Raw genomic sequence first — 72089 nt, 5'->3', positions numbered from 1 at the left:
CCTCACCTCCCACATCCTGGTGAATTCAGAATGGCAATTTTGTGCTTCACCTGTTACTAGTTGTTTTCTTTCTGGGGGGAAGTGACGCCAGGAATCATCTATTTTGCCATCTTGGTTGGTAATTCTCCAGGGCTTCTTATTTCTAAGGGTTATTCCTGTAACAGCACGTCTGGACAGGCGGTGCTAGCCCCCATTTGTCTAAGTATGAGAGTTTAATTCTATACCTTTACCATTTTTTTATCAACTCCCACCTTCAGAAATATTGTACAAATTCATGAGGCTGAAGAGAAGACATTTTATAATCATACCAGTTATCATATCATTTTTCATTGTAACATCTTGATACCATTAGACATTTTATTTTATGAAGGGTCTCATGGTATCGTTAAACATTGTTAAGGCCTACTTCAATATCTGTAATAACACCAGTGGAACAGACAATCACTAGTGGAACCTTGTAAATCATTTAGGCACCAATAATTTAAAAGTTAAATACAAAATTATGAAAATGCAAAGTCTGAAACTTTTTTGAGAACATGAAGACTAAAATCAGAGTCCCTGGTGGGTAAGTCTACTCAGATTAACAGAAGGGAGAACTTCATATATGTAAGCAACTATGTGATGTAATTAGTGATGATTTAAAATCAGACGGGGAGGTGAAGTGACGGATCTCAATGTATACTAAGAAGCAGGTCATAAGAGCCAACAGGCCCTGGAGCAGGGACAGTGACCCCATTTTTCACAGTTTCCTGAGAGCGGGCAAAAAGATTGTTCCTTATCGTGGAATCTTTAAAGCATATGTCCAATAATAAAAGGTTTTTATTTATTAAAGTATGAAAGTAATGACTCAGAATGATTTTTTTCAAGAAGTAGTATTATTTAGACTGTGGCAGAGGAGAATACATAGTGAATCAAAAGAACATCTGAACCGATAGAATTTTTGAGAAAGGTACAACTACGAAGAAATATCATAATAATAAAAGCACATTTAAATCCAGATTCAGAGTTAGTTCTTTAGCATTTTTAGAAAATACTTGCTTTACTATCCAAAATGAGAAGATCGTGCTAAGCACATGAAGAAAAAATAGACATAATATTAATCACCTTAAATTCTGGTATCTATCATCATCATTCAAATTTCAAATAAACTGCATTACAGAATGGAATGGATTCAACTTTGAGTATTACATTTTAAAAATGACTCAACCACCTCTAACCATGAATTGTCAAGAGTGATAATCAAAAAGACAATAAGAGATTTCCCATTACACTGAAATTTCTTCATTTCATAAACTCAGAATGCTAGAGATACAGGGAATGTTACAAATGACCCTTTCTGTTCCGTGTTCCCACTAGCTTTTAAGGAGACTCCTCTCTGGAACAGTCTTAATTTTGTCTTATGTTTGGTCAACTGCTCTTTGGGTCCTCTCTCCTGCCAGCCAAGTGCACACAAATGCAGGCTACACAGACCTATATACACTTGCATGCTACATTTGACAGTGGCCTGAAGTAGTTTCCGACAAAATTGTTAAGACATTCTTAGTCATCTTTCTATGACTCGATGGCATGGCCATTTTTCCCAGGACGTGTGAGCTTGTTTATGATGGCAGTGGTATCTAACAGGTATACTCCTCTATACAAAGAGAAATTGGGAAAGTAAGAATATGTTTTTATTTTATTTTCTTTAAATGAAAATGAATATGTATGCAAAATTTCAAGCCTTCCTGGAGGCTTATAACTTAGTTTCAGAATCATAGGTAGTTATGATTCAAAAAGACTTTGTGTTCTGTCTTTTGGGGAAGTCTGGTTTATTCAGTTCAGTATTCAAGGGAAATCCCAGGATCTAGGGAAATTATTTTCTAATAGAACAAGAACTCCAAATGGCATGGTCGAAGTGTCTGATACATTATGTAGAGGAACAATGATGTGGGGAAAAGTTGGGCAGACCAGCTGGGCATGGTGCAGCTGGTGGGAGGTACCCCTCCTAGAGTTGTACAGTATATAACCTGCACAACGTAAGGGGTAGCTCAGAGAAGCCTGAATCATGGGGACGGCTCTGAGTCTTGGGTGGAAGTTGTTTCTAGGAGGGATGAGGGGTCTAGAAGGTTAACAAAAAAGTTAATAATAGGGAAAAGGTGTGCTGAATGTGAAATGAAGTCAATGGAGGACGTCGCAAAAACCAGTGAGCCCCTATGCTCCAATGGGGCTCCATCACAGTGATGTGAGTCAACAAAATCATTTTACTCATGGGGAAGAGAAGAGAAATAGGCAGGTATATTTCCTTATAAAAGTTGTCCCCCCAGGTTGCCAGGCTAGCCTGGCAGCTGAAATAAGGCTCATTGCAGAGACAGCAAACATTGTTCTCATTAAAAATTTTGTGGGGAGCATGTGAGGAGACAGTTGCCCAAACTGGAAAGGATGAATAGCTCTTCGATGGCAGGAAATGAGTTTTTTTACTATTGGCTTCTGTTGACTTTGTTTGCACATGTCTAGAAAAGTGCTTCATGGTAGAAAGCATCCATTACATATTTACTAAAGAAAGTTCAAATTGGGAATTAAACTAGAGCTGGCATAAATCTGTCCAGTTTTTACTAGCAGGAACAGCGGAGGCAGGAGAGAACTACAGGGCAGAGACTGATGGCTCTATGCAGGTCAATTAGTGTGTGCTGGTTTACTTGTAATGTCTAAGATGTGTAGAGATTTAGAAGTCAGATTATGATAATGACAACTGATGAGGAGATTGGTTAGTTACACCCCTGCACTGAACAGTTCCTGTTGAGTGGCCTTTTCTCTACTGTTCCAACTCTCATTCAGGCTCTGATATTTGCTCCCTTCGCCCCATCAAGCCTAGGCTCATTACCAGCTCCACTGTGGCTAGACCCTGAATGCTTCAATATCCCTTATTGGTTCTTTTAATCTTGCCCACTCTCTTTAAACAGAACTTTTATTAACTTTTTTTCCCCTATAAAGTCTCTGTTTCCTTCTGGGAACCTTACTTAGCTGTTGGTAGGTGATAAGATATAGGCTAGAGTGGTAGTCATCATGACAACAATAGGTGCATACTATTGCCCAAATACTTTGTTTGGTGTATGCTGGTTAGATCAGGGTTGGTTCCACCAAAATCATTGAAGTTTATTTCTCCTAAGAGCTCATAGCAGTTTGGAAAATATCATTTCTCACATCTTCAAAATCTTTCCAAAAATGGAAAGGATTTTCTGATAAAAATTCTTAAATGCTGTGCTGCTTGATGTAGTTTGATTGGGGGTTGTAACTTGAGTAGTGGCACTGAGCAATATGGTGGAGAGAGGGCTGGTGATAATTTCAGTAGTATCCTTAGTAGATGTCGTAGTGTTGGTTGCTGCTGATGTGGGGGTGGTGGACTCTGTTGTTGAAGAGGTAGATACTGTTGAGGAGGCAGTGGTTTCTGTCGGGGTGGCGGATTCTGTGGAAGTGCTGTTGATTGTTGCTGTGGTGGGTTCTGTGGAAGTGATGCTGGTGGTGGCGGTGGTGGGTTCTGTAGAAGTGTTGGTGGTTGTTGTGTTGGTGGGTTCTGTGGAAGTTCTGGTGGTAGTTGTGCTGGGTTCTGTGGAAGTGCTGGTGGTGGGTTCTGTGGAAGTGATGGTGGTTGTGGTGGTGGGTTCTGTGGAAGTGCTGGTGGTGGTTGTGGTGGTGGGTTCTGTGGAAGTTTTGGTGGTTGTGGTGGTGGGTTCTCTGGAAGTGCTGGTGGTTGTTGTGGTGGTGGGTTCTGTGGCAGTGATGGTGGTTGTGGTTGTGGGTTCTGTGGAAGCTCTGGTTGTGGTTGTGGTGATGGGTTCTGTGGAAGTGATGATGGTTGTGGTGGTAGGTTCTGTGGAAGTGCTGGTGGTGGTTGTGGTGGTAGGTTCTGTGGAAGTGCTGGTGGTGGTTGTGGTGGTAGGTTCTGTGGAAGTGATGGTGGTGGGTTCTGTGGAAGTGATGGTGGTGGTTGTGGTGGTGGGTTCTGTGGAAGTGATGGTGGTTGTCGTGGTGGTGGGTTCTGTGGCAGTGATGGTGGTTGTGGTTGTGGGTTCTGTGGAAGCTCTGGTTGTGGTTGTGGTGATGGGTTCTGTGGAAGTGATGGTGGTTGTGGTGGTAGGTTCTGTGGAAGGGCTGGTGGTGGTTGTGGAGGTAGGTTCTGTGGAAGTGCTGGTGGTGGGTTCTGTGGAAGTGATGGTGGTTGCTAATGTGGTGCTGAGTTCTTTGGAGAATGTGGTTGTAGCTGTGGTGGTTGGGTTTATCTTGGATTTAGAATTAAAGAAGGGAGGGTAAATAGGATAATATGCAAAAATAAAGGGAGGTTGGCGTCTTGGCACCCTAATAGGTTCTGGAAGGTAAGGTCTTGGTTGGAAAGGTGGAATTAGATAACCTGGAAAGGGTTGATGTTGTCTAATAGGTCTCAATGAAAGGGGTTTATATGGAATGAGCACTGGGTCAAAGTGAGGAGGAGGATATGGTGGAACTCGTCCTGGGACAAAGTGAAGGGGAGGTGATGGAATAAGTCTCAGGTTGTGGAAAAGAGGAAAGCTTGGTGGAACCCGTAAAGGCCTGTAAGGTAGGGGAGGTGGTGGCAGCTGGCCTGGTAGATATGGTTTCCTGAAGACTCTTTGGCTCTCACTGGGCTGTGGAGATAAAAACAAAAACAAAAACAAGTTTCTAAATTTGATCATATAAAGTACAGACATTAGGATATATAATTTTTAAGGTTATACAGTCATATATTTCCCTTCTGGAAGCTTGGGAACTCAAAGAAAAATATGATACTATTAAATGCAAAAAAAAAAAAAAAAAAGTGACCACCTTGCTATCTGACCTACAGGTTTTAGAGGGGGCCAAATCACCTTAATTGCCTTTAAAAGAAACCACCTTTGGAAGTAATTTCAAATGGAGGTAAATTCCCCAGTGAGACTACCTGGGAAAATTCTTTCTTAATCCATTCCAATAATTCAGTGAGACCAGGCTCTGAACCATTAATTAATTGTGTAACTGTTTATTAAGAAACTATTATATGCCATACATCTTTCTAGAGACTAAGAGAAACTGACTTAAGAGAGGAACTCTTCCTTACATGAGTCTGAAATCTAGTAGAAGGTATAACCCCCAAACTACATTATAAGGAAATACAATAAAAAGCCTATGGGAGGCAGCAGTATGTTGGTTGAGATGAAGATGCTGGGGTCTGATTGCTAGAGCCAGTCCTTCCACTGCTGCATATTAGCTAGGTGAGTTGCTTACACTCTCTCTGCCTCTGTTTCCTCATTTCCAAAATGGTTCTATAAATAGTTCTTGCTTTTTATATGGTGTTTGATAGGATTATATGTAGTCTATGTAAAGTGCTTATACATAGTAAGGTGCGATAAGAATAGTTCAAATATAAATTTGAACTATTTTGTACCCCATGATTAACAAACATAGTGGCTTATAGATGGCAGCAGTTCAAGAAAGACTTGGTAAATAGTGCAAAAATTCTAGATGTGATAGCAATTTAGAGGGAAAGTTTAATTTTGATAAAAAAGAGAGAATTAAAGATTGCCTTGTAGAGAAGATAGCATTTGAAATGATGCTAAAATAATACAGTTGAAATGTGATGGAAAAAGCCAAATTAAAAGAATGTCATAGCAAATGGACAGGGTCAGGAAAGTATAAGTCCTACTCTAAGGAAAGTAAGAAGACCAGTTTGCTTGGAACAGAAGCTTTAGGAAGGTGCAAGACTCTGGTCTTCACATTTATCTCCTTGCTTCTGGGTCTTTGTGATATATTGCCATTGGAAGCACCAAATTTCTGGATCAGCTCTGTACAAACTTCTCTCCCTACTCCTACTTCTAGAGTGATGAACATTGCTGGAGAATGTTACGTTCCCTGAGTATTAGGAACACTAGAGATTCATAGTGTCTGTCTTCATCTGGTGCCTCAGCATGATTAAACTATTTCCCCTTCCCATTTTTACCAAAAGTATATCTTCTCACTATCTATACCTCACTTCTATCCTTCTCTCTCCCCCACACATCTAACAGAAGATGATCTTGCCATCTATTTCTCAAAATTGAGGCTATCACATGTGAGAATTCTCTTTCCTGCCTACACCCCTATAAAACTCGGGATCTAGCTGTTCCTTTCTTCCTGTGTAAGATCATCCTCTCCCTCATGTAACTTAAACCTCTTTCTCATCCCAGCTCTATTTTTTCAGTCTGTTATACTGATTCACATCTCATACAGGATCACATTCTCAATCTAGTGTACACTGTAGCTATCATCATCAGCTTATCTCTTTCCATTCTTACCAGATATTGGGGAAGTTCAGACTATATTTTCTTCTCCCACTTTCTCATTTCCTACTGGCTTTTTATCCTGGTTTCTGTCACCAACACACAACTGAATCTCTTTTACAAAGATCAGTGATGACTCAAACATCCTAGGTCATTGCAGAGGAGCCACAGCTGTGTTTTGGTCTCATGACTGATTTTTCTCTGGCTACATTTAGTAGTGCTTTTTTTTTTTTGACAACTGACGTGAGGATTCCCAAACCAGAATGCTAGGATAAATGGCCAGATGAAGAAATATATGCCAGGTTTATGAAATTATCTCTTTCTTTGTAATTTGAACTAGGAAAGATTGAGATTTCCCAGTTAGAAGTTGGAAACAAAATGTGAAAATTAAAAGAAACAGACAGAGGCTGGGACATTAATAAAGGCCACATGCAAACTAAGCTACGAGGACACAGAAACTATGTAAACAGAGCACGTTTCCTCAGAGAGGGAACAGTGCAGAGAAGCAGGGATGCCATGAGAAGTAGATGCTGGTTTTTAGGGCTGCCTGGGTTTCCAGTGCTAGTTCTAACTTACATTTATTCTTGTATTGACTGCCCTTTTTCCTGAGATAGCTCAAATGGGACCTTGTTCTTGGCAGCCAAACTAAAAAAGCCTGTAAGCTTGTAAAAAAAAGCATTCAGACTCATCTTCTCCCACTCATCTATGCTTCCTTGCTTTGACCATGTACAACTACTACTAGTTCTTTCAGCCTAAGGAGCTCTTTCCCCTCCCTGTGCCTTTGTACAAGTTCTTCCACTAGCTGAGAATGCTTCACTGCTTCCCTCATTTCCACCCACCTGGCAAGCTCATCGTCTTCCTTCAAAATGTTTCAGTGGCTTCTTTTTTCCCCTCATTAATTTAAATTGAAAATTAAAAGAATTGTACAGAAAGTATCTTTATTTATTTATTTATTTTAACTTCTCAATATACATTGCAGTCGATTTTCATGACCCTTTACCCATTCCTCTTCAGAAAGTATCTTTATACAAAATACAGTCAACCAAAATTTTACCTGTGTAAGGCTTTCACTGGAGCCAAAAGAAAACTTTATCACTTTTCCTCATAGTGATAATAATTATTTGTTTTGATATTTTTCTCCTCTTTTAGACCATGTGCTGTTTTATTGTTGTTGAAGGAAGAGATTGTATCTTTTTTCCTGCTGTTTCATTATCTTATATACTTTTTCACAAAATGTTACTTGCGTAATTTATTTTTTACAGTACTTCAGGTTTCAGTTTTCAAGGGCTCTATTCCAGATTGCTGTGGTTTTAATGCTGGATTAGTTAGCCAACATGTTATGCCTAGGATTGGTAATCCAAAATAGAACTCTCTGCCCTGACGTCAGCCTCCAGTGTGCAGGGTAACACATGGAAGACTGAGGGGAGTGGGTGGGATGGTGGGGAGGAAGGAGCGGGGAAGGCACAAACCAGTAGCCACTCCAGCCCTGCTGAAGTTTCACGTTTTGTCTGTGAGTTTGTTCCTGGGCCAGGATAGGTAGCTTTAGCAAGTGGGGACAGCCAGGGGCTGGAAGGATTTAATGTTATAACTTGTGAGGCAGGGAGAATGCAGGACAGCTGACTAGAGAGATTTGGTGCTAGCCTCCCTACCATTCCCTCTTCCCAGAAAGACACCAAAACAACAAAAATATATATTTTGACTTAAATGACTAAAGAAATACACTGCAGAGCACCAGGAGAATGACAAAATCTGTGTGAAGCATGGAAGAATGGGAATAGCACCATAGAGAGCGGAACAAAGCAGCCAGCCTCTGCCCTGCCACAGGGATCAGCTTGGAGTCAGTGGAGAGAAAGCTTGCTATAGGCTCAACAGCTGATCCGGTGGCCCTCTACAGAGCTGCCAGGACCTGCTGCAACCAGTATACACCTGCTCACTAAATGACAGCAGATCAGGCAAGTGCTTTGATCCTCCAAAGCAGGCCTCTACATATCTGCCAGGCTTACAACCACAACAACCCTGCCTGGTGTCACACACCCCAAGTAATTGCTAAAGGCCCCCACTGTCTAGGCCACAAAGGCATCCACAGACAACTCCAAGACTGTATACAGCTGAAGAAGACTCCCTGAGACTGCACCAATGCATTCACCCAGAATCAAGCCCCAAATGCCCAACAAAACTGTCAATATAGAACACTTCTACAGGAAAGAGATTCTCTCTTCAAAGACTACTCCCAAAATTAAAAGAAGTGACTACAGAGTTCTGGTCAAGATGGTGGAATGGACAGTCCCCAGTGTCATTCTCTCCCACAAACCAACCAATTTACAACTATAAAAATGTAACATCAGTCAAGCTGGCACCATTGGAGCTCAGGGGAAGAGGAAGAGAGACCTATGGAGTTCATGAAGGCGGGAAAAACCACAATGAGAGAATGAAAAAATTGCTCAGAGTGTTTTGGGCTGTGGCTGCTTTAAGGCTGGAGCTGCTGAGCACCTGGAGCAGGAGCTGGCAGAGGCCACAGCTGTGCCCTTAGATGGAGTTACTTGTAGGCGGCAGGAGAGAAGAGGGCCTTGGTGGCCCCTAGGACAGCAAGACCATTAATAGGGTTCCCATGGACCCATGCAGGAGTGAGAAGCCAGAACAGCTGAAAAAGGGGAGCCATTTAGGGGCCAGTGAGTCATCACAAGGGACTGGTGCAGGGCCCAACTCATGGGAAGTGTTTGGAGCATGGGCAGTGGGGGAGACAGGCCCACCAGAGGAACACTGGGACACAGCAAGGACTGCCAATCCACCCCCAAATCAGTGCAGGACAAAGCAGAGGAGACTGGTCCGGAATATAGAATTGCATGGGGTGCAGTTTGATGAAAAAACTCAGGCCCAGATGAGAGTTTCTACACGACCCAGGCACACCAGGTCTCTGGAGAGCCAGAAGTACCTATAAGGTCAACCATTAAACCCTGAGCTGCACAAAAAGCCTTCCCTAGGGAAAAAGCAGCAAAGCAGCAATTTAGCTCAACCACACAGCTCAAGTAGTGGTTCCCACAGGAAGTTCCCCTGTTTTAGAAGTAAGCAAAAGGCAAAAAATTAGTTCTGGCCTATGCATACCACCAGTGCCTGGGGGCCCACCAGGCATGGAGCCAGAGACTGGACCCCTATCCACAATCGCTCACACCACCAGCATCTCAAGGCCCACCTGAGGACCCGAGGCTTAGAGCCAGGGACTTCACCCCCCCCCCACCTGGCACACCGTGCTAGTGCCTCTGGGCCTGCCCAGGGACCTGGGGCATGAAGCCAGGGACAAGACACTCCCACAACCAGGCACACTGCCAGCACCAAGGAGCATGCCAAAAACATCACCTCCATGTGGGTGGCTCACCACAGCCTCCACAATAACCACGGCTGCCGCAGAAGTGGCTAGATGCCACAGCCACCATGCAGATGATCCGCCAGCCACTGGAGTGCATCAACACAATGAGAGTCAACAGCAGAGATAAAGAAGAAGAGGATGTCTCTCTCCACAAAACCCATTTCAGAGTGACAAAAGAAGCATCTGCTCTATGATAATATTGGGGGACCTGATCACACCTCTTAGCATTGGACGTATCATCTAGGCAACAAATCAACAGAGTAACTGTTATTCTTTCAGATGGAGAGAAGAAATCTAGGGCAATTATAAGGGTAGGGAGAGGGAGGGGGGTAGGGAGAGATTGGACAAAGGACATAAAGAATAATTATGATTTGTAACAATATATATGCTAGTAATATTGATTTGATGAACATATCTCAATGTTGAACCCCCAAAATATGTATAAACAATTTTGATTCAAAAAAATAAATAAATAAAATAAAAGAAGCGATGACATCACTAGACATCAAGGCAGACATAAAAGAAGCATGAAAAAACAGGGAAACATGACATCCTGGACAGAAGACAATAATTCTACAATATCAGACCCCAAACAACAGGAAACCAGTTAAATGCCTGAGAGGAATTCCAAATGAGAATCTTAAGGAAACTCAACATGATGTAAGAAAAAATAGAAATTTCAATGAAGTCAGAAAAATAATCCAGGTCATGAATGAGAAATTCAACAAAAAGATAGAACAAAAACATAGGATCATATCAATAGATGCAGAAAAATCATTTGATAAAATTCAACATTGCTTCATGTTTAAAACTCTCAACAAATTAGGTATAGAAGGAAAGTATCTCAACATAATAAAAGCCATATGTGACATATCCACAGCTAATATCACCCCAAATGGGGAAAAGTTGAAAACTTTTTCTCTAAGAACAGGAAAATGACAAGGATGCCCAGTCTCACTACTTCTATTTAACATAATGCTGGAAGTTCTAGCCAGAGACATTATGCAAAAGAAGGGAATAAAGGGCATCTAAATTGGAAAAGAGGAAGTCAAATTGTCCCTGTCTGAAGATGACATGATCTTATATATAGAAAAACCTAAAGACTCCACCAAAACCCTGAGAGTTGATAAATAAATTCAATAAAGTTGCAAGATACAAAATCAATCTATAGAAGTCAGTATTTTTTATATACATCAACAATGAACTAGCAGAAAAAGAAATCAAGAAAGCAATCCCTCTTACAATAGTTACCAAAAACAAAAACAAAAAACATTAAGAATAAATCTAACCAAGGAAATGAAAAATCTCCACAATGAAAACTATGAAACACTGATAAAAGAAGTTAAAGAGACACACAAAATATGGAAATACATCCCATGCTTATGGATTGGTAGAATTAATGTTGCAAAAATGTTCATACTACCCCAAAGCAATCTACAAATTCAACACAATTCCTATCCAAATACCAATGACATTCTTCACAGAAATAGAAAAATCAGTCCTAACATTCATATGGAATGACAAAAGACCTTGAATAGCCCAACCAATCCTCGGCAAAAGGAATACAGTGGGAGGCATTATACTACTGACTACAGTAACCAGAACAGCATAGAAACAGTAACAAGAACAGCATAAAAACAGACACTTGGACCAATGGGACAGAATAGAAAACCCAAAAATAAACCCACATACTTGCAGTCAACTGATCTTTGACAAAGGTGCTTTAAAACATATAACAAGGAAAGAACAGCCCCTTTAAATAAATGGTGCTGGGAAAATTGGATATCCACGTGTGGAAGAATGAAACTAGACCCCTATCTCTCACCATATACAAAAATCAACTCAAAATGGATTAAAGAGTTAAGTGTGAGACCTGAAAATATAAAACTTCTAGGAGAAAACACAGGGGAAATGTTCCAGCACATAGGACTAGGCAAAGACTTTATGAATAAGATTTCAAAAGAACAGGCAAAACAAGCAAAACTAAGCAAATGGGATCTTATCAAACTAAAAACCTTCTGCACAGCAGGGGAAACAATCAATAGAGTAAAAAGACAACCTATGGAATGGGAGAAAATATTGCAAACTTTGCATCCGATAAGGGACTAATATCCAGAATATACAAGGAACTTAAACAGCTCAATAATGAAAAAACAAATAACTCAATTAAAAAACTGGGCAAATTAGCTGAATAGACATTTCTTAAAAGAATACATACAAATGGGCAACAGGTATATGAAAAAAATGCTCATCATCGCTAGTCATCAGGGAAATGCAAATCAAAACAATGAGATATCACTCCAGTATGAATAGCTGTTATCAAAAAGACAAAATAACAAATGCTGGCAAGGATGTGGAGAAAGGGGAACTCTTAAACATTGTTGGTGGGAATGTAAATTAGTATATCCGTTATGGAAAACAGTATGGAGTTTTCTCAAACAACTACAGATAGAACTGTCATATGACCCAGCAATCCCTCTGGGTATATACCCAAAGGAATGAAAATCATCATGTCAAAGAGATACCTGCACTTCCATGTTTATCGCAGTTCTGTTCACAATAGCCACTATATGGAACCAGTCTAAATGTCCATCGGCAGATGAATGGATAAAGAAAATGTATTGTACATACACAATGGAATACTACTCAGTCATAAAAAAGAATGAAATTCTGCCATTCACAGCGATATGGATGAGCTTGGAGAAAATTATGTTAAGTGAAATAAGCCAGGCACAGAAAGAGAAATATTGCATGTTCTCACTCATATGGGGGAGCTAAAAAGAGAACAAAACAAAAAAAGAAACAAACAAACAAATAATAGTAAGTTGAACTGTTAAAAGGAGAAAGAAGAACTGGTTGCTACAGTTGGGAAAAGGGAGGCAGGAGGGGATATAGTGAGAGGCTGGTCAATGGACACAAAATTACAGCTAGACAGGAAAAATAAGTGCTTTTGGTGTACAGCCGACCCAGGAATCTATAATTAACAATGATTTACTGTGTATTACCAAATGACTAGAAGAGAGGAGATCAAATGCTCATTTCACAAAGAAATGATCAAGTTTTACAATGATGAATATGCTAATAACCTTGAATAGATCATCACACATTGTGTACATGTATTGAAATATACCTCTGTACCCCAAATATGCACAATCAGTGTCTTTCAACAACAACAAATAGAACTATTTTTGTTTTGTGAACATTATCTTTCTTTGGTTGTATGAGACCAATCGTTAAAAGTCATGCACTTTGAGGAGAGAGTATTTCAGAGTGGTGATGAACTTAATTGCAGGCATTTGAGAAACCTGGAGTCCTTCTGCTGCCTGCCTCCCTCCCTCCTTTCCTTCCCTCTTTCCTTCAAGGAAACATTCGTAGGACATCTATTATAAACATTGGGCATACACTTGTCAACTAAACAAGGTCCTTACCATCATGGAGATTTTACTATAATGAGGGGGAAAACAATAAAAAGTTATGGGTAGTATGTACATAAACTGATGTGTGATATCAAGCAGTGACAAATGCTATAAAAATGAAGTGAGGTAAGAGATGGAGGATGAATAGTGACAAAGTGGTCAAGACAAGGATTTTCTGAGGTGGGAATGTCTGAGAAGAGACAACTGAAATTCAGAAGTAAATGTGTAGATATCAAAGAGGAGAGCATTACAAGAAGAGGACACAGCAAAAACCCTAAAATAAGAGTGAAGTTGGCAAATTCAAGGAACCATGAGGCTTCCACTGTGGGTGAAACTTAAGGAGTCGGAGTCAGGATGGAATCAGGGAGTTAAGAGTCATGGGAGGACCACACAGCATTTTGTAGGCAGAGTAAGGACTTTGCCTTTTATCCTAAGTATTATGGAAAACCACTGGAAGGTTTTGAAGAAGGGAGTGATATGGTAATATTTACTTTGTAGAAAGATCTTCCAGCTTGTTGTGTGGAGAATAGACTGTAGGGGGCAAGAGTGAAAGCAGGGAGACAAGTTATTCTTGCAGAACAGGTGAGAAATGATAGTGGCTCGGCCTAGAGTGGTAGTAGAAGGATGGTAAGAAATGGTCGGATTCAGGTTACGGTCTGAAGGCAGAACTGGCAAGATTTGGTGAAGGAGTGGATCTGGAAAGTGATAGAAAGAGTCAAAGATGATTTCAAGTCTTTTGGCCTGAGCAACTAGATTTGTGGATATAGATAAAGAATAGAAGAGTATGAGGACTATGTCCTGGGATACTGTGACATTTAGAAGTCAGGAAGATGAGGTGTGCCCAGAAATGGGGACCAACAAGAAGTGGCCAGTGCAGTGGGAGAAAAATCAAGAGAGTGGGGTGGAAGAAAAATACAGAATTTGTTTTAAGTAACAGACAATGGTCATGTCAAATACCATTTAGATAACATTAAGAGGAGTACTGAAAATTGACTATTATGCCAAGCCACTGGGAGTGCAATTTAACAAGAGTGGTTTAATTTAAATGATCTGGGCACAATCTGCTTCGAGTAGGTTTAAGAGAGATTTGGAGAAGAAGTGAAGGGGCAACTTTTCCAAAATGGTTTGTAGTAATTGGTGGGAGACATAAGACCAATGGAAATTTTTTTTCTTTTTGTGGCTGGCCAACAGTAGAGAATTAAAACAAACAAATACATAGATGATGTTACTACATGTTTATATGCTAGTAGGAATAACCAACAGAGAAAGGAAAGAGGGAGCTAAGAGAGAAGGAAGGAAGGAAAGAAAGACCACAGTGGTGTGTTGGACTTGCAGAGGGAGGCAGCATACCTAGGGTTGCTGGGTGGGTGGAGGAGGCGGGGGAGAGGAATGGAGGTCAAGGATTAATTGAGTGGGGGACACAGGGAATAATTGCAATTTGTGGTAATGTGTGTGCTGATAGCATTGATCTGGACATCACATCTTGGGCACAAGTGGTGATGGGCTGTTTTGTACCCCATGAATATCAATAACCAATAAAATAAAATAAAATAAATAAAAAACCAGAAAACCAAAAACCAAAAATCAAAACAAAACAAACTAACAGAAGATTGCTGATGAAGGATATTTAAAGTAGATAATTGCAGGAAACTTGCACAGGGGAGAGGGTGAGATCTAGTCTACCAGTTGAGGGGTTGGGGTTGGTCTTAGAATAGGCGTGATTTCAGTTCATCCCATGTAACAGAGGAAAAGGCAGAGCATATGCGCACAGATCAAGGAAGTTTAAAAATCTGGTTTCTCGATTCACAAGTTGTGTGAATTTGGGTAAATTTTTTAACCTCTCTCTGTTAGTTTCCTTGTCTATAAAACAGAAAGTAACAGTATTTACCTCATAGAGTTCTTTAGAGGAAAAAATAAAAATGACACAAAGAATTTAGCATAATATTTGGCATGTACAAATCCTCAATGAAATGTAAAGATTATTTTTTTGCAAACTTCTTAATAATGATGAGTCAATTTTATGATTGTTTTATGACATATGAGGCTTTTACATGCCATATTGCCTTGTTATGGGACTCTGTAGTCCAGGAGTTGGTAAACTAAGGCTGTGGGCCAAATACGGCTTGCCTTTTTTGGTGAATAAAGTTTTATTAGAACATAGCCACACTCGTTTCTTTATTATGGCTGCTTTTGAACTACATCAGCTGTTGACCAGTTGCTACAGAGACCATATGGCCCACAAAAGCCTACAATATTTATTATCTGGCCCTTTTCAGAAAAAGTTTGTCAATTTCTGCTCTGGCTATTATTACCAATCTATCCTATATTCTCAGACGGACTGTAAGCCTTTTCAAGTTAGAGGTCATATTTATCAATTGTTTGTAAAAGTCCTTATTACACTATCAATAGGCAGCATTAAGTAAATATTTATGGATGCTGTTCATATATTTCAGAAGTTTCATTTTTTCACAAGCCATTATGGATGATGGAATGTAAGAGTGTGTTGGAAGAGAATATTTGTTTGAAGTGACTTTATGTACTAAAGTTCTCCATATTTCTCAGTGTAAACTAAGTATCTATGAAGGCCTATGAAACTTTATGCAATCTAACCCTCCTCCACCTCTCTGGTTTCACCTCCAATTCCTCTCTTCCCCTCTCCCCTGTACCTGCCGCACTAGCCTCCTTGTTCCTCACATGTGCAGGTATATAACTTACTCCAGACTTTGGACTTCGTCTTTCCTCTGCTTGCATGATTGGCATTTCCATCTTTCGGGTCTCTAATAAAATGTCATTTTCTATTAGGCTACCCTATCTAAAGTTGTAGCCCTGTTCCACTCCCCACCCCACCAAGCAGTCTTTCTTCCCTTGCTTGCATTACAGTTATTTGTTTATGGCTTGTCTTCCCTAAGAGTATAAGTTCCATGAGATTAGTAACTTTTTTCTTTTTTTTCCCACTGCTATTTACCCAACATCTACAATAGTGTCTGGTATACAGCAGGTGCTCAATAAATATTTTGGGGTGAATGAATTACATAAGTTGGTGATAAGCAGAAATTTCCCTTACCTGATTTCATTCTGCCAGTTCCTTCCATGCTCAAGGCAAGGAGCATAAGTCTCTTCCCATGAAGACATTTGAGGTGAACTCCAGCATTTGTACAAACCCTTAATAAGTTCTCAATTTTACTCTTTTTGGTGTTATGGCTTCAGTTGCCCAGGGCCTTGCTATCCAAAATGTTACTTGCTGACCAGCAGCATCAGCACCAGCATGACCTGATAGCCTGTTAGAAATGTGGAGTCTTGGGGCCCATGCAGACGATACTGGATCAGAATCTGCAGTTCTGTGAAATCCCCAGGTCATTTGCGTGCCTGTTAGAGTTTTTGGAGTTTGTAGAGTTTTGAAAAATACTGGCTGGCCTAGGTTATTTGATAACTTCTTATCAGTTTAGTTCCAATTAAGAGTTTTGCTTTTGGTAATTTGGTAATTCTTTTGCTATAGTTCTTTTTATATGCTATTTTATTTGTTCCTTTTTTATAAAAAACTTCTTTTACTCTTCTTACTTTTTAAAAAAAACCTTCTACTTCTTATTCTTAAGGGTTAGAAACTGCCAGACTTACAGCTTAACCAGAGCAGTGGTCAGATCGCAGACAGATTGTGCTGTAAAAAAGGATTCTCTGTGTTAAGGATGACAGATGTTGACAAAAATGCTGCCCTTATCTATCCTGTGAGCATAGCAGAGACCCTTTATTTTTGAACTTTTTCTTGGTCCATAATCCATCCCCATGTTGTACTTCAGACACTCTATAAAATGGCATGAGTTAACAGGCAAGAATATGAAACCTATTTGTTATTCCTGGAAGTCAGCTACACAGAAGCTCAATTACTCATTCTTTCATTCTACTAGTACTTACTGAGGGCATACCTCATGTCCAGCTTTGTGCTATCTATTGGAGCATCCCAAATAGTTGTCTGGCCTTCCAGGGTTTTCATGAAGTTGAGAGGTGAGACTATACTCCATGATACATTGTAATACGAGTATATTAACATGAAATTTTACTTTCTATTTAAATCTTAGATAGCCCAATCTCATAAAACATAATCTTCTCTGATATACTGAAAGTTCTAGATGCTAAGTCAAATAAAATTCCTTTAATTAGGCTAACAACTAAAACTGCTGTTAAGATTTAGGCTAATGACTTCTGTCCATGAGGCAATAAACATAGGAAGAAATTGATTCTAGAGTAATTTTAATAATTATCAATAATTATTTTAAGGTTGCTATTTTCTTACATCCAAGAATATTTAATTCTGATATGAGAAAAACTTGTGTACTAAGTTAATGTCTTTTAGGACATGGAATTCTCTTCTCATATAAATGGGATTCCATAATCTTTCACATTAGAAAAGAATTTGTTTTAAGATGCATTTGTCTTGCAGTTCAACCTTCTGAAATAAAAATGTACTATTAATTCATAAGAATTCTCGAGACAGATGCTTTGTATAAGGCTCCTCAAAATTTGTCTATCTTTAGTGTGAAACAGAGGGTTGTAGGCAGAGGAACAAAGATAGCATTTTCTCTATTATTGTCTCTGAAAAACACTCTAGTAAACAAAGCTGTATTCCATTTACCCAGCTTTCCCAAGTTTAATTGTCCATAGGACTCTCTTTATCTTCTAATCTATTAACATTTTTGTAAAGTCTGAACCAACGTTTATTAATGTGATCAGAGAGTCACATTTGTCATAATGTTTGGGGGAACGGTACAAAAAGTGGTTTATTCTAGCATGGTATATTTGATAATTAATTGTAATCATTGACTTAGGCTTTTTCACTTGATGCATTGATTTCAGTTCAGTTTACCTTAAAACCTCTCTTTATATACCTCATGCAATTATTATTCAATAGTACAAGAAGTTAATTTCAAGAAAATCTATTCAAATGGTCTCAGACTTTAACATGCATAAAAATCCCCTAAAATTCAGCTTCCCAGGCCCCAAGACCAGATTCCCTGCCCCATCCCCCCCCGATCTGTAATAGGGTCTAGAAATGTACATTCTTAATAAGTGGACCAGGTACTTTTGCTGTAAATATTTTACGGAATGAAACACTTCTACTTCAGAGAAAATAAACAATTTGTCCAAACATATTTATACAAATCTTATACAAATCTTATAGGCTCTCTTAGGCAGGTGCTATGAAATGAAGACCCAATTTATGAAGAGCCCAATTTTGAATTCAATGTTGGTGTTTCTGTGTCATCCAGCATTAGGTCTAGCACAAAGTGGATTGTCAATAATTATTAAGAAGTGAAAAAAATTGTGAGTCCTCTCTCTCCCCTCTAACCCCAACCAACATACACTACAGACACTATTCTTTCTTTAAGGTTCATATTATTCTATTGATGTTTTTGGTGGTGGTGCTTATCATTTATTACTTTGCATTATATTTTTTGGATCTCCTTAATCAAATCCTTATCAAAAGGTTAAATTAACATGAATGTTTCTTGAGTGAATGACCTTTTCCTGTTTTTATTTTCTTTCAAGTGGATAGGACTTTACTTTTCAGTCAATTAATAGAAACATTTTAACTATAACCAATGTATTTTCAGGAGTCAGAAAGGCTTTCTAACTTTAAAGCCTTTACAAATATTTTCAGTGAAAACTGTTACACAATGAGTAATCCTGATATCATGTTTTCCTTTTAGAAAATTTATCATGAAGTTCCAAATTTATATTATTTCAAGTAGCCTTAAAACCTGTAGTTAGCTTAAATTATATATATATTTTTCTGAAAGTTTGATTGTAGTTCTTTTGAAAAAGAAAAAGAGATGTTCCTGGATTAGAGACAGCTTTTCCAGATGCTACCTGCCCTCTGTCCTCATACCAGTCCACTGTCCCTTCATGCCCACAATTGCTGACAAGACGGTTAGTCATATACACATGAAGAAGAAAAAGAAAAGTAAGAACAAGTTTGTACTGATCAACAGCTTGACACTTTGTATAATGGAAGGCATCATCACTGATATCAAAACTTTCTTCAAAGTTGTGATTAATAAGAAACATATCAATGACATTTAGGATTGAGGTAACTTACCGTGAAAAGAGAAATAAGAGCCAACAAGCCCAAGATGAAAGTTATTTTTTTCATTTTTTAATGTTGCTCCTGAAAGCAGGCCAATAATAATCCATGGTTAGTCAAATTGATCAGTGGTATTTTTTAAAACTTAAAATAAAAATTCATAAAGGATTCTAATATTTGTTATATAATATAATGAAGAAATAGCACTACAATCTTTCAAAGGTGTGTTTGACATTTTGGGGAAAGGAAGCAGCATATTTGCATAGCAATATTGTTATGTTTGATATTTTATAACAAAATGACGGTATTTGTTTTATTTTATAAAAGATAATCTCCAGATAAGTTTTCAAAAGTTCATTTAAAAAATAAAAGCATTTTTGGAAAGCCCTCATTAAATCTGATGGTGACTGCTTTGGAGGAACAGAACTCATTTAGGGATACTTTTGGTATGTTTGCTTAAAATTGGTCAAACTTACAGATTTCTGTAGTATCCAAATTTGTGACCTGGATATTGTCAATGTAACTGGACTATTTAAAAAAATAGCTCCTTAATACAATTATTATATTGTTATTATTATTGTTGTTACACTTATCTGAGGAAAAATAGTTGTGCAATGTGTATCCTTTCTTTAACATCATTCTACTGAAGCATTACTGCCTTAATATATTTTTTTCCAAGTCAGTCCCCCAAACCAATTATGGTCCATCAGGGTGTGAATTAGGAAAAAGAGGTTTTGCCCTTAATTTGATTATAATTTTTAGCAGTGTATCACAAGTACATGGCAATCTGTGTTCTAGGAAGGCAAAGTTCATGCACCATCATGCTGACATGTTGTCTTGGGGGCAGTGTGGTGTCTGTCATCTGTACTAGCCTTGAAAGTGACACAGCCAAATGTCCATCATCAGATGAGTGGATACGGAAAATGTGGTACATCTACACAATGGAATACTACTCAGCTATAAAAACGAATGAAATACTGCCATTTGCAACAACATGGATGGACCTTGAGAGAATTATATTAAGTGAAACAAGTCAGGCACAGAAAGAGAAATACCACATGTTCTCACTGATTGGTGGGAGCTAAAAATTAATATATAAATTCACACACACACACACACACACACACACACACACACACACAAACCGGGGGGGGGGAAGAAGATATAACAACCACAACTACTTGAAGTTGATACAACAAGCAAACAGAAAGGACATTGTTGGGGGGGAGGGGGGAGGGAGAAGGGAGGGAGGTTTTGGTGATGGGGAGCAATAATCAGCCACAATGTATATCGACAAAATAAAACTTAAAAAAAATAAAAAAAAAATAAATAAATAAAATAAATTAAAAAAAAAAAAAAAGTGACACAGGAAGATCGGTCCATGGATTCTATAGTTGTAAATGCATGCAGCTATCCCCTTAAAATTGCTTGTTCTGACATGCTCTCTTAAAGGCAGCTTTAAAATACATAAAAATATCAACTCATATGAGAACAACATGAATGCAAATCTATCTGTATGTACATCTTTAAGGCTCTTCTACTCATGACTGACTTCAGAGACCATTCAAATGTATCAGGAGAAAAGTCAATAGATTATGAAATTACATGTAAATTGTGCAACTAATTAACATAATGCTCTTGACACAGTTTTTCAGAAATTTAAAATATTTGGCAAGCTTAACCACTTACATTACTTTTAAAAAAGACATCTGAGATTTTTAGGTAGCATGACTATTTTTATTAAAATTCATGGGAATGGTATGCTTGATAATATGAGCAAAAGTTAGAACTCCAAAGACAAAATCTTTACATTTATACTTCTAAATACTTACCTTTGTAGAAGATTCTTCTTTGGAAAAAGCTATTGCTTAATCTTACTCTTGTCAGATACTCAATTTAGGTAGCCACACTTTGGAAATCCAAGAAGAAAAAGAACTTTCACAGAAAAATCTTCCTTCTTAAATACCTCTGTCTGGATTTCTATTGGAGTTAAGAGAAAGGTTGAGAGAATGTAATCTTCTGTATTGATATTCTTAACTGAAACCAAAAAAATAACAGTTATAGTTGCCAATTTGGCAGCTTCATTCATAGAACAGTGATTGCACTGTCTATCAGGGCTTGGGAGAACATGCAGAATGCTGGGGTACAGTGGTTTTCAAACTTGACTACATATTATAATGATCTGGTGAGCTTTTAAAAATCCCAGTTCTCAAACTTTACTCCAGATCAATTTATCAGAAGTTATGCGGCAGAAAGATAGGCAAAAGAATTTAAAAACTCCACAAGTTATTACAAAGTTAAACATTGTTTGAGAACCACGGCTATAAAATGGTGTAGATTATAGAGTTTCCTAGACATAGGTATCAGAACTGGCTTATATGGGAAGAAGCTTATTAGGAAAGAAGGAATTTGAAGAATGGAAAAAGGAGGAAGTTGAAATAAATGCTTTGTCTCAATTTTGGAAACGACAGGAAAGATCTAGTGGTGGGAAAGAAAGAATTAGGAAACAGAGCCCTTATAGTTTTTTAATCTTAATTCACTATTTCTTTCCTAGATGTGTAATTTTATTTAAAGGTAACATACACAGGCATTTGAGCTACTTAAATATATGGAAATGACTAATACATTTTTCTGAAGCTAATGAATAGTTGGACTACTTAAAGGACAACAAAACACTCCAATATATTTTGGGTTCTGTGGTGTTACCACCATTATGTGAACAAGATAAATGGATATAATGTACGTTAGCCTAGCAAAGATGGTAGCTATGGAAAAAATCACACAATCTATTTTAAATTTATGGCAAAAGAATATAATAAATTAGACTATTTTTTGTTTAAGATGAATCCAGGTACTGAGAGATTTACCCATATTAGATAAAATTTATTCAGTTGAGAGAAAATTGCCCCATGCTGGAAGATGTTATGCTTTATTCTCTTATGGTTACAATTTGTTTAGTTTTTACCATGTCCTAAAATTTGTCCTAATCACTTCATGTAGATTGTTAGTTCACTTAATCCTTACAACAATCCTTTGCAATTCATGATATTATTGCCAGTTTACTGATTAGATAATAAATCATAGAGGAGTCAAGTAACTAGGAATTGATCTTAAATTTGTCGTATTTCAGAGCTTGATTTTTTCCCCATTGTGCTATTTTGTCTCCCAAATCCAACTGATTTCCAACCACTTAAGTAATCAATATGCTTTTCTTATAATAGTGCTTATCGAAGTTTAGATGCAACTCATCAGTAATTTGTGAAATCAATTTAGTGAGTAGCAAACACAATTTAAAGGATAGAGCAAAATAGAAAAAAAATCAGATTTTATTACATGTAAGCATTTTTCAGGAAATATTTTATGGTTATACATGTGCGTATGCTGGGTTATTATGTAAAATACATATCTTCTGTGAGTTGCAGTCAATAAAATGTAAGTCTTTTGTTACAGGGTAGTTTAGTCATTGTGTATGGGATTCACGTCAGGTAGCTGTACTTTAATCCCTTCTTAATAGCTGTGTTTTTTATGGCCAGATACTTAATCACAATGTGCTTCAACACTGTCATTTACAAAATGAGAGTAATAATTCTGGCTCTTAAAATTATTAGTAGGATTAAATGAAATAGGACATATAAAAGTCTGACCCATGTTATTAGCAAATGCTAGTCTTTCAGTAGGAATTCCTTTCTTCCCTCATTCAATTTTTAAAATATTCTGATAGGATTAATCTCTAGTAATTAAGAGGTAAAACATATTTAAATTTAAAAGGTGAATTTAAAGCTTTTGGTGGTGATGGGAGAATTAAGTTGGAATCAATACTAAACTACCAAGTTTTCTTTGCCTTGTATCTTTGCAAATGACAACAAATTGACCACTCGAACTCATGTACAGTTTGCCGGTTTGCTAATTATGTTTCATGCAATTCTGTTGCTATATGTCACCAAGGAAAAAGTTTTCCCCCCAGCAGCTGGCTAGTACAGAGATCAAAGCCTGGACCTTGGGCCCAGGAAATCTTTTAAGTTAATACTGGACACTTCCTGAATTGTTATTTTCTCTGGTAACATGTTCATTTTGTGAAAAAGATAAACAAGTTTTCTTCCTTGTAAATTGTGTAAATTGTTGTAAATTGTTTTGATTCCCAGGTATAGTTTCAATCAAGTGTGTTAAGTACAAGGCGTGATTTATAGTTGCAATGGATCATTGGCTGTGAAGGGCTTAAGGATGAACATTGTCAAAAGTGAAATAATTTCTGCATGGATCACAGACAACAAAGGATTAGAATGTCAGAAGCACACTTCTTTCAAAACCGAAAACCATTACTTGAGAGAAATTTTAATGAAAGCACGGCTTTACAAGATCTTGACGAGATACTTTCTAGAGTAATACTTAAAGTAACAATTGCTGTTTGTTACAGAAAATTCGAGTTGCCGGTGTAGTTTCACTGTGGTTGGTGAATGAAATTATCCAGCAGATAAAAATTTTTTTCTAATAAATCTGTGTCTAGCAGCACTGAAGGCAGTGATTTATATTTTCTCACCTGTTTTAGTATCTCTTTTCTCTCTTTAGTGTGTCAGTTCTTGCATTATATACTTAGAGGCTATGTTTTACAACAAGTTTAAAATTGTAAGCTTACTGTCGATTCTCTTGTATTATACAATGTGCGTTATCTCAAGCAATACTTTTTGTCTCTAAATCTATTTTGCCTATTAATATTATAACTATCTGAGCTTCCTTTTGGATAGTGTTTTCAAGGTTTACTTTTTTTCCATTCTTTTCTTTCAGTCACTCTGTGTCTTTATGTTTAAGGAGAATCTCTGATAGGAAGTATAAAATTTTAAAAATAGTTGGACAATCTTTGTTTTTTATTAGAAAATCCTGTCTTCTTAAATTTAATGTAAAGTACTGATGTCTTTGTATTTAGATTTATCATCTTACTATTTGTTTTCTATGTATCTCATCTGTTATATTTTCTTTTTTTTCTTATTTTCCTTATTTAGGATTAAACCAATAGCTTACTCATATTTAATTTCCTTCTATTAGCTTAAAATACATTTTAATTATTATTTTAGTGATTATCCTAGAGACCAAAACATGCATTCTTGATTTATTAAAATCTATCTTAAATTAGTACTTTAATTATTTTCCAGACAGGACAAGCAAGGCCCTTAAGACAATTAACTCAATTTACTTACTTTTACCTTTTATGCTGTTATTGTAATGAATTCTGGTTCTACATATATATTAAACTGCATGTCATTAATATTTTAAAAATAATCATTATATTTTTAGATTTACCCACGTGATTATCCTTTCCAGTTCTTTTCATTTCTTTCTGCATTTCATGTTTCCATCTGGGAACACATTCTTCTTGACTATCTCTGTTTTGTATTTCTTTCATTGTGGGTCAACTCAAGACAAATTCTCTCAGTTTTTGTGTCTGAATATATGTTTATTTTTTTTCCTTTTTGATGGATATTTTCACTGAGTATGTAATTTTAGATTCTAAATTTCCAGTTACTTTCTTTTGATGTTTTAATAATGTCATTCCATGTTTTCTGGTACAAACGTTATTGGGGCTTTTTGGATTTTGGAGAGAACATTTGAGTGAGGTGCCCCAATCTCAATTTACTGAGTAACACATACAGCTGCCAGTTTTGAGTGGGGATCAATGCAAAAGGAGGTTCTACAACAAGTCCAGGTGCAGTCCCAGCAGTACTTTAATTTGGGCTTTGCGACTGAGCAGATATGGTGATAATCAAAGTACCTGTGGTAAACGGGAAAATTGTATGAATCCTCTGGCAAGTAAAAATAGGAGAATTACAGTGAGACCTAGAGTTTTGAAGTAAATCTATTCCCTCTTTTGCAAATAACCAATGACTTTTTGAAAAACATCTCCTGGACATCTAATGTCAAGTTGATGAAATTTTACTCCATCCATCATAGAGGAGAAGGAAACTTGCCTGTAATGGAATAGACACATTCCCCTGGATGTGAATTTGTCTTTCTCACCTTGATAATTCTGCTATAACCACAATCCATGGGCTCATAGAATGCTATACTCACTAACAGTGTTCTATCATGACATTTTTCTGATCATGAAATTCAGTTAACAGCAAAGAATATGGTGATGAGCTCATGCAAGTGGAGTTCACTCTTCTTACCACATATTTTAACACATTGAAGCAGCCAGCCTAATACAACAGTGGAGTGGCCTGCTGGAGACTTTGTGATGACAGTTGGGAGTATACACTCCTCAAGAATGGGATTCTATTTTACAGGATGCAGTATGTGCTTTGACTCAGTGACCGACATATGCATCCAGCTTTCTCATGGGATCAGGGATCAAGGATCTTCTTACTATTACAGTTAATAGCTTACCTACAGGATTTTTGCTTCTTGTCTCTGCAACTTTGAGCTATGCTGGTTTGGAGGTCTTGGTTAACAAGGAATGAATGTATCTATTAGGACATTTTGGTCTTTTCATGTTACTGAACAAAGACAAATAAGGGGGTTTTGCTACTGGTTGGGATGATTGATCCTGATTACTCCGGGGGAAATTGGGTTGATGCTAAAAAATGAAAACAGTGAATACTATATCTGGAATCCAGAGGATTCTTTGGGACATCACTTAATATGCCCATGTCCAATATTAAAAGTTAAGGGGAAACCACAACAACCAAGATAATGTAGGACTACTGAGGATTTAGATACTTCTGGAATGAGGATTGAGTTAACTGATTAGATGAAGAATGTTGGTCAGTATCAAACTCATTTTGTGATTTTTCCTAACACTTGCAGAAACAGCCTTATTAAATCCTCTCAGAGATGCTAGGAGCAGCATTTCCCACTCCTGGATTAAGTCTTGGAACAAAAGGACCCTTTTTCTACACCCAGAGAGACCAGCACCAGCCAAGATGTTCTGCTTTTTTATAGAGTTCATACTGTGGGACCCTTACTGCAACTTTCTAAATTTTTAAAATTCCAGTACTTACCTTTCTTCCCTCAGCCCTAGGAGCGTTAGCCTTTTCCTGCATTTGCTACCTCTGTGATGCCTTAGTGTTCTCATTTTGCCTTTTCAGTTACCAAGTTAACAATTCTTAATGCCTAGGTGATGACAGTTGATATTAAATGCTCTCTATTAAAAATAACTGGCATTATCTCTGTCTCCTAACAAGGCCATGACTGATGCAGGGACTCACTGGCTGCAACACCAGCTCTGCTCTAGTAGCACCAATGGGCTTGGGTTCAAGATGATGTTCAAACTCATAAGACAAAATATTCTTCATCAAGCACCAAGCTTACTTAGCATTTACTTAGATAGCATACAGAACAGGTAACAATACAGCATACTTGGCAATAGCTTGGTGAAGATTTGGTGAACTCCAGGCACAGCTTCCTATGTCCCAGTTATTCTGAACCTGGGATGTGTATGGTCATGAGGAACAGTTCTGAGTGTGTTTGGAAAACCACAGTTCAGAGAAAACTTAATCATATATGGATTGCATGGAAATCTGAGGTAGTTAATGAGCCACGACTGGCTATTTTAGATGCTCAGAGTAGAGGAATGTTTTTACAGGACTACTACGGTCATCCTAAACTACAGCAATATAACACTTATAAGTGTGGTATCTTTTGTTAGTTCCTCAAAGCCAGGGTGCTGCTAATCAAAGCTAAGAAATCGTGGTGGGCAAATATTTCTCCTCATCCCTTCATGTAGCGATGCTCCTTTGAGGCTAATCCATTTAGTTCTACACCCCAACTTTCTACTTGTGCAGTCACCCTTCCTCATTTCATTTGTCAGTGGTACTGTTAGTTGCCTAAAGTTATCCTGGGTGACTTAAATATTCAATTGGGTGTTCCATCCCATGCCAATGTCCTCTTATCTGTGATCTTCTCATCTCCAATGACCTTTTCTTCTTTACTTCAGCTATTCATTGCCACAGTCACATGTTTGATTGCTATTACTCTAATATATTCCATTTCTAAATCACTTGTTCACACATCTCACTCTGGGACCAAAACTGCCTTTCTTTCAGGCTTACATGTTCAACTGTTTCTACCAGGAACACCAGCTCATTAATCCTTTGACTTTCCCAAAATCCGTCAGCTCTCTGTTTGTCCCTCCTCTTTTTAGTCAGCATAGTCAATGGAAGAATATTAAAGTAACATTCTTTCTAATATCCTAAATAAGTATTTAAAAATTTATGATTGTGAATAACAGTAAAAAATACATTGAATAGCATGGCCCTATATGCACACACATGAACCTATTTTATCAGAGCAAGGGTCTGTGAAGTGCAATGCACTCAGTTTTGTTCCATTCCATTAGTATCATCTAATTCCATACCATTCCATTCCATTCTATTCTATCCAGTCCTGCACTATCTAATTTTACTCAATTATATGTCATCAGAACTCTTTCCTGTCCTGGGGGGGAAACAAATTCCCTGATGTAAAGACATAAGGCCCCTTCATAATCTTCAGTGGGCAGAGAGTAATCGATTATTAATACTTTTTTTTGTTATGATTACCCACTAAACAACCAAGAGGATTCTGAAAATTATGTATGCATTATAGGATCTATTCACTTATCTATGTAACTATGTATTGATCTATCATCAATCTATCTATACACTTGCAATGTATTTAGAAAAGACTTTATAGAAAACTACAAAATATGAGGAAAACATATGTGAAAAATAAATTGTCTGGCTCTCTCTATAAATGTTTCCAAGGAGGCAGGGAAAGAAAACTCTTTTTCCAACCACTTCCTTTACAGGCTCAGGAGACACACTGTCTTCCAAATTAACGAAGGTCAAAATTTTTCCTAAACACTGTTGCTGCATAATATGCTCTCATTCTTTTCCTCCTATTATTTCCATATTTATAACAATCCACCAGTTGGTTGCTGAACTGTTGCTTAGTTTCTCTCTCTCTCCATCTCTTTTTCTGTCTCTCTTTGTTAATGTAGTATCCTACTTTAAAGTAAGGCACCAATTTATTTTTTAGTCTATGCAAGGCTGCAGAAAAAAATATACCCAAAACGTAATAGCTCAAACCAACAGAAATCAATTTCTTGCTCAGGTAATGTTCTATTGAAATCATAGGTTGTCAGTGTTAAGTTTAGGGAGGCTTGTTTATATCCAGTCACTTAGAATACAAGTATGGTGGTAGCTCTCTTATCATCAACATGTCATGTTAAAGGTTGCCCTGGGGATCCTCATTCTAACAGCAGGAAGGGGGACAGATCATGAAGGAACATGTTAGAGGGTTTTATGGCTGAGTTTAGAAGTGGCACATATCACTTTCTGCTCCCGTTCATTGACTGAAATTCAGCACATGGCCACTCGTAATTGTAAGTCAGGCTGGGAAATGTATTCTAGCTGTGTGTCCAGAAAGAAGAAGGAAATGGATTTTCCCCTGACACCTTAGGGTTCCTGCTATAATCTGAATTTTTTTTGACAATTAAACTCCTTTCCTCACTTTAGGAATTCTCCAAGAGATTTGAGATTCTTTCAAAATGATTCTTTAGAATAAATATTCTATGAGTGTTCCTTTAGTTTATATTCATATAGGATTTCCTGAATATTTGTGGATTTCTTAAGCCAACTATCAAAGGATAAGATTCCTAAACTTCAACTTGGCCCCCATGGGCACATGGTAAATATTCTGAAGTCCCATTCATCTTGGTGTTGCTACATCCATATTGTCTGGAACTGGTGGTGATGGATGACATCACAGTAAAACATAACCCTCAGAAGGCTGCCATCATGAAGTAAACACTACAAAGCAGCACCATAAATAAATAAAATTAGGAGCACCTAACAGGGATCTAGGTGAGATCACTTTATCCTTGTGAATAGACTTAGAAAAATCCTGTATACTTAACTGACATGTGGTGGAGTAAGAGGAATGGTGTATGTGGTGTCTTCTTTACATTGTTATTTCATCCTGGCTCAGGGTGTAAGTTTATTTTCATTTGCAAAATATCTGACCCTTAATTTGCACATTTATAAAGATGAGCAATCTATACTTTTGTTCTCAGGCTGTTCACAGTATAGAGGAGAGGGAGTGATAAAGTGAGCTTATTGTAGTAAATGGCAGGAATGTGTAACCTGTCCAGAGAGCATAGGTTCATGATTTTCCTCAGCAGTGTTTGTTGACATTGGAGTGAGAGCAGAGAAAGTAGACAGTAGGATTTGTTTGTGACATAAAAATCAATGTGGGAATGTTAGAAATTGCAGGCATTGTGCAGTGAATATGGGTATCAGATTTGGATCTGCTTGAGTTGAAAACCTGGCTCTGCCACTAATTAGATGCTTATTCTCAGTGAAGTTGCTTTAGTTCTCCGAGCCTCATCTTAAAAATGGAAAATGCTAATAAATGTATTGTAGAATAGTTGACATACCTATATCTAATCTATATTTGTCTATCATATATCCATCTATTCATCCATCCATATTTTGCCTTGTCAGTTTCAAGCATGTAGTTGGCTTACAATAGTTGATAGTTATTGTTATTAAATGTTTTATATCTATATATTCACTTATTATTATTATTATTATTAACTGGAAAATATTTACTGAGTAAGATCTGTAACTATGTGACTTTTTCAACATTAGGATCCAGGCAGAAAATGGAAGCAAGTGAACTCGAGATGGTAATTACAGACCAGGAAACCAGTAGAATATTAAACTCCTGCTGAGGCTGTAGAGGTTATTTAATAGATGGGGGGAGGGGGGAGAAATTTGGAAAAATAGGAATATTGGTCACAGAAGAAGGTTCTAGAGACTCAGGTTTGAGAAGAAGGAATGGGATGTTTGTAACTAAGGAAAAAGTCTTCTGGTGATTGGCTTAAGTGATATTGGGGGGTTATGGAAGGTCACATGATCAGAAACTCTGAAACTAGAACTCAGGAGGGATGAAAACTTGGTGGTGGGGAATGTGACTGAAGCAGGCATAGAAAGAAGACAATGGGTCAGGGTTTAACACTGGCTGAGAAAGATGGGAACATGTCCTAGAGTTTGGTTTGTGACTTAGGTGAGAAAATGTAGTTGATAAGTGACTGTGAAAAGAGAATAAATTATTAAATGAAGACAGTAGTGGAAGGATCTGGATGTGGTTAGGGTAGCAAGCAAAATTTCCTGGAGATACATAATTATAGTGAGTGAAATAAATAGTTTTTAAAGGAGAGGTTGCATGTGCTATCGTCAAGAAGAAGCCAGGTATAGTTCGTTTATGACTTGAGGGAAAATTTCAAGACAGAGGGAGACTTGCTCATAGAACATGTGGTAGAAGGGGCTGATACAGTATTAGGTAGACAGACAGTTGTCTGGGGAACAATGGGAGGGAAGCATGAGAGTGATGAGGCACACTGTGAAGGGAGAGCTCTGTCGCTGAGTGGAGATTGTGGCTAATAAGAATTAGGAAACACAAGACTGGGAGGAAAGTTAGTAGCAGGGACTCAGAATGCTAAGTAGGCAAATGTAATTAAGGGAGTGACTTGCAAATCACTTGATCCCCAAGATTAATTTCATTTTCCTATAGGCCATGTGGGAGAGAGATGTGGATTCATTTATTTTTTTGTTAAAGTTGTCTCCTTATTTGAGCAAAAAGTAAGAAAACTTGAAGACATGTTGCCAGACCTGGAAGAATCAATACAAAATTTGAGGGTAGGGATTGTGTCTGTTTAACTTTATACACACAGTTTACTGTAAACTTCTCATACACAGTGCATTCTTAATGCACATTTACTGAATGAAAGATTAAAATGGACTTGACAAAATTGTTTAGCTATTGTAAAGGGACTTGGAGCAGCAGCAGAGATATGTTGGTGCAGGCACTTTGTAAGACAAACACTTTAAGAAGAGGTGATTTTTGATGAAGGAGCTTTCTTGTCAGTATACCTGCTTACAATAGGATGGGGATAATGTTACATCTAGTGGTTAAATGGCTGCAAATGAGAAGGTGGTGGTTGCAGATGTGTGTGTATATGTGTATGATAAAAAAATAAAAAACAATCAAAATGTTAGTATCTGGAGACAGAGCATTTGAGAAAGCAGCAAATTACAGATACTGGTTCTGTATGGCCTCTAAATTCTGAATTTCAAAACAGTAAACCCTCTGCCACCCTAGTTTTACTTTTCCAGCTCACTGTAATAATTCTCCCCTTCCAATAAACCTGTTATCTATTGACCCTTCTCGCTATTAGTGTTTCCTGTCCTCCTCTTATGCCAGTGAGTGGTTGAAAGTGCTTTAGGCATGCATTTGCCTGATGTTAAAGGAACTCGGCTCCCATTGTCTTGTCATGTCCATGACCTACACGGAACTTGTGATACTTTCTAAGAGAAATGCAGAAACTGAGAATTATGAATTATTAAAATATAATATTTTCCCAACTACATATAGATTGGAATTTCTTGTATCTTCCTTTTTTTGGTGATATTACAATTTTAATCAAATGAATTTTTAATGAATTCCAAGATGCTTTTGATAAGTGGGTTTGTTTAAAGATGTTGTAATAATCCACAGGTATTTCTGTCTCTGTAGTCACCAAAACTTGTAAAGCAAATATGTAGGTAATTTAAGGATTTGCTAACCAAATAATATCAAGGAGAAACTGAGTTAATAACAATTGTTCATGATATTGACAGGAAAAAAAAAAAGAAAAAAGAAAAAAACAATCTTCTCCTTGACATTCTCTAAGACTCAGGAGGGCAAAGATCTCAGTCTTTTTTGATCTGTTATTTATTCCGGGTAATATAACAGTTCTTGGTACATGGAGGTCAGTTAATAATATTAAAAGAATTAAGAAAACATTGAAGTGAAGTCTTCCTGAGTTTTGTGTGCTTTTGTTAAGACCTCCTCACCCTGACAGAACAATTCTGAATAGGAAGATATAATTACAATGGATAGACCTCCCTTGCCTAAGAGACCATAAGGACTCATCTTGTCCTGTCTTACATTTGTTTGTCTTACTCCTCCAGCATTCCAAACCTTTTAGATATCCACCTATACCCAGACTCTCTTTGCCAGAGGGTATGTCATTGTCTAGTCTGCTCCAATCTTTCATCTTTCCCCTATTTCACAAACATCAACTGTGCTTTCTAGAACTCATGAAAATTCATCAGCATGATTCTCTACATTGTCAGTTTCTTTTCTGAGTCTTTGCGGTAACATATTACAAAACTCAAAACCTGTCTTTATCACAAGAACACTGCTTCTACAGAGTACTCAGTAGAGGTGGCTGCGTTTTCCCCAGACACTGTTCCACAGGGCTTTGGATTCAGGTCGATGACCTTGCCTTCTTTGCTATTTCCAGGTGTATCTCTTCTCTTCTCCATCACCGCAGCTTTGAAGAGGCTTCCAGAACACCATACTCCCTCACTACACTTCATTGCAGTAATTTTCTTGTCACACAGTCACTGCTTGTCATTTATAAAAGAGTTTAGCACTTCAGTCACTGTCTTCTTCTCCACTGCCCCTTCATTATCACTTTTGGTGACTTCAACATCCCTGTAAATGATTGTCCTATGCCATGGCCTCTCAATTCCTTCACCTCCTTATTGCCAGCATTTGGATTTCAAAGGTCAGCATTGTTTTCTTTTATCTCAACCACTCTCATGGTAATCCCTTAGACATTGCATTACCAACAACTGCATTGCTTTAAATTCCCAATCGAAGCACTAAACTCTCTGTCTACTCTATTCTGTCTTTTATTAAATAACCAGTAGATGGAAATTTATCTTAAAAACTGATAAACTTCCCTGACTGGAGTCAGAGAGATGTGGCAGAAGAGGAATCAAGAAGATATGCATAGGAGAGATGAATGAGCCTCAAAACAGATTCCCTCCAAAGCTTTCAAAAAAGGTCCTACTTATACCTTATTTCAACCTTGTCAGACTATAAGCAGAGGAACTAGATGAGCCATACCAATACCTGGATTTCTGACCTATACAATTGTGAGATAATAAATTTGGGCTGTTTTAAGCTGCTAAATTTGTGGTAATATGGTATGACAGCAACACAAAAATTATACAGAAGTTAAATAGATAACTGAATCTTAACATGTCCAGAGCAGAATTTACGATACTCCAAATCCTTACACCTTGATCTTTTCTCAGTCTTTTCTGTTTCACTAAATGACACCATTATTCACACAGTTGCTTAAGCCAACATTATCAGAGTTATTTTTAGATTACAGTCATGCACCACATAATGGCGTTTTGGTCAACAATGGACCACATATATGATGGTGGTCAGAGGAATAGGCTATATCATGAAGCCTAGGAATGTGGCAGGCTATCCCATCTAGGTTTGTGTAAGAACACTCTATGATGTTCCCACAAGGATGGAATCGCCGAAGGACTCATTTCTCAGAACATATCCCTGTCATTCAGTGACGTATGACCGTATTTCTTTTCCTCAATCCCAAGATCTAACACATCATCAAATACTTTTGAATATACTTTTAGGCTGTATCCTACGTCTGATTACGTCTTCCCATCTTTATTAATCTGACCCTAGTCTAAGTAACCACCTCTCTCACTGACTCCTGAAATAGCCTCCACTCTTGCTCTCCTAACAGACTGGTATCCATAGAGCAGCCATGGTGATGAACTTTTGAAAATATTAATCATGTAATGTTATCCCCTCATTTAAACCTGCTACATCTTTTGGTAACATGTAGAATAAAGTCCAGAATCCAAAGCCCTTTATGATGTGTTCTGTCTCTGCCTTCTTGATGTTATCTCCTTTCACTCTCCTCCTTTCTCACTGAGTGTGAGCCACATTAACGTTCTTCAGATCCTCCTGCACACAAAATCCATTGCTGCTTCAGATTTTTATGTGTTTGATCCCTTCTGCCTTGAATACTTTGTCTAGATCATTTGTTTCTTAACATTCTTCAGGTCTTTCCTAAAAAATCACTTATCAGAGATGTTTTCCCTGAATATCCTATATAAATAAGCAATCGTCACTATTTGGCATCTCCCTACACCTTCTTTATTATTTTTCAAAGCCTTCCCATGTCTTAAATTTTATTTATGTGTGTGCTATTTTTTATGTCTCACTAGAATGTGAGTTTCATGAGGACAGCAACTTGATTGCCTTCTTTATTGCTGTTTGCTCAGCTACTAGAGGAAACAGAACAGTTCCTGTGTCATGGTAGATTCTTAAAAAGTTATCTGTGGAATGAAAGAGAGCATTAAGCACATATAAATTTAGGTTCACTATAAATGTCTTTGGGAAGTGTTAATTTATAAGTATTTGGTTTGATGGAAATGTGGGAAGTTAAGTGTCCTGAAGGAAAAATGCAATTTTATATGGCCACAGTTAAAAATAGAAATATACAGCTCTCATCACAAAATGAGGCCATTTTCTAAGTAGTTATATTGTAATACTTTTGATTAAAACTTTAATTAATAGTTAGAAATCTAACCATCAGCCTCTTATTGATATCTGAAACCATCTCCTATCTCTTCCTTAGCTTGCAAAATTATTTTCCATATCAAATTCCAAGACTTGTGTCTCCTGTATCAGTTACATACATAGATTTGCTAGAAAGAAGTTTCTTCTCTAGAATTTAACAGTTCACATTAAAGCCTATATGTGAGTAATGATGAGATAGTACTTAGGAATTTTCAGGGGGCATGCTGTGGGGCTGGCTAAGATTCCTTAGATTTAATAACTATTAACATGTTATTTGTGCTTTGTAATTGTGTGACATGTTGCAGTATTTAAGAGGATATCTTCTTGCCTCCTTTTTTACTTCATCACCCTAAGCTGAAAGTCCAGCTTATCTCATTGCATTTTTCCCTAATTACCTCTTTGGTTTCTGGCGACACTAATCTTCATTTGAGTGACATAATTGGAGACAAACTGATGGCTCTCATGACAATAGTAGAGGCTTCATATTGTTGCTCAGCTCTTTATTTTAAACTTCTTGGTATATAATGATTGGGGGTTGTTTCACATTTTCTCTCTAAGATTATTTCTCTCAAAAGCTCAGAACTTTTGAAATATCTCACTCATTCAAAAATGGAAATGATTTTTTTTTTTTTTTGTCTTTTTCGTGACCGGTACTCAGCCAGTGAGTGCACCGGCCTTTCCTACATAGGATCCGAACCCGCGGCAGGAGCGTCGCCGCGCTCCCAGCACCGCACTCTCCCGAGTGCGCCATGGGCTCGGCCCAAAAATGGAAATGATTTTATCCTGAAGGTTCTAAGAAGTATTGGAAATCACATTTTGGGTAATAGAAGCAGTGGTGGTGGTGGTGGCACCTGTCCCAGTGGTACTGGCACCTGTTGTATTTGTTTGTATTAGGGATGAAGGAATTGTGTCAGAAGTATAAACTGGAGGAAGCACAGGGAACCATGGAGCTACAGGTGGACGGGGTCTTGGTTGGAAAGGTGGCTGTGCATAACCTGGGTCATAAGGGCGAGGAAGAAAGGGTAGTGGAATTCTCCCTGGACCACGGGATGAAGGAGGACGTGGTGGAACAAATCCTGGGCCAAAAGGATGAGGTAGTAGAGGAGCAGGAGGAAGTGGTCCAGGTATATATGGTCCCCTGGGGCCTCTTTGACTCTCACCAGGCTGTGGGAAAAAAGTAGTAAATAATTACATTAGATATTTCAAAGTCAAGCATAATAGTGTATTATTTCTACGGTACACAGAATCCTAAGATGGCCCCAAGATTCCTACCCTCTCCTGACATAAGCTGGTCTGAGCTTATCAGGTGAGCCCTTTTAAACAGGTTCTACAATGTCAAGGACAAAAGAAGTCAGAAAAATTTGAAGCTGCAGCAAACAATCAAGGTGCCGTGTTGTGGAGAGGACCACATGGAAGTAAAGGATAGATGGGTTGTAGGAGCTGAGAATGGCCCCTGGCTCACAGCCCACAAGAAAGTAGGGACTTCAGTCCTATAACCATGGGACTGAATTATGCCAACAGCCACACAAGCTTAAAAGAGAACCCTGAGCTGCAGAGTGGAACAGAGCCTTTGCAGCACATTTTCTGCCTTACTCTGAACAGAGAATCCAACAAAGGCAAGCTCAGAGTTATGTACAAAGAAACTGTGAAATAATAATTTTTTAAAAGTATTAATTAGTAATTAGTTATGCAGCAAAACTGTTACATGTGTCCGTGTCATGAAGCCTGAAAGTCTGTGTCAAAGGAAGGAAGAGTTTCTCACTTGTCCTCTGAATACCTAGGCTCTCAGTGAAAGCAGGGATAGCATTGAATGGAAAAAAAAGCTATCATGGACAAAAATCATATTCTTTGCTTACGGTAGAGTAGGTCATTGAAATCCATTTCAAATGAAAGCAAATGCCCTTTCAGGATGGACAAATGTCTCTTTACATCTTATTCAAGATTTCAGGGTTGTTCCATGCCTTGAGCACTAATAAATTGTGAAACTCCTTATTGAGCACCTGCTTTATGCAATATGCTAATGTAGAAACTGGAGGGAACAAAAACAAGTCTTGTGTGAGTTTATAGACTGAGCAACTGCAATACCAGGCAGTGCAAACATGGTCCAAAGGGAGGCAGAATGATAGTCTATGGAGTTTCATGCCAGGGTTTGAGTTCTGCCTTTGCGACTTAGAGGCCCTGGGGTAGTTGTCAAATTAGTTGTAAAATATTACCCATAAAGTGCTTAGGGCATTGCTTGGCTCAGATATAGTGCTCAATAAATGTTTCATACTAATATTTATGTTAACACCTGGTCCAGTGATTTACATAGAGTACAATTTTTGGAAATAAAAATAACTGAAAGGCAGTGCAATAAACAAATACATTAGGGATTTAGAATGATTAGTTTTGAATAGAGGAAAAATTGAAGATTGTCTCACTGAGAAGGCATTTGAAATGAGACTTAAGGAATATAAAATAAGGAGGGGGCATGTGAATAGAAAATGTGCAAATGCTCTGGGGTTGGAAAGAACAAGTCCTAGTCTACTGATAATAAGAAGTCCAGGTTGCTTGGAGAAGACAGTTTGTGTAAGACACACAACTACAGACACTTCTTGTTGTCTTCAGTCCCTTCACCTATTTCTTTGTCTGGCCCATTGCCTCCAATCCAAAGGCTGGGCAGGGTGTATGAAACTTCAGGACTGGTTTTTAATTGTCAAGAAAACAAATCCTTAGTGAAACAAAAAATATTTCACATCATTTTCATTGTTGAGACAACAATAGAATTAGCTGAAAGTACTCATGCCTCCCTAAGTATGTCCTGATATTGATGTAAATATTATTTAACAAAAAATATTCATTTTAAATATTTGTTTTTTTCTTAATCTCTTAATCCAATCAGTGATTAGCTTTCTTTCTCCAAAGGTAATAAGCTCAGTAAAAATGATGACAATACTATGTTAGAAAGGAAAACTACCTACCCTCTCAAAGGGATATAATGGGAGCTGCTCTCTTACAACAATAGTTTTAGGAACAATCCAGCAAAGGCACAAGTACTTTGAATCTAAATTTATTTACATTTTAATGGTGTTATTAATAGACCCTTAAGTGTCAGTGTTGCTTTGAAGATTAAATGAGATAATGTATGTAAAACATTTGGAAAATTAACTGTAACAGAGAAAACACTTAAAAAGTGGCAGACTGACTATTACTACTTACCCCACCCAGATGTAAAGAACTTTCTACCATTTCCATTTCCAACACTTAGCAACTATTAACCATCATGAATCTCATGTAGTTATGTAGTGTAGGGAAAGGCTTATTTCTATTTAAACTGCTTATGTTAAACTGCTTATATTATTGGATAGCCCTCCTTTTCAAATTTATTTTGTAAAAAATAAATCATTGTTAAGTTAATCAAAGCCTGATATTTTAAATTAATAAAATGCTTTTTCTTGTATTCTGAGGACATTAAAATATTGAAAATCAGTATTATAGGGTCAGTAAGACAATATGACCTTACAGATATGTTGAAATGTTTTATTGGCTTATCCAAAATTATGTCATGTATATGATATACTCAGTAATATGGCCAAAGTCATACTCCCTCAGTCACCTTTGAAAGGCCCACTTTTATTCAAGTTTCTGAAAGCAGATGGAAGAGGCATTATTTTGTGTTTTATGTTTCAGAATGATGTAACTTTATGTTGCTTGCTTTGTAGAAGTCCTAGTCTTCTAAGAATAAAAAAGTTAACCGTGTTTTTCCACTTAATATAGTAGATTTCACAGTTCTTAGTTAGAAATTACTCTAGAATTAATCTCCTTTTTGTCACACTGGAATTAATCTAGCCCTACTCTGAAACTGAATATCATTCTACTACTTTAAGAAAATTTTCGTTTTTATTTATTTGTATGACTTTTAGTATCTTCAATGGTGCTCAAGCTACATCCTTTATACGTGATAGGTGTTAATATAAATGTTAGTACTTTCTCAAAATTTAGTATGCAAATATTCTCTTGTATCTTTGGCAAAATGCATCTTCTCAGGTTCCTCTCTCAGACTCTCTTATTCAGTCTGGGATGAGGTCTAAAATACTATATTTTTAATACGTGAGTGAGGTGACTCTGATGTAAAGGATCATGAACTGCATGTTGAGAACGACTATTCTATTTTAACTATCTCATTTTACAGAGTTTAACCTACTTGTGTAATTGCTAGAGTATGGGGACTCACATTTATATACATCTGTATAATGCAGTCTGATATTATAAATCTGAGCTGTTCAATATGGTAGCCATCAGCTGTGTGTGGCCATTTAAATGAAGTTAGATTTTAAATTTAATTTAAAGCACTTGAACAGTGTTTCATCAATGATTGATTGCTATTAATATATAAGAAAGGGTAACATCATTCACGTAAAAATAAATCTTAAGTAATAGTTAATGAGAAAAATACAAAAATGTGTGATAGTGATTAATGTACTTACCGAGAAACATGCTATGAGAGCCCAAAGGCCCAAGATAAAAGACAGTGGTTTCATCCTCATAGTTGCCCTTGAAAGTAAGCACAATGACTGTTCATCATTCCTTTCTGTTTTTTTTTTAATTAAAAAGTACCATTTGTCTCAACACTTGGCATATGATGTAGGTATAGTACTGTACCATTTTAAAGGAATTTGCCTACTATTATTTTGGACTTGTATTTATGTGAAGCAATGTTGGTAGGTTTATAAAATTTGACTATAAAATGATGAAATTCATTTCCATTTTTGACTTATAAACCAACACCAGAGATAATGCCAAAGAGCTGTTCATAAAGTGTTCAAAGCACTAGAAGCTTTTATAGGTAAGGGTTTTGCTTTTAGAATTAACTACTTATTTGCATTTGAACATTTTGCTATTTTTAAATATAGCAGTTACATTACTTTATAGATTTCTGTAGACTTATGTTTGAGATATTAACATTTTAATTAGATCATATGTCATAAATTTAATTTCTTGGGGCACCTCAAAAATAAGGAAAAGAAACAAATCCCCCTGCTAGATATAGTCTAAGGGAAAAGAATCATATAATATATGTACATCCTAGTTTTAATAACATTCTACTAGATTATTTTAGTCCATGAAGAGTATTTTCAAACTGTTTCCGAAAATCTATGTATGGTATATTAAAATCCATGGCAGAGAAAATGGAGGTGTCCAGGTATTTTACTCTCAATTGGTTTAAAATTTACAATATATTTCAAGTATGTGATAGCCCAAGTTCTGGAAAAGCAGCTCCACACACCACTGAGAAAATTGGTTTCCTGACAGTCAACTCTGCTCATAGGCTGAGTGTGTTGGTTGAAAAATGAAAGTCTTGAAAGAATCCTAGGGACAAAATTTCACCAGATACTCAGTTATATGGCTATTTCTTTATGTATTACTCTTCCTATGAAAATTCTTATAAGAAGTTTGAGAAACAACAGCAAAACTACCAATAAAAATATACTGTAGAACAATTCTCTCTCTCAGAGTACACCTGAGAGTATTCTGTTGTTATAAAGCTTAACGAACTTTAAGGTACACCAGGAAGAAAAGTCAATTGTGTACTTGGATTGACTAATGGTCCCAAGGGTCCAACATGGAAGCTCTAGTCTAACACATAAAATTTTCCAAAATTTAACACATTTTACAACTTACCAAATTTTGTGAGTCACATATTCTTTTGGTGAAAATGAATGGTCTATATATAATCCCATAGAAAAGCTATCTTTGAAAGTCTGAGAAAAAGTTAGTATACAAAGTAAAAATTTTTCAGTTTACATTTCTAAGTACCTACCTTTGTATGAGGATCCTTCTTCGGGCTGCTTAATGTGCTGGTCAAAATGACTCTTGCCAGTTAACTTCTGAAAGATAGGAAATAAAGGTTAGAAAAGACAAGAAATCCCAGCTCTTATATGTGTTACAATGGATTCTATTGGCATTAAGAGAAAGGTTAGTTGGAAAATAAAATAACTTCTGGGTCAATGCTCTTTAAACAAACATAGAAAAGTAATTCTTGCCAATTTGGCAGTCCTTTTCCACATTTTTTTTTTCATTTCTGAGGAGGTTTGACCCACTCAATTATTTGGTGTTTTCTAAGGAAACAATAATGAATCGTAATATCCTCTATTTCCTCAGTAAAACAATCTGGGCCTTGTGGTTCACCATTTCCTATTTCTTTTAAAGAAAAAGCACAGCTTTTCTATTCTAAGAAATTTTAATGGATTGTATTTGTTACTTGTTATTATTGCCATATTTCTTATTTTATCTCAAAATTTAGTACATTATGTGGGAAACAAAAAAAAATTGTTTTTAAATTGAACTTTAACATGATCTAGAAAGAATTTGGGAACAAAAATGAAAATTGAAATTATAAGTCACTATTAAATAGATATTGTTATTTATATCACACAGACTCTACCATGGCAGGAAAGTACAGAGTATCTTAAATATATATTGACTATTTGGACCACTGTGCTTATATCTTGTGGGTTTTGTGTATTCTTTTTTCAGTTATAATAATAAAATTACGTCACTGTACTTGGAAGTTTCTATATATATCATCCTATATATTAATTCTCACATTTATGTAACATTAGCCTAATTGCGTAAATACTTTTGAAGGATGAGAAAAGTGAGTGATTGGATTAAGATTTTAATCTAAGTTTGGAAATAGGAAAAAAATCTAGTGGTGGGAGATGGGGAACAGTCAAATGGTTCATTCAGTTTCTCAGTTTTAACTATATTTTCTTTCCCTGTGCCTGTGTTATTTAAAAAAATTTAAATTATTTAAAAGACCCTCAAATGGACATTTTTTAGGAAGTTCCCTTTTACCAGTGAAGAACTACACTTGATCTTAGCCAAAAGGCCAAGAAGCAATGCCAGTGAGAACTAATGAGATCAACTGAGTTTTAAAATATTGTGGGGTCCTTGCCATTATTAAGTTGAGATACTTAATTAAACAAAAATATGATGACACATAAAGTTCTCGATTATGGGGAAATTATACGGAGGCCTTTTTAATTTGGAGTGGATGTTTACTTGAAAGTCACAGCCTTGTATTTTTGATAAATTCAGGCTTTGAGATAAATTTTTCCTATGCTAGATGGTTCTACACTCTCTAGTTTTTACAAGTTATTATATAATAATGATAATAGATATTATTTATTAAACCTTTACCATATTCCATGTGGCAGGATGAAACGAGTTCTACTATAATCTGTTTTACACACAGGTACTAATTAGCTGAGTGTGACTTGGCCCTATGTCTGCCCACTTCAAGGCCTCAGTCCTTAACCACTATTTCTTCTTGCCTCCCAAATCTAAATAATCTCTGTAGATCTAACTAACCTTATGTTATAGCACACCACAGAGATTAATCAAGTGGACTTATTGTCAGGTCATTCTACTTCAAAGCCCTGTACCAACATTTATGAGCTGGGTGATACTGAACACACTATTTTACCTCATTGTGCCTCAGTTTTTTCATTTGAAAAATGTGGATATTTATAATTTCTATGTCATGGAGTTTAGTCATTTCTCAGCTCTTTCATTTATTCATTCATGTATTCACTCATTCAGCATTTATTGAACAGTTATTGTGTGTCAGACAGTGCAAGTTGTTGAATACAACCTATTTAAATGCTTAGTGTTTTAAAAGTCCTTTGAGAGTCATAGGTAGTGCAGGAATAAAGCCACACTTTCAGAGTTGGCCTTAGTTTTAAATTACTGTACTTAATTGCATTTGCTTTTTCAGAGTTTTGCTGCCTTTTAAAAAAGTCTAACTACAAAATCAAGTGTAATAATTTGTAATTACCGGTTTGCTAATCTTAGCCTCCAATCTGTTGCTGAACAATTGTACACTGAAACAGAATCCTCACTAGATTCTATTTCTAAGTTAACACGGAAGGTTCAATAACCCCCTTTCTTCTCTGACAATAATTTAGTTTGTGAAAAGATGAATGTCTCCTTCTTGTTTTGATGCCAGCATATTTATCAGCCTATTATTTCAATCAAGGTGTGATTGGAACAAATCATTGGCTCTGAGGGAGTTAGGATGAACATTGGCAAAGCTGAAGGACACTTTCTGAGTGTCTTGTGACCAACAGTAGGAGATCAACACAAGCAAACGGAAGCACATGTCTGTTAAGAAACAGCAACAGTCACTCAAGTTAATCTTGAATTAACTCATGGCTTTAAAAGATCCTGACTGAATACTTTCTAGAACAATACCTTATGTTAGAGCTAATGTCTCAGGTCACAGGAAATTCAAGGTGACAGTAGAGTCATATTATTGTTCCTGCAGAGACATGTGATAGAGGGAAAATATTTTCCTGATTATAATTAGATTAGCAGAATAAAACGCAGTCAAGCAGCAGCGTGTTTGAAGTCGGCCGCCCTGTTGGACTACACTTACTTCTGCTGAAATACAGAAATAACTGTCTTTTTGAACCTATAGAAAGTATATAAATGTACTTCTAGATTATTGAGGAGGAGGTGATTTGGCTTCTGGGTTAATAAACCTTAAATATGTATCATGTTTTGGAATTTACCTATTGCTTAAAAAAAATTCGGTGAAATAAGGGAGGTGGCTGCGGCGCAGAGGCAGGCTCAGCCGCGCCGGGTGGGGGCGTGAGGTCTGGGGATGTGAGGTCTGGAGTGAGTTGGCGGCGGCGGTGACGAGCAGCGCTTCAGCGGAGGAGCTCGCCCGCTCTCTCCTCTGGCTCTTTGGCCTCCACCTGCAGTCCCTTGGCCTCCGCGCCGCGGGGACGGGAGGGCAATGGCGGGGGCCTATGTCGCTGGGTCTGGCAGCAGCTGGGTTTTGACCCACCACATCAAAGTGACACAAGAACTATTTACACAGCCGGAAGGTTTCCTCAGCATGGCCTTTACACACCTCGGAAATTTATAGATAACCGGATCATTTCATCTAAGTATACTGTGTAAAATTTAATTCCCCCAAATTTATTTGAACAATTCAGAGGAGTGGCAAATTTTTATTTTCTTATATTTTTGTTTCAGCTTATGATGGATACATCTCCCAGTCCAATTACCAGTGGACTTCCATTATTCTTTGTAATAATAGTAGCTGCCATAAAGCAGGGACGTGAAGATTGGTTATGACATAATGCAGATAATGAAGTAAATGGAGCTACTGTTTATGTTGTTTGAAGTGGTGGCCTTGTAAAAACTAGATGAAAAGCATTTGGGTGGGTGACATTTTCTGAATAGCCAAGGATGAAATTTTCCAAGCAGATTTGGTGTTTCTGTCCTCAGATTGGCTTCAGAACCTCACAAGGTTCATGTCACTTTACAACTGCTAGTTTGGATGGAGAAACTAACCTGAAGACATGTGGCAGTTCCAGAAACAGCAGTATTACAGACAGTTGACAGTTTGGATATGCTTGTAGCTGTGACAGAATGCCAGCAACCAGAAGCAGACTTGTACAGATTCATGGAAAAAATAATAACTCAACAGATGGAAGAAACTGTAAGAACTCTGGGCCAGAGAGCCGCTTGCTTCATGGAGCCAAATTAAAAAACACAAAAGAAATTTTTGGTGTTGCTATATACAACCAAATGGAAACTAAGATAGCATTAAATTACATGAGCAAGTCACAGAAACGATCTATTGTAGAAGAGTAAATGAATTCATTTCTATAATTTATCTAATAATCCTTATTTTGGAAGCCATCATCAGTACTATTTAGAAATGTCCATGGCAAACTTAAGAAAAATGGGATGAACCTTGGTATAACCAAAAAACAGAACATCAAAGAAATAATAGTCAGATTTTAATATTTATTTCAGACTTCCTTGATTTTTTGGTACTTTACAATTTCATCATTCTGATCTCCTTATATGTGACAGATGAAATGCAGAAATTTCTTGGATCATTTTATATTGGCTGCGATCTTGATCTCTGTCATGAAGAATAAGATCAAAAAGCTCAAGGCAACACTTCTGATTTGAATAAAGAGCTTGGACAGGTGGAGTAATGTGTTTACAGATAAAACTGGTACAGTGACAGAAAATGAGATGCAGTTTTGGGAATGTTCAATTAATGGTATGAAATATGAAGAAATCAATGGTAGGTAGACTTCTACGAAAAGACCGACACCAGACTCTTCAGAAGGGGACGCATCTCAGTAGTTTATCTCATCTTAACAACTTAACTCATCTTACATCCAGTTCCTGTTTTAGAGCCAGTCCTGAAAATGAACCTGAACCAATTAAAGCGCACGATCTTTTCTTTAAAGCAGTCTCTGTCACACTGTACAGGTTAGCAATGTTCAGACTGATGTCTTTGGTGATGGTCCCTGGAGATCCATCCTGGCACCTTCCTGATTGGAGTTCTATGCATCTTCACCAGATAAAAAGGCTCTAGTAGAAGCTGCTGTTGGTATTGGATTTACTGGCAATTCTGAAGAAACTATGGAAGTTAAAACATTTGGGAAACTGGAATGGTATAGACTACTTCATATTTTGGAATTTGATTCAGATCATAGGAGAATGAATGCAATTGTTCAGGCACCTTCAGGAAAAGATATATCTGCTTGCAAATGGCCAGATGTTTGAAAACTGGACATTTGGTACTTTGGTCTTCACAGCCATGGTTATTACAATCACAGTAAAGATGGCTTTGGAAACACATTTTTGGACTTGAGTCAACCATCTTTTTACGTGGGGATCTATTTTATTTCATTTTGTATTTTCTTTGTCTTATGGAGGGATTCTCTGGCCATTTTTGGGCTCCCAGAATACGTATTTTGTGTTTATTCAACTCCTTTCAAGTGGTTTTGTTTGGTTTGCCATAATCCTCATGGTTGTTACATGTCTATTTCTTGATATGTAAAGAAGGTATTTGACCGACAGCACCATCCTACAAGTGCTGAAAAGACACAGCTTACTGAAACAAATTCAGATATCATGTGCTTGAACTCCGTGTGCTGTTTCCCAGAAGGAGAAACAGCACGAGTGTCTGTTGTAAGAATTCTGGAATGAATTATAGGAATATGTAGTCTAATCCATGTCAGCAGATCATGGAGTGTACCGGATCCTTTCTACACCAACAGGAGCATCTTGACTTTCTCCACAATGGATTCATCTACTTGTTAAAGGGGCAGTAGTACTTTGTGGGAGTCATTTCACCTCCTGTCCAAAAATTCAGTGTGATTGTCCTGTTAATGACCACCCTAGCTCTGAAATTACTTTCTGAAATCTCTGGAGAGTTTATACACCCACTTAGAGTTATATGACAAATAAACCAGAAACATTAACAGGAACCCTTCCTATCCCCCTTACTTTGAATCTGAACATGTTAAAATTTGTGAGTAAAGAGACATTTAAGAAAAAAATTTCTGTGGACATATCTGTCATTCTGGGATTAGTCAGTGATGTCATGGGCCCTGAGAGAAAATTTAACACTTTTGCATTAAAGAAGTCTGGCATGATGAGATGAGATTAATGAAAGAACTTGTAGGCTGAAGAAAAGCTATAGCTCTGACTTGTATAGCATAGATGTTGCAGGAGACCCACACTATGAAGATCTGTAAAATTTCTGGAAATTGGCTATGAATTTTGCCATGGAGCTTCCAAGTAGTGCATATTAAAAGAAAGATAAAATGAGATTAAAAATTCACAATATTCATAAAATAAAATTGTGGTAATTGCTTAAGAGAAGTAGCTTTCCTATATGCTGAGAGCCATGAGAAAATTTCCCATTTATTTTCAAGCAAGAAGTGTGTTATTCCATAGTAATAGTGAAAGTGTTCTTTGTAAAGTAACCTGTGTCCCTAGCCTGTGAATGTAAGCAAGTGTACAATTACCCTTTACTCAGAACTTTGCTACACCGATAACCTCAACCATGTAACCAAACAAATTCAGAAATATTTCTTTGGAAATATTTCTGCTTCATCTTAATTTCCAAAATATATTTCCTTTGTCACAACTTCACTTTCTTAAAAAAGATCTGACTCTATACACGTTTTCTCCCAAAACTACATTAAATATTTTAAAACATTTTCATTACTGGTGGGACATTTCTTGTTGAATAGATCATGTTATGTTTATTTTCTCATTTAATATGCAAAATAACTCTAAGACGTAGTCAGGAAGATATTAACATCCTAGTCTTTTAAATGAAGAAAGTGCCTCAGAGAGGGGCAGAATTAGTACAAAGACTGTGTTAAATTTATTTAATAAGATTTATTCCTAAAATAATTATTCATGGTCTAGTGGTAAGAATTTGTTACCTCAAAATAATGAAAGACTCTAAAAGTAAATTCTATTAAAATAATGAAGGATGCCCATATCATCACCTAAAAGTTCAGAAAAATGCCTTAAATAGCAGCTTTATATTTTGGGGAAACAGTGTATTATGCCCTTAAGTAGGACTGGTAAAGGGACATGAAAATCAACTACAATGTATATCGAGAAGTTAAAATAAAAAAAAAAGAAATAAAAAAGATCTCAGTTCCAGAATTGACTTCGACACCTATGAACAGTGTGGCCTCGAGAATGCACATAAGCCTTTCAGAGCTTTATTTTCTTCTTTGTGAAATGATAAAGTTAAATTGAATAGCTCCCTGTGCTCCCCATTATAAGCAGATCTAGGTTCTGAGGGACATAAAGTTTGTACAATGTTGGGAGCTGACTATAAGAAAAAGAATACAAGTTTATGATTATAAAATGCCACTTGAAGACCATATGCGAGCAGAAGTTATGAATGCACAATGGTCAGAATGAATCTGAAGTTCACCTGATGTAACGGAGGTGTGTCCAAGGAGAAGTTGAAATAGTAAGAGAAAGCAATGTTAACCAATGGTAGTTAAAATATCATACTTCTTCAGATTTTATAAACACATGACCTTTTGAACATGTTGCTGTAGCCTTTTAGAGGGCCTTAGAATCTCAACAACGAAGACCCGAAGCTTTAGTTTCATTGTCATTAATCTTCTACTGGGCCCCTTTGAGCTCTCATACTTTTGTTCTAAACCTTGATGTGTGTACTAACCACCTGGAGATTGGTGAAAACTAAAATTCAGAGTCCCAGTGTCTGAGGTTCTGATTTATTAGGTTTGTGAAAATTATACGGAAGGACTATCAAAGGCTGAGTGTGAAGGCCAGAAAGTGTTCCTCAGAGTATGTAAATAAATTCCAATGTCCTGCAGGCAAAGGGCAGAAGAGTCTGAAGACCAGACCCAGCACTCAGTTATAAGAAAGCAGAGTTCTGTAGAAGCCTGAACTCTCATTGTAGGCAGATCCACAATACCAGGTTTACGGCCTTGACCAGGAAAGAATGGGACTCTCTGTTCAGCTGGTGAGTTGGCCAGGGGCTGGTTGGTGTAGTATGATCTTGGCTGGGACAGCTCCCCTGTCTTCCACATGTCTCTCACATCCCTCCAGCTAGTCTGGGTAAGCTCTTATGGTGATGTAAGAAGTTCAGAAGAAAAAACAGAAATGTGCAGATGATTTTTTCAAACCTCTGCTTTTTTCAAGTTTGATTAATGCAGTATTGTCCCTTGGCCAAAAAATACTAATGGTCAAGCCCAGAGACAGTGCAAGAGTATACAACCAAAGGACTTGCATAAAGAGAAGTGTGAAAAATTGGGCCATTAAATCAAAAACCTGCCACACTTGATGTCCCCAGTGCCTATTTTTGAGGAATCCAAATTGGGCATACTCTTGATCAGGGTTTCTCAACCTTGGTACTATTGACATTTTGGGTCAGAATATTCTTTGTTGTGCAGACTGTATTGTACATCTCTGTCCTCTAGCCACCAGATGCCAGTAGCACTTGCCCAGCTGTGATGGCCAGAAATGTTCAAGACATTGCCAAATGTTCCCGGGTCAAAATATCACCCCAGTTGAGAACAACTAGTCTACATGAAGCAATAACTCTTTATTTGAGCTCCTAATTAACTCGCTTATATTTTATTCTCAAAATGGTGGTTTTTGATTTTGACCACCCTGAACACTAGAGCAGTATGGAGAGTGGATTGTAGGGAGTGAAACTGGAGGAAGCCAGGCCTATTAAGAGGTTTTTATAGTTGTCCAGGTGAACTTGGGTAGCCACAATGGGACTACGAAGAAGTGGACAGAATCAAGATATTTTCAAGGGGTGTAATCAACAGTTCTTTTTGATGGACTGAATATGGTGGTGGAAGGAGAGTGATGTTGAGGATAATGCTCATGAGTCAGGTAAGAGTTCAGGAAGAAGTTGGTAACTGAGCCAAGAGGGCTGAATTTTTCTGGGGCGTATGGAGATAATTAGAAGGTTATTTCAGGATGATAGAGAGTTGTGAGCCAAAGCAATGAAGTGGAAGATGGTATGTACATAGTTAACACTGAACCTAGGCTGGAGGACATAACAGCATAAAGAGGCTTCTAGGGAAACCTGGCAAAAGAGATAGCATATAGATGGAGCTTTCTTCTGCCATCGAAAAATGATGTAGGTATACACTCAGGAGAAGTAATAAAGATTGAGATTTTACCAAGTCGATAGGGTATTAGGAAAAAAATGAAAAGAAAGTTAAAAGTATTGGCAAGATAATGTTTGAATTGATGGACCATAAAATCTAAGCTGAGTAGGAAAGAAAGTTGGCAGGATCAAGGAGATAGTAGATAGTAAAAAAAAACAGGAGCCTGTGAGTTAAAGAACTGCCATAGTAAGAATAAACAAGTGATAGGCCTGGCAGTATGAGAAGAGTGGTGTCTGGACATATGAGTTTATAGATGGAGTATACCTGTGTGAGGACAAGTACAGGTTATTTCAGTAACTGACAGGAAATAAAGATCATTCAGGATGAAGAGATCAAGGAATAGAGAAATCTGGGTTTCACTGGATTGTCTATGTGGACCATGAAGTTTCTCAGAACCATGGTCACACTTGGGATAGAGAAACACTGTTGATCCAAAGTTCTTCAAAGAGTGAGAGTGGGGACTGAAAGACAGATAGCAGTAATAAAATGTAGAAAGAGGGAGGACTCAATGGCACAGGCTTCATTTAAGCAGGAATTGGCTTCTGTGTTAGTTGGCTTTGCTGTAGTAACAACAATAAAACCTTGGTGACTAACAAAAATATTTATTTCTCTCATGTCACATATTGGCAGCTGTTGGCAGCATGTTTCTGCAGCTCCATTGTCTTCTCTGTCCAAGACTCAGGTTGAAGAAACAGTCCCTATTCAGGGCAGTCAGCTCCTGAGGGCAAGAGTAATGGAATTCCGGCTTTCAGTTTGACTACCATGACTTGAACTCACATTTCAATGACCAAAGCAAGTCACATCTCCAAGCCTGATGGTGAGGTGGGGAAGTATACTCTGCCTGGAGGGAGGCCCTGCAAGCTGTATGGCAAGGATTGAAAATGTAAAATCTTTTCATAAGAGAGGTGGAAGTAAATGATTGGGAGCACTGGTACCATCTGCTGCAGTTGAGAAGCAACAGAAAAGAAGATGATAATCCACCTCACCTCCTTGAGATTGAGGGTTGAGGAAGAACCACTAGCCTCCCCTTGCAAGGGTCCATTTATTTCTCGTAAAGAAGCAATCTTTTTTTTTCCATGAGAATATATTTAACATTACTCAATAGGCAAAACCCAAAAGCAAATTGACCAATGTTTTTGTTTTTTTTGTTTTCTGGATTTTTTTTAGTTTTGTTTTACTTTATTTGGCCACTAAATTGTTTACTTTTAAAAAATTTATGCATATTTATGAGGTACAGAGTTGACTGTCGGTATTCATGTACAATATATGATGATCAAATCAATATTATCAGCATGTTCATTATTACAAATGGTAATTACTTTTCGTGTCTCTTACCCAAATATTCCCTATCCCCTCTCTCCACCCTCTCCTTCTCACCTCTAGTAACTATATGTCTCTTCTCTGCTTCTGAAAGTTTAGCATTTAATTGTGGTCTGTGTTTCTTTGTTTCTTAGCTTCCACTTATGAGTGAGGACATGCAGTATTTCTCTTTCTGTGCCTGGCTTATTTCATTTAACATGATTTTCTCTAAGCTCATCCATGTTGCTGCAAATGGCAGAATTACATTATTTTTTATGGCTGAGTAGTATTCTGTTGTTTATGTATACCACATTTTCCTTATTCAGTCACCCACTGATGGACATTTAGGTTGGTTCTGTATCATGGCTGTTGTAAACAGAACTGTGATGAACACGGAAGTGCAGGTATCCCTTTGACATGATGATTTCTATTCCTTTGATATATACCCAGAAGTGGGATTGCTGGATTGAATGGTAGGTTTATCTGTAGTTGAGAAAAGTTCATACTGTTTTCTGTAATGGCTATGCTGATTTACAGTCCAACCAGCAATGTAGAAGAGTTCCCTTTTCTCCACATTCTAGCCAGCACTTGTTATTCTTAGTCTTTTGGATTTTAGCTGGTCTAGCTGGGGTACAATATATCTCAACGTGGTTTTGATTTGCATTTCTTTGGTGATTAGTGATGTTGAGCATTTTTTCATGTACCTGTTGGCTATTTGTGTGTCTTCCTTTGAAAAATGTTTATTCAGCTACTTTGCCCATTTTTAAATTGGATTATTTGTGTTTTTACTGTGAAGTTGTTTGAGTTCCTTGTATATTCCAGATATTAATCCCTTGTCAGATGTATGGTTTGCAAATATTTTCTCCTGTTCATTGGGTTTTCTTTTCACTCTGTTGATTGTTTCCATTGCTGTGCAGAAGCCTTTTCATTTGGTATAATCCCATTTATTTTTCTTTTGTTACTTGTGCTTTGGGGGTCTTATTCATAAAATTTTTTTCCCAGTCCTACATTCTGAACTATTTTCCTTATGTTTTCTTCTGCTAGTTTTATGGTTTCAGGTCTTATACTCAACTTAGGTCTTTAAGCCATTTTGAGTTGATTTTAGTGAGAGGTATGTGTCTAATTTCATTCTTCTACACGTGGATATCCAGGTTTCCCAGCACCATTTACTGAAGAGGCTGTCTTTTCCCCAGTGTATGTTCTTGGTGCCTTTTTCAAAGATCAGTTGGTTGTAAGTACCTGAGTTGATTTCCACGTTCTCTATTCTGTTCCGTTGGTCCATGTGTTTGTTTTTATGCCAGTACCATGTTGTTTGGATACTATAGCTTTATAGTATAATTTGAAGTCAGCTAGTGTAATGCCTCCAGTTTTATTTCTTTTGCTCAGGAATGCTTTGGCTACTTGGGGTCTTTTATTTTATTCCATATGAATTTTAAGATTGTGTTTTCTATTTCTGTGAAGAATATCATTGGTATTTTGATGAGGATTGCATTGAAACTGTAGATCGCTTTGGGTGGTACAGACATCTTTATGATATTAATTCTTCCAATCCATGAACAAGAAATATTTTTCCATCTTTTGATGTCTTCTTTAATTTCTAATAGCAGAAATTTGTAGTTCTCATTGTAGAAATCTTTCATCTCTTTGGTTAAATTTATTCCTATGTATTTTATTCCCTTGGTACTATTGTAAATGGGCTTGCTTTCTCAATTTCTTTTTCTGTTTGTTCATTGTTGGTGTATAAGAATGCTACTGATTTTTGCATGTTGATTTTGTATCCTACAACTTTACTGAAAATGTTTATCAACTCTAAGAGTTTTTTTGGTAGAGTCTTTAGGTTTTTCTATATATAGGGTCATGTCATCTGTGAACAGTGACAATTTGACTTCATCTATTCCAATTTGGATGCCCTTTCTTTCTTTCTCTTGCCTGATTGCTCTGGCTAATACATCCAATACTATGTTGAATAGGAGTGGTGAGAGTGGGCATTCTTGTCTTGTTCCTGTTCTTAAAGGAAATACTTTCAGTTTTTCCCCATTCAGGATGATATTGGTGGTGGGTTTGTCATATATGGCTTTTACTGTGTTGAGATATTCTCCTTCTGTTGAGGGTCTTTATGATGAAGAGATGCTAAATTTTTTCAAGTACTTTTTCTGTGCCTATTGGGATAATCATATGGTTTTTGTCCTTGCTTTTGTTGATGTGGTGTATCACATTTATTGATTTGTGTATGTTGAATGATCTTTGCATGCCTGGGATGAATCCCCCATGGTCATGGTGTATAATCTTTTTGATGCACTGTTGTATTCTGTTTGCTAATAGTTTGTTGAGGAGTTTTACTTCTATGTTCATCAATGATATTGGCCTGTAGCTTTCTTTTTTTGTTGTGTCTTTGGTTTTGGTATCAGGGTGATCCTGGCCACATAGAATGGACTTGGGAGAATGGCCTTTGTTTCAATTTTTTAGAATAGTTTGAGAAGGATTGGTGTTAATTCTTTTAAAAATGTTTGGTAAAATTTAGCAGTGAAGCCTTCTGGTCCTGGGCTTTTCTTTGTTGGGAGACTGCTGATTACTGCATCAGTCTTGTTGCTTGTTATTGGTCTGTTCAGGTCTTGTATTTCTTCTTCTTTCTTCAGTTTTGGTAGTTTGTATGTGTCCAGAAATTTATCCATTTCCTCCACATGTTTGAATTTGCTGGCATATAGTTGTTCCTAATAGTCTCTAATGATTCTTTGTATTTCTGTGGCATTAGTTGTAATGTCTCCTTTTTCATTTATGATTTTTGTTATTTGGGTCTTCTTTCTTTTTAGCTAATCTGGCCAATGGCTTGTCTATTTTGTATATCTTCTCAAAAAACCAACTTTTTGTTTTGTTGGTTTCTTTGTATCATTCTTTCAGTCTCTACTTCATTTAGTTCTACTCTGATCTTAATTATTTCTTTCTGTCTACTAGTTTTTGGATTAGATTGTTCTTGTTTTTCAAGTTCTTTGAGATTGAAACTAGGTGTTTTATTTAAAGTCTTTCTATTCTTTTGATGTAAGAACTTATTGCAATAAACTTCCCTTAGTATTACTTTTGTGGTATCCCATAGGTTTTGGCAAGTTGTACTTGTATTTTCATTCATTTCAAGGAACTTTTTTTTTTTTTTTTTTTTTTTTTTTTTGTCGATTTTTCGTGACCGGCACTCAGCCAGTGAGTGCACAGGTCAGTCCTATATAGGATCCGAACCCGCGGCGGGAGCGTCGCTGCGCTCCCAGCGCAGCACTCTACCAAGTGCGCCACGGGCTCGGCCCTCAAGGAACTTTTTGATTTCCTGCTTTATTTCTTTTTTGACCCACTGGTTGTTCAAGGAAGTGTTGTTTAATTTTCATGAATTTGTATAGTTTTTATAGTTTTGTTTGTTGTTAATTTATAGTTTTATTCCATTGCAGTCTGAAAATATACTTGATATGATTTTAATCTTTTAAACTTTGTTAAGACTTAATTTGTGACCTAACATGGGGTCTATCCTGGAGAGTGATCCATGTGCTGATGAGAAGAATGTGTATTCTATCATTGCTGGATGAAGTGTTCTGTATACATCTGTCAGTCCATTGGTCTAAGATGTTGTTTAAATCCAATATTTCTCTGCTGTTTCTTTGTCTAGATGACCTGTCCAATGCAGAAAGAGGCATGTTAAAGTCCTCAACTATTACTGTGTTGGGATCTATCTCCCGCCTTAGATCCAATAACAGTTGTTTTATATATCTGGGTGTTCCAATGTTGGGTGAGTAGATATTTATGATTGTTATGTCTTCTTGCTGCTCTGATCCTTTTATCATTATATAATGTCCATCTTTGTCTCTTTCTATAGTTCTTGGTTTGAAGTGCATTTTATCTGATATAAATATGGCAACTCCTGCTCATTTTTGGTTTCCATTTGCATGAAATGTCTTTTTCTATCCCTTCACACTATTAGTATTTGTGTGTCTTTATTGGTGAAGTGAATTTCTTGTAGGCAGCAAATAGTTGGGTCTAATTTTTTAATCCATTCAGCCAGTCTACCTCTTAAGTGGGGAATTTAGTTCATTTGCATTCAGTATTGTTATTGAAAGGTATTGCCTTATTTCTGCCATTTTGTTCATTTCTCTGTGGTTGTTTTATATTTCTTTTGTTCTTTTCTTTCCCTTTTATTGTTTATCTTTGCTGTTGGGTGTTTTTTTGTAGTGATAAAATACATTTTCTTTCTCTTTCTTATTTGCATATCTCTTCTACTAGAGGTTTTAATTCTTTCTTGTGTATTTATGGTGACTTATATTTCTCTTTTGATTCAAGATGTAGGACTTCCTTGAGGATTTGTTGGAGGGCTGGTCTTGTGGTGGTGAATTCCTGACGTTTTTGTTTGTCTGGAAAAGATAATATTTCTCCTTCATTTCAGAATGAAAGCTTTGCTTGATACAGTATTCTTGGATGGCAGGTTTTTCTTTTAGCACCTTGAATATGTCATTCCACTCTCTCTAGGGCCTCTGTTGAGAAGTCTGTTAGCTTAATGGGGACTCCCTTAGAGTGATATGACACTTTTCTCATGCTGTTTTCAGAATTCTTTCTTTGTCTTTGACTTTTCAATATTTTACTAAGTGTGTCTCAGGGAGGTCCTTTTTGTGTTGCATCTATTTGGGGATCTTTGAGTTTCTTGGATATGTAAGACTGTCTCTCCCAATATTTGGAAAGTTTTCAGCTATTATTTCATTAAATAGGCTTTCAATGTCTTTTCCTTACTCTTCTCCTTCCTGTACCCTATAATACAGATACTTATGTGCTTAAGATTATCAGAAAGATTTCACAGGTTTTCTTCATTTTTTAAAATTCTTTTTTCTTTTTGATCCAACTGTATTAATCCAAAAAGCCTGTTTTCTAGTTTGAAGATTCTTTCTTCTGCTTGTTCTAGACTTCTGTTTATGTTCTTGGTTCTATTGTTTTATTTCTTTGAATAAATTCTTCAGTTCTAGAATTTCTGCTTGATTTTTAAAAAATTGTTTGTATCTTTTAATTGAATTTCTCCTACATGTCCTTGAATTTCTTTTTGACTTCATTGTGATTTCTATCTACTTTTCATCCATCATTTTGAGTTTCCTTAGTATTGCTCTTTGTGATTCCTTCTCAGGCAATTCATCTATTTCCTGCTGTATGGGATCTGATAATGGAGAATTGTAGTCTTCTGGGGGAGTCAGGTTTCCTTGTTTTTTCATGCGTCTCATATCCCTGCATTGACGTTTGAGCATCTGGTGGTTTAGTTGCTTCTTTTAACTCTAGGAGTAGCTTTTGAAGGGGCATATTCTTTCCTGTACAAGTATTCTAGATTGGCAGTCAGGCTGGGTGTTTTAAGTTTGGATATAGTTGAGTGTGGCAGTACAGCCTTTGTGTGAATTTTTCAACTGTGTTCGATCTTAAATTTATCAGTGGGTGCCTTTGTGGCCTAGGCAGAGAGGCCCTTGGCAGTTTCTTGTTGAGGCACATTTCTTTTTGGGTTGGGTGATCTGCTATCAGTCAGTGGGTAGGTGTATACTGTTGCAGCAGTTCCTGGTAGATCTGTAGAGAGCCACTAGCTCAGCTGCTGAGCCTGGAGCAAGCCTGTGTGGATGCTGCAGAATCTGGAGGCTTTCTAGAGAGGAAAAGCTGCTACCTAATCAGCTGTTGGTTTGGGAGTAGGTGTATACAGCTGTCTCAGGGCCTGGCAGCTCTGATGGTGGCTGCCTGATCAGTGGTTGAGCTTGATTCAAGTATGTAAGGGTGGAGCCAAGGCCAGCAGTTCTGCAGAGGCCTGCCTTGGAGTGTTAGAAACCCTATCTGTTCCACTGTTGGTCTTTGAGCAGATATACACTGAGGCAATAGGTCCTGGGAGCTCTGTAGAGGGCCCCTGGCTCATCTGTTGAGCCTGGAGCAAGCCTGTGTGAAGGATGCAGGACCCAGCAGCTCTCTGGAGGCATGTGTAGGTAGGAAAAGCTGCTACCCAATTGCTGTTCAGCCCAATGTAAGCCTGCAAGGGTGCAGACAAGCCCATCAGTACTATAGAGGCCTGCCTTGGGGAGAGGGTGATGTGTGCATTCAGACATTCTAATCTCAGTCTTTCTGTCTACCCTAGGCTCCAGGCAGCCTGTACTTTGGTCCCAACTGTGCTGCTTGAGTGAGCACGGCAGAATGTAGGCAGGGCCTCCAGACAAAAGCACTCAGGCTCACTGGGTCTGGCGCTGGGGTCTAGGTTGCAGATAGCTGGGATACTGGCACCCAGGAGAGCATGTGGATGGTCCTGGTGGGAGGCAGGGCCTCTGCTGGTCTTGTTGTTGGCTGTGTGGGCACCTGTTGGCTTAGCCCCCACCAGCTGTGCAAGGTGGACTGCAAATGTGGGAAACTACTACACTTCAGCAAATTATCTGCTCAGTCAGTATGCCTGCTTGCCTGGGTAGGAGGGGTGCTGAGTGAGTTCAGACAAGGGGGTTTTAGTCACTCTTTCCCAGGCTCCATGCAGCCTGTGCCCCAACCCCACTGATGCCCAAGTACACACCACAGAATGCAGGCAGGGCCTCCAGACAAAGGGGCCCAAGCTGGCAGGGTCTGGCACTGGGATCCAGACTCCAAATAGCTGGGATGCCCATGCCCAGGCAAGCATGTGGAGGGTCCTGGTGGGAGGCAGGGCCTCTGCTGGGCTCATTGTGGCACCCTGGGCTCAGCCCCCATGGGCTGTGCAAAGTGGACCACAAATGTGGGGAACTGCTGCATTCCTACAGATTTTCTGCTCAGCAGATCTGAACAAAAAGGCTTGGGAACTCTTCCATGTCAGGGATTGCTGGTGTACATGCTGTTGGTGGGAATAGCTGGGGTCTTTTCCAGTCTGCCTTCCCTCTGCTTGGTTCTGGACTGGACTGGTACCTATGGCAGGGCTGAGGCTGGATTCCCTGATCTGCTCTCTGTGGTGCCATTCACTTCTTCCATGCAGCACAAGAATCTCTTCACTCTCCTGGTGTTCTGCATCATGTTTCCTCAGGTTCCAGTCAAAATATATTCATTTCTTTGTTGTTTTGGTTTCCTTTTATGGGGAAGAGACTAGTGCCAGACCTCTCTAATCAGCCATTTTTGGAAAAAACCAAAAAGCGAAAAACAAAACAAAACAAAAAAACCAATGTTTTTGAAGTTTCTAACGCAACCTCTGTTATATAATAATCAAAGGAGAAACCCTGTGAAATATAACTGCAAAGAGCAGTTATGAGAGCAGATTGATTTATAAACAGACTTTCTGCACACTCCATTGTGAAACTTTGTTTCTTGAACACAGCCTCTTCTGAAGAAGTAGTAAAATGGAATGAATCATTTGACAAACTGCTTTTCCATAGAGATTAGTGGTATTTTCACCAAATACTCTATTTTGCAATGGGAAATTACTCAAAGTATGCATGCAATTATACAAAACAAGCTGTAATAAAAATTTTATCTGATTAGTAATTTACAGTAATCTGAGTTTCTGATCAACAGAAGTAGCTATTATAATAGTCAACAAATGGAAAGCATTTAAAAAGTATTCTCACTGTATTAAGAATTACTTAATGTGGATGAAATGCTAATTATTTCTATGATTTGTAGTTAACAGTTTCAAATTTTTAAATTTTTCTGATTTTTGAATGACACCCACAGTTTTCTTAAATCTATGATTAACAAATTGTCCATGTTAAGCTTCTTTGAAAGTCTCATTCCTTCTGCTTTCTCTAGGATTCAGTTTTATTAATTATTACCTTTAAAAAAATTAATCATTTAATTTACCATTTTCAACTGGATTTAATTCCTTATCATCTTTCCTAATAAAAATTATCTCTTGATTGCATTACCTGTTCAAGCCATTAGTCTGTCTCTTTTGGTCTCTTTAGTAGAAAACCTCTTCTGTTACTTATTCATTTCTTATCCCCTTACTTTTCGTCATTTGGACACTCCTGAGACTCTTATTTCTAAACATTTTGTCTTTCCTTTGCTCCTCACACTTCTCATTTTTTCTTCCTATTCTCTCTTTTAATGTGTTTCACACTCTTTTTAAAACCTTTTCCTCCTCTTGGCTTTTGTGAGAAGTCTCTTGTTCTCTCACCCCTGACTGCTGCTTTCTGGCTGCTTTGCTTGTTTGTCTTTCCTCAGGTCTACGTATGGTTCCCCTCATGATTCTACCTTTATCACTCCTCTTCCTCCTGATTTTCTGCCACTGATTCCATTCTCCTCCCCCACTTTTGTCCTATTCCTTCTTCCTGTTCTCTTTTTCTATACGTATCAATTTACAGGAGAACTTTTGCTGTGAGAAGAAATGTGCTCTACACTGTTGCTACTGATACAACAGAACAAAATACATTAATATGCAGTTTGTGCAGTTCTAGTTTGTTGGGCTGAATCACAGACTCCTCTGCTGCATCCTGTGCAGGTTGTGAGTCAGGTAATTGAAAAGATTCTGGCAGCTGATAACAGGATAGACATGCTTTATTCCAATATGAGCTCTGCCAGCCAGCGGTTCAGAGCCATTGTCTCTTACACTGAAAGTACACAACAATGGCCAGGAGCCAAAGAGTATATGGGTGTGCATGCACAGTTACGCCACTCTTGTGTAACTTGTTTACAACGGATGTGCTGAATCATACCTAGCAGGATATGAAGCGAGAGGGCCTGACTATACTAGCGCCATTTTCCTAACATAGTTGAATAACAATTCCCTTATAAAATTTCAGGACAAGCAGAACACAAGGCTGACTGAATCATCACAATAGATTCCTAACTTGTTTCTTCGTTCCAGGTATCCTAGAGATTTCTGACAGGTTAACTCTACTGAGAGGGGAAGAGCATGGGTTACACTAGCCAGATCTGAGTCCCTGTTCTTCTCTCACCTGCTATGTGTGCTTGGGTAGCTGATTACTTTCTATGTACTCAGTTTCCCTGAGTATCAGTAATAATAGGAATTATCTTATGGGGTTGTGGTGATTTTTAAATAAATTGTTATATGTCAAGCTCTTAGAACAGAGTTTGGTACATGTGAGTAGTCAAATGTTTTTTTTTTAACACATACCAGGTAGATATTTTATAATAATTTGTAGTAAAAACTTTATTGATTTTTCCTTTTCTATAGAATTAAGTTCAAACTCCTCATCCTGGTTCTTGATAATATAACTTCCTTTGCTGTTCTAATGATCCATTTTTCTAGGCATGTCCTATATTCATGGAAGACTTCTGTTTCTTGGGATTAGGAGCAACTTGATAGTGTGGTATGTATTTTGTCTGTCTTTATGTTCCCAGAGTTGCAGTCATGGCATGTTGTTACACTTAACACATGTTTGGAAGGCCCCATGTGCTCTCTCAACTGTATGCATTTGTTGTGTTTTTATTTAGCAGTGGGCCTCCTATAGTTTTTCTGCCTATTGAAATCATTTCTTCCCCACCCCCCTTTTATGTAAATCTCCTTAGAAAAATTTTATATTACATTTTTGGGATAATTTTTTTATGGCTCTAATCATTTTCATCTTGATCCTAACAGCTATGTGTATTCTTTACTGTTACCTTCCACTCCATCAGGACTAGGCTGTGTCTCATTAGCTATTGGTGTGACTTTCAATTCTTTGATGCCGTGATATTGTGATTGTGTCTCCTATAAGAATACATCATAGTTTTTTCATAAGTGTTTGTTCTTCCTGGAGGGGAGTAAGTACCTCACTGTTTGCTCATTATTGTTTGTGCCTTTGCATATAATATTTATTATACAGATTCCCTTATATACTTGCTTAAAGTTAATAGTGTTGTTCCTGTCTATCTTTGCCATTGAACCTTTCAGAAATAATGATTAATTTATACTTGTATTCTTATATTCTCTATCCCAGATCTAAGTAAATTCTACTTAATCACTTGAATGAATTAATTTATCAAACTAGATATTGATTTAATATATTTTTGAATGAAATGATTCATAGAATGGCATAAAATTTTAGTTAAACAATTTCTGGAGAAAATACTCTTTAAATGAAGAAGTAATGTTTGAGATATTCTCAACACAGAAAAAGAATATCTGTAGATCTGTAAGAATTTAACTTATCTTTTCTTTTTATGCTGTTTGTAAATATGTCTTACTAGACTATGATCACTTTGAGGGTGGGATTACATTTGCACCTCTTCTTTGTAGCTTTTGTCACGGTTATAATTTTATAGATGTGTATGTAATTTATATAAAATGTAATTATGTATTTACATATTATAATTTGGTTATGACTAACAGCATTAGTATTTTATATCAAAAAAGTGATTTTTAAGCTTCATAATATTTTTAAACGCTGTTATATGAGGTGGCTTCAAAACACTTCTTTTTTTGTTCTTTTGTTTTGACCTGTGAAGCATTTACTTTTATTTTATTTTATTTTTTGAACACATAGTTTGTTACTTATAGGACCACCTGACAGGATGAAGGCACTGATAATAGCGCTGTCATTACAGAGAGGAATAAGGAAGAGACCAGTACACATGTGATCAAATGCAAATATCAAGTTATCTTTGAAACTTTTTACAATATAGCAGGACTAAAGAAAAAATAGTAAGAATCCACATTCACATATTTTTATACCTCTTCTTATATTTTTGCTAAAATGAAAATGGTGAGGGAAAGTGATCACAAACATATCAATATTCAGTTTTTCAAGATCTGAAAAACAAAACAAAACACCATTAAGTCATTAATTTAAAGTACATAGCCTCTTCCCTCTCTAATTACTTTAAAATAGCTGAAGGATGGGTAGGACGTTGGAAGCTGGGACTTTGGATTTCGATGAGTGTAACTTAAGCTCATCCATGCTGCTGCGAATCGCAGAATTTCATTCTTTTTCATGGAAATACTGATAGTCAACTCTGTATCCCCTAAATATGTATAACCAATTATGTTTCAATTCAAAAAATAAATTAAAAAAATGAATGTAATTTAAAAGACTTGTCTGCCATTTTTGACTTTGTCGTATTTGGAAAGTCGCATAAATTCTCATAGATTCAATTTCTTCATCTTGAAAATGGGGTCAATGACATCTGCTTCACAGGGCTGCTAAAAGTATTAAATTACATTCAGTACAAGGAGTATTTAGTGCATCAACTATCTGAACTATTGCAAGTGTTCAACAATTGGCATCTATGATTGTGATTTTTATATCATATAATTGGGATAATTATTTCCACTTATATTCACAATTAAGAGCTCATATATTCAGCAATATATGATATTATTTTACTTCAATATTCTTTCTGAAGGATTATGTTATATCACGATGTGTGTGTTTCAGTCAATATTTATAGCAAGAGAGCTTTTCTATGTGTTCTGATTTTGTTTATGTTTCTATTTTCAAGGATAATTGTAATATTTCCTAAAATCTTTCATCCTTTTTTTAGAGCTGGTAGGTGCTGAAAGAGTGAGTGGAACCTTCTTCTTATGTGAAACGCACACTTTGTGAAATTTAATAAACTTTAAGAGTAAACTAACTTTAATTTACTAAGACCCTACTTTAAAGGAAGCTTTTCAGGAAAATAAAACATATTTTAGTATTGGGAATAAAAAACCAAAACACAGGCACATTTAGTGAACCTTTAAATGGTTTGATTCCTTTGTAGGAATTGGCCAGCATTAGGTTCACAGATATCACCTAACTATTCAAGGAGACCAAATTTAGTTCTTGAAATAAAAGCAGAATAATAGCTTTTAATCCATATGGCAGAGTAAGAAACTATCTGTTTATCTTTCTTTTTGATCGTGGCAAAAAACACCTGGTCTTATTTAGACACATCTCAAAGTCACTTATTTAGTTAGAAAAGACTTTGGAAAATATTAGTTTGTCTTCGTCTTCTTGTGGTTTGGTATATTTGTAATATCAGGCAGTTGCAGAGTTTACTAAAGCTGTTGTTGTTGGTTGTCGGGGGTAACATCAGCCTCGGTAGCTGGGGTAGGCTCAGCCTCAGCAGCTGGGGTAGGGTCAGCCTCAGCAGCTGGGGTAGGCTCAGCCTCAGCAGCTGGGGTAGGGTCAGCCTCAGCAGCTGGGGTAGTGACAGCCACAGCAGCTAGAGTAGGCTCAGCCACAGCAGCTGGGGTAGGGTCAGCCTCAGCAGCTAGGGTAGTGACAGCCACAGCAGCTAGAGTAGGCTCAGCCACAGCAGCTGGGGTAGGGTCAGCCTCAGCAGCTAGGGTAGTGACAGCCACAGCAGCTGGGGTGGACTCAGCTACTGCAGCACTGTTGGTGGTCTCAGGTTGGAGGGTGCTGGGAACCCTGGTGTTGGAAACAGCACCTGTAGTTTTGCTGATAGAGGCAGTAGAAGTGGCCGTGGTGGCAGCAGCAGCTTCAGGAGTGAGAGAAGTGGCTAGTGGTGCTTGAAAATTAGTGTTTACAACATTCTCAGGCAATGGTATGGGTCTGGATGATGGACAATGTGGGCATCGGGGCCGGTGGGGGCAGCAGGGACCACGGGGACCACGAGGACCAGTAGGAGCTCGTTCAGATTTTGCAGAATGTTTCCAGTTTAGTTAATGCTGATAACTCTTGGCTTTCCTGGACATCTTCGTTTAAGTGAATTAAAATTTTCTTCAGAACTATGGCTAGACTTCAGAGAGAATACAAATAACAAAAAAAGTGATTTTACACAGATGGGAGCCATAAATTGAAATCAGGCTTTAAATATGTATCTGTAGTATCATTTAAATTTGGGTAATTATTCTAACTTCATCCCATCAGTAATTTGATAGAGATATGTCCATCTTGTACAAGGTTTTGAATTTTGACTTTTGGTGAAATGTAAGGGAAGTAAACATGTATCTGCTGTTCTCAAAGCCTAATAGTTTTATTAGAAATTTTTTCCTAAATGTGTTCCATAATAAGCTCTATGTTGAAAAGATTTTGGTGATCAAATAACAGTTGAAAGATTTTGGATGACATAAAACTTTATTTTTATTTTTTTACTGCAGGACTTATTGGTGTTGTTAATATAATATGTCAATGAATATTTAGCACATCCAAAGGATATGCAATATTTTCCAAATTTATGTCAACATAGAAATTTTATGTATATGTGTGTGTAGCATTTCTTCATACTAAGTGTTTTATTGCTTTATGAAACACCTTTTGGACAACGCTGTATTACTTCCCATCCCATGAAAGAGCATAAAGCATTTCACTGCTCTGAATAAAGAGAATAAAAGGACTGTGGAAACTTTGCATTGTCCTCTTTTTGTAGACCTGCAAATACAAAGAGATTGATAGAGTGTTCCATGAATCCATGTCGCTGACTCATCGCATGGAATCGTAGATGCTAAAAGCTGGAAGCGCCTTAGATCAGCCATTTCTATACTGTGAAAGCCTCATTTCAGTAATGCCATGGACACTAGACTTTTAACATGACATTCGCTTGCAATTTACAGTTAGGCCTGGTCTCTCATTTTGTCTTCACTGAGAAAAGCTAATCCTGTCTCTCCACAAAGTATCCGTTCTTGTCTACTTTTGTGTCATATATAGCCCTCACACTAATATCTTTCTAGGGTGGAATATTGGGGGAAGAAACTTTTAATTCCGGGGTCCTGTGTTCCCATGCCAATGGCTCTAAGACAGTGTGGTGTTTGTCCATCGAATAGAAGATCTCAAACTCCAGTAAATATTAACTGGAAGACCCAGGAGTCACTCTCAATTTTTAGGGTAAATTAATTTTGGTAGAGGGCTTCTTTTACCTTCTATCAATTTTGTTTTCTATTCTCTAGACCCTTTTTGGGATATTTATTATCCTGTGGTTGTGAGATCCCAAATACATTTTCCAAATTGATGCCTTGGTATATGTGGTTACACTTATTTTTGGGTAAACAAAAGAAAACATGGTCTAGCAATGTAAACCAGTGATCAGTACTGAGGAAAACATCTTCCTCTGCCACCGCTCTCCTCCTTACTCCCAATCCCAACACTTAGGTGGATGTTGGTAGGAAAGCTGACTCTTGGAATTTTGTGGAAGAACCAGAATTTGGAACAAATTGAATAGGAACAGATTGGTCTGGGTTTTATTGAATGGGAGTTCTTTGTTAAGTCAGTGACATTATTGGGAAGCTATTTGCCTTAAGCCGTATTGTTTATTACTGGAAAAATGAGGCCCATATTAAAAGCAGGTAACTACCATTATCAGAATTATTAAAATCAAGCAACGACGATTATCAGGATTATTGAACAGAATTCATTCACTTTGAGAATTATAAGGTGATGGGGTTGAAGAAGTGGTGGAAAAAACAGAATAGAAAAAAAGCAAGTTTCAAAAATTGTCATACACTTTGAAGACAAGTATGAAATTGCTTTTTCTTTTAAATACTACAACAATTTGGGTGATTAAAATTGGGAACGTCTATTCCACAGTATTGGAAGCAGAATAATTTTTTTATTTTTAAAGATTCATTTAGAATACTTGTCTGTGCGCGGGGAGAGAGAGGGGGTGTAACGGGATGTGATGACAAGCACCTTCAGGTAACACCTCCTACCGTGTACGCCACCACCTACCATGTACTTCACCTCCTTTTTGACATGGGGTGGGGGTTATGAGAGTTAGAAATGGCAGAGAGTAGAAACAGGGATTTGCAACTTTGAAAGTCTTTCCTGATGATTTTGAGCTTGTTTTTTTTTTAATTGAACACCATTGATTTTAAGAAAATAAACTAAATTTTGCTTTTTTGTAGGATCATAGGAAAAAGGTGTCTACATTGAACAAAGAAATATAGATAGATTTTGGCAGTGAAGTCTGGGTAAACTTTGTATTTTGTAAGCTAAACTGTCCTATTTCTACTGCAGCTTAATAAATACTTAAAGAGGCAGGCCACTGGAGGCTAGCTTTTGGTGCTTACAGAGCTATTCCCATTTGGTCCCTAAACTGATATTTAGGTGACACTCTGGCTGTCTCTCTTAATATTCTCTTATATTAGGAGTAAAAGAAAATATTTGTACCTTATCAACTCCTCAGACATAACTGGTTTTTGATTATAATTGAAAATGTAAAAAGATAACCAGAAATGCATAAATGTTCCTTGAGTTTTTTTTTGCCTGTTTATACCAGTGGACTAAAATAAAATAGAAAACACAAATAAAAAAAAATTAGATCCAGAGCATGTATAACATTTTATGAATATTGATTGTAAGTTATGTATGAGAGTAAAATGTTTTTGGGTTAGGATGAATTTTAGAAATTTTAGAATTTCTGGAGTTATCATTAAACTTGAGGGACCTTCTAACAGTTTAAAGAGCACACAGTTCATGGGACAAGGATGATCTATTTTTCTGGAGTCCTTTAAGTAGAAGGGTTCTTCTTCCCCACTCACATGAGTGTGTTGGCCACTGGTCTCCAGTTTCCAGGTAGTTGTAGATCTGGCTCCCTTTATCATTATAACTATCATTATTCACTCAGGTGCCAACTCTAGAGACCATTATGGAACCAACATCCTTATGAACTTGCTGTGAGATGAAACCAGCCTATTGTTTGTGCACGAAAAAATAAGGGTGGTCTAAAGAGTTCTGGAATTGGGTTATTCACAGGGAGGGAAATCATCCTTGCTGCATTTTAGCATGGGCAACAGAGGAAAGGGCAGTTCCCACTGTAAGCAGTGCCCATATGGCACTTGTTCATGAAATGATACTATATTATGTTTGCAGCATTGTCCTATACAATCTCCCTTTCACCCTAGATAATGTAACTTAGATGTAGGTATTAGGTAAACAAATCTAAAAATATTACAGGGTACCAAACACATATTCTGGGTTGGAAGTTAATATCCTGTCTATATTTTCTTAATTTATTTGATTTGTTTGAAATTCTTCATATGGTTGCAAATTTATTTTACAGTGTTCCTTATAATCAGCTTTCTTTTTCACACATTTTTCTTTTTGGAGAGCCTACTAAGACTAAACTTTAGGACTACTACTGCAGAGATAGAATCAGAGAACCATACTTAAAAATCACAGTACTGCAATGTCCTACATACACTTGGAATTCTAGAGACTGCCAATATGTGATGAAAAAAAGAAAAATATAAAATTGTATCCAGAGTCAACAAAAGATCATAGAGAAAGTTAAGATATTAGGATATTAGGATATTAGGCAGAAATAAAATTAAAACAGGGTTTTTGTAGTATGAAGCTACATTGGCATAAAACAACGAACTGAACTGTACACTCTATGATTAAAAACTGAATAAGAAATAAATATTTGTAATATATTTATATTTACTGAGAAGCAAGCAGTAAAGGTCATGATGACAGCAAACAAAATCAAAACTTTCATCTTGTCTTAGGGTTGTCTAGAAGCAGGCAGCAAGAGAAGCTTAATTGGCAGTGAGACAATAGGAAAAATACAATTTTGTTTTTGCTAAATTTTAACCAAAGAAAAACCATTTATGGCTATTGTGGCATATTTATGGCATAAAAAGAAGTTATCAAATTTATAAGAAAAATATCAAAATTCCACAGATATGGGTAAAGTTTAAGAATAATGAATTCCAGTAATAATACATAAAGCAGGTAAGAAATGTAGACAAGTTAGTCCTTGTTTCATTGTCAAGAAAACACATATTGAACTCACCTTTTGAGCTGCTACTCTTTTATAATTACTAAAGAGTTATTTAAGAAGGCAAATCCAAAATATGATCAAGAATGTGGTGCAATTGACATCCTTGTACACAACCATTAGTTTTATTTTTTTGACATAATTTTTTGAAAAGCCATTTGACAATATGCAAAAGAAACATGAAAATGTTCAGACCTTTAACTTAAAAAAAAACTGTCTTGGAAATCATCCTTGATAAATTAACCAATGGACCAGTACCTCTGGCCGTACAAAATGAACTCAAAATGTATTAAAGACTTTTATATATAGACCTGAAACTATAAAACTACTGAAAGAAATCATAGGGGAAACACTTCAGGAAGTAGGTCTGAGCAAAAACTTTATGACCCCTCAAGCACAGGCAACAAAAGAAAAAATAAACAGATGGGATTATATCAAACTAAAAAGCTTCTGCACAGCAAAAGAAACATTTAACAAAGTGAAAACAACCGAGGAATGGGATAAAATGTTTGGAACTATGCATCTAACATGGGATTAATATCCAGAATATACAAGGAACTCAATTTCACAGTAAAAAAAAAAGTAACCCAGTTAAAAAAGGGCAAAGGAGCTGAATAGGTATTTTTCAAAGGAAGACATACAAATGGCCAACAGACACATGAAAAAATGCTCAACATTACTCAACATCAGGGAAATGCAAGTCAAATCCACGTCGAGATGTCATCCCACCCAGTTAGACTGGCTGATATAAAAAAGACAGAATAATAAATGATGGTGAGGGTGCAGAAAAAGAGAATCCTTCTACACTGTTGGGGAGACTATAAATTAGCACAGCCATTATGGAAAACAGTATGGAGTTTCCTCAAACAACTACAGACAGAACTGCCATATGATCCAATAATGCATTGCTGGGTATATACCCAAAGGAATTGACATCATCATTTCTTTTTTTTTTTTAAATTTTATTTTGTCGATATACAATGTGGTTGGTTATTGTGGCCCATTACCGAAACCTCCCTCCCTCCTCCATCATTTCAAAGCATACCTGCACTCCCATGTTTTTTGCAGCTCTATTTACAATAGTGAAGAGTTGGAACCAACCTAGATGTCCTTTGCTGGATGACTGGATAAAGCAAATGTGTTATGGAACACAATGGAATACTGTTCTGTCATAAAAAAGAACGAAATTCTGCCATTTGTAGCAATGTGGATGAACTTAGAGAAAATTATGTCAAGTGAAATAAGCCAGGCACAGAAAGAGAAATGCTGCATGTCCTCACTCATAAGTGAGACCTAAAAAAATAAACAAATAAAGAAGGAAAGATACAACAATCACATTAATTCATTGAACTTTCAAAAGGAGAGAACAAAACAGAGGCAACTAGAGGTGGGAAAGGGGGAGGGGTTAGCAAGAAATTGGTAAAGGGCCACAAAAATTATTATATTCTGCAATGTTGGATATACTAATTATCCTGATTTGAGCATCACATATTGCACACAGGTATTGATATTCAGTGCTGCATCCCACAGGTATGTATAATCAATTATGTTTCAATAAATTAAAAAAAATAAAAATAAATAAAAATATCCCTATTTCAAGTAAAAGATAAATTAATTAATCAATAGAAAAACAAAACAATAATGTTTAGTTCAGTCTTACTTATAATTTAAAAATATAGATACCGATAATCATGAAGACAGTAGAAATTTGAAAAATGCTTATGTTGTAATAACTGAAATATTTAAATATCATACTGTATGTAAATTGTACAAATACATGACAGAAAAGTGTAAGCAAAAATGAAAATAGATCTGTTATGATGGTATAATTTTTGTGTGGATTTTCTGTCACCAAAAAAATTATGGTGTTTTGTTGATTTTATAGTTTAAACACGTAAAAGAAATAAAAAAATATTCATTAAAATGGTCTTTTAGCTCTGATTTTTACCTTATATACTTAAAACACTAGATAAAAAATTTTAAATATTAACATATAACTTAAAAATATATAGACTTATAAATATGAAATACTTATGCTAATTTTACATTAGTATATTTTTTATTACCTACAAATAACTTAAAACTTAGTTTCTGCTAAACTTTTTATTTTCTTTTGATATGATCACTATTGCTAGACTATCTTATCCACTAAAAATAATAAAAAACCCTCTCCATTTATAAATTATTTGAAGAATATTATAAAAATATCATTTCTTTCTAATCTTGCAATCATTATAATACTTCAGTAATGAATCAATTTTTTTTGTTTGCATTTTGCTAACATTCATTTATCTAATTTCTTTCCCAAATAAGTGACTAAGAGGTATTTCTAACCTTTAAATTAAAACATTAAAAGCATAATAGAAACAGCATAATTGATGGAGAATTATTGTCTGTTGACAATGATTTTATTTCATAGGGTATCTCCTTCTGACTCTCAGGAAAAGGCCACTCGATCAATAGTCACAAAAGTTGAACTTCAGTTGTCAGATCAAAGTTACATTACCTAGCCTACCAGAGGCCCACTTTTCTGATGTTTAAAATGAAGGGATTAGTTTATTTGATTGATGAAGTTCAGATTTCAATACTCCAAGAATATGAATAGAAAAGCAAATTAATAAGATTATCTCCATCATGTGAAACTGTCATCATGTGAAAATATGAGACACATTGGGTTGTTTATATGCCTTTCCCTTGGTAATAAAAGAGATAAAGAGTGGAAACAATCAAGTAATAAAAAATATCAGGTAGAGAGAACCTGTGAAAGCATTCTCTATTTTTTTCTCTTTATGGTATTTCCATTGTCTGTTAGAGCTCTACGAAAAGCAGAGTTTGAGATTTCATAGTAGTTCCACTAATTAGAAACTAGACGTGATTACAGACTAATGAAAATTGATTTTAAACCTTTGGAATTTTAAAAAGTGATACCTTAACAAGGGAATTCTCTTTCTGCCCTTCCAACAATGTCAGCCTTTCCTCAGCTTCTGAAGTCTGAAAGCTCAGAGAAAGATTCATGCCTTATAAAAGATTTTTTTCTCTCCCTTACTCTTCTATTTTGCTATGCAAAATATTATTATTATTATTTTAGCATTTGCTTCTGGGTTAATCCAGACTATTTCCTGAAATAAAAAAAGGAGTGGTATAATCTTCAAAAGTTAACATTTGTCCCTGTCATTTTCTCAGGAACATCGTGGCTAATTATGTGTGCATCAGAAGTGAAGGTTTGTTATTTATAATTTCAACATGATACTTAGAGTCAATTTCTTTTCTTCATTTCGGATGTTTTCTTAACATTTTACTGCAAAGCAATAATTATTGAAATTTGACTCCAAACCCTAACCTAAGGCATATTCCCATAATTAACTATGCTCTGCTTTTTACAATGTGATGCTTTGCTGTTATTATGTATTAATGTGGACTCTGAGCTGACAGAAAGTATTTGAAGATAATAGGTACTTTTGTGTTCTTTAGCTTTTTTTTTTTTTATGACCGGTAAGGGGATCGCAACCCTTGGCTTGGTGTCGCCCACACCGTACTCAGCCAATGAGTGCACTGGCCATCCCTCCGCGGCCTGGAACGCTGCTGCACTCCCAGCGCTGCACTCTCCCGAGTGAGCCACGGGGTCTGCCCTTCTTTAGCTTTTTAAAGTAAAATGCTTCACTTCTGAAAGTTAATTTTTAGAGATTATAAAATGAACTCAATTTAGACATTAGTGGTTCTAGAGCATTGCATTCTTTTCTGACCTTTTCTTGATGTAGAATGAGAAAAGAGTGACTAAGAACCATTCTGACATCCCTTAATTCTTTAATTAGTACAGAAGATTTTTGCACAATAATTATCTTATTTAGAAGAAATGTTCTAATTATTGAACAAAATGTGAACATTGCAGTTTGACATTGGCTTTGATGTTGGTAAGCTTTACTTTCTGTGAAAATGTCATTTATCACCAGAAGGAGAGGAAAATATCACAGGAAAGGCCTACTGGTGGGTAATTGGATTTGCAATGCTTTTCTTTCAAGTTAGCTGTTAACAATGGTATATCTACTTGGCATTAATTTGCACTTTTAAATATTTCATGGTGAATTAAAGAACAGATATGGATCTCCAGACTTTTTGTCCTAAAGGGGAATTGGTGGAAGATACATCTCCTTGGATACTGGCTTTTCAACTTATTCATTCTTTAAAAAAAATTTTTTTAGGATAATTAATTAAAACGAGAGCAACCTAAAATTGAAATCAAGATGAGGATCTAGATCTGTGTGCTTTTACACAGATCGTGATTTTGTATATGAAGAGACTGAGACTTGAGAAAATAAGTTTCAAGAGCCAGTATTTGAACCCAGGTTTGTCTGTCTCCACAGATTTTTCTTTTCTCTGCTCCAAGATGTTCTTAAGTGTGTTTAACTTCCACTGAGAGAATTTCTGATTAATTATTACAGTGAATAAGCTGTAAACAGAGAGACTGTGTCTTAAAGCATTTTTGTGTCTCTAACAACTGGTAGATTTTCCGGCATAATTTTACAGGAAACATAATTCTTTGACTAAGTAAACATATATAAATTTCCTTTCCTTTTCTGACTTTGTCACAAATGATATCAAGTCCAAAATTCTGTAGATTGAGAAATGAGGATTTCAACTCACAAGGTGCTTGCTTTCATTAAAGTGGGGCAGCTAACTTGTCTAAGAACACCTTCCCATTAGGTCTGGTCTGAGCTTCCAGATTTCTACATAAAATGTTCATGTCAAGGAGTCTGTGTAGTTAAGCTTTTTCTGATTTTGTTATCGTTCTGGTTAATGGTGTGATTGGAATACCTCGATAAGTATTGGAATATATTGATAATTATTTTTCTTATTGATCCTTGCTCTTCTTTAGGGCTTCTTTATCTTTTCTTAGATAAGTGCCGTAGCTTCTTGTATCTTTGCTTCTTGCTTCCTCTGCCGTCCCCAATTAAACTTTTACTTTTTCACCAAAATAATCTTTCTAAAACACAATTAACATATTAATTATCTGCTTAAAATTTTTGATGCCTCCTGTTGGCATTTCCCAAACATTATTTGTTACACAGACCATTAATCTGAGAGGTATTCACTGGAGCTCTGCTGTCATGCAGCTCCAGGAACACTTCATGTACATGTTTGCATTTA

At 36.8% G+C, this 72089-nt stretch overlaps 2 pseudogenes; one reads left to right on the top strand and one right to left on the bottom strand.

Moving 5' to 3' along the window:
* The first annotated feature begins 35510 nt into the window (after positions 1 to 35510).
* On the top strand, positions 35511 to 45687 carry LOC134385719 (phospholipid-transporting ATPase IF-like; annotated as a pseudogene).
* LOC134386641 (U2 spliceosomal RNA) lies at positions 41331 to 41449 on the bottom strand (annotated as a pseudogene).
* Positions 45688 to 72089: the final 26402 nt, after the last annotated feature.

Source organism: Cynocephalus volans, chromosome 9 (assembly GCF_027409185.1).
Source record: "Cynocephalus volans isolate mCynVol1 chromosome 9, mCynVol1.pri, whole genome shotgun sequence".
Lineage (NCBI taxonomy): Eukaryota > Metazoa > Chordata > Mammalia > Dermoptera > Cynocephalidae > Cynocephalus > Cynocephalus volans.
The sequence above is the reverse complement of the archived record's forward strand: the minus strand, read 5'-3'. Positions and strand labels throughout refer to the sequence as shown.